The following is a 60,948-nucleotide window of genomic DNA, read 5'->3' as shown; positions in this document are numbered from 1 at the left end:
GAGGGGCGAGCATCCGGAACACGAAGGAGGGTGAATGGGGCATGTGGTGGCTGGGGACTGGGCGGCGGCGTCACCAGGGTTCTCTGCCCCCCCACCTCCTGCCTTCCCCACTTCCTGGCCACCACGTGTGGCGTGGAGCTGTGGCTGGGCCTGGCCAGCGGGTTGCGGGGAGACGTGCTTCCGGGCCACGGCATGTTGCCCAGTTGCGTGTGGCACTGAGATGGGGGCGCAGCCACATCCGTAGGGGCCCTGAAGAGCAGCAACACCTACCACCTGGGAAATGGGAAATCTCAATCCTCCAAAAGCAAACATGTCTGTCACCCTGTATCCATCTTGGGACAGTATCACCACTGAGGCCGGGATGTGGCTACAGCCACAGAGGTGCAGGTGACACATGGCCTCCTGTGACATCCAGAGGAGGCTGCTCAGGCCCAGGAGGTCCAGCCAAAGGGCTGGGCAGGGTTCGGGGAGCCTGCTCTCGGGCCGTGTATCAGAGGTGGGGCTGCGGCTGGCTCCAGGCCCCAAGTCCTGGTGGGCCAGCCCGTCCTACACAGCCGGGCAGGTGTGGAGGCCGAGAGTTGGGAGAAAGAGGAGGGAGGTCAGGTTTGCAGAGTGGAAGTTTAATGGGACCATCACCGTGAAACCCCATCGCAGCAGTACCAGGCTGGAGCCCCAGGCCCGGGCTGCCTCTCCCAGCATGGTGGGTCCAGAGAGCACCAGCCCCACCTCCTACTTTCCCTGGGGCATTACTGTGCCCATGTGCCTCCCGCCCCCGGGAAGCCACAAGACAGGCTGTCCTGTCCCCACACTCCCCCTGGGTCCGGGGACTCCTTGTTCTGAGGGGCTGAGGTGGTCTGGGACCCAGGGGCCCTCCCCAGGGACATCCATCCTCTGTGTCACCTGCCCCCACACCGAGGGAATGTCTGTGTCCTTGTCCCTGTGCCAGGGACCACGTGAGGCTGCCCACCCCAGGGGCGGGGTACAGGGCTCTGCGGGGAGGTGGCTCAGATCCCTGTGAGGAGGCGTGCTGCAGGGATGGCGCAGCTTGGGCCATGGCGGACGTAAGGCACAGTGTGGCGGTCACCGTGGGGCTGCTGGAGCCCTTGCCCGGAGGCGGCACCTGGCAGGTGCTGGCATTCAGGGCTAGGCACAGCTGTCAGTGTTGAGACAGGAGGCATGGCGTGTGCGGGCTGGCCCCAGAGCCTGCAGTGCAAGAGCTGGGAGTGGGGAGGCCAGGCCCACAGGTCTCTGCCGGATACAAGAAGGCCCCTCTCCCCATTCTCCCTGCCTGGGAGAGCCCAGGGGAGGGGCTTGTGGGCCTGGGCAGAGCTCATGGCCAGAGCCGAGGCGCAGTCATGGCAGGCCTGGCCCACAGAAGGCACAATTGTGGTGTCTGGGAGGTCGAGGGTCAGCCCGCAGGGCTAGGCAGACACGTTGACGTCCCTGAGAGAGATGGCACTACTGGGGGCCTCGTCCCCGAGCAGCAGGGCCTGTGCGTCCGAGTCCGCGTCTGCTGCAGCCCTGCCCGGCTCTGTGCTGGGCTCTGAGGTGGGCTCCGTGCTGGCGCCCAGGCCCTGGGACAGGATCTGCTGGATGGCTCTGCGCAGGTTGGGGTGCAGCCGGCCCTGCGTCTGGTAGAAGACCTCCAGCGCGAAGGACTTGAGGGCCCCGGTGCAGAGGTCCTCGTACAGCGGGATGGTGTACATGCGTGACATCTGCGGGACAGGCAGTCGGTCATGCTGCGGGCTCCCCGGCAGGCCAGCCCACCCTGCCGGCCCTCCCGCCCCTGCTCCCCAGCTTCATCCTCAGGGCTGTGGCCTGGACTCTGGTGGCCGGGGGGCCTGCCGTCGGCCTCCCACCTCTACCCCGCCCTTCCTGGCCGTCTGTGGAGGCCCCATCTCCAGGGAACCTGGGCTGGAGGGAGCACACACAGGAAACAGGGCAGCCGGGGCCTCTCTCTGAGGAGCTTGGATGTCCCCTCTGCCCAGACCTGGATGCTGAAGGTGCAGGGCCCAGCAGGCTGGGGTGGCCTGGACCCTAGACTCCTGCTCCCAGCCAGTCCCCTCCACAGCTTCTCCAAGAACTGCTCCGGGTGCGTGACCCCCTCCCCACGGACCCCTACGTCTCCCCTGCCCCATTCTCCCGAATGTGTCTGGCACGCCCCAAGGGCTCAGACTAGGGAGTCGGGCCTGCGCCCCGGGCAGGAGGCCACACCTGGCTCTCCAGGAAGCGCCGCACCCTGTGCAGGTCCGGGTAGTAGTCGTTGCGGACCACGATCTGCAGCCAGCGGATACGGATCTCGGCGTTCATCGAGTCCAGCAGCGAGGAGTAGCACTTGGACAGGCTCATCACCACCTCTGTGGCGGGGGCGGGGCAGGTGGGGGCGGGTCAGGCCGGGGGGCGGGTCAGGCCAGGGGGTGGGTCAGGCCAGGGGGTGGGTGAGAGCGGGGGACAGGTCAGGCCGGGGGGGCAGTACAGGGCTGGGGGCAGGTCAGGGCGGGGGGCAGTACAGGGCCGGGGGTGGGTCAGGCCAGGGGGTGGGTGAGGGCGGGGGATAGGTCAGGCAGGGGGGCAGTACAGGGCTGGGGGCAGGTCAGGGCGGGGGGCAGTACAGGGCTAGGGGCAGGTCAGGGCGGGGGGCAGTACGGGGCCGGGGGCAGGTCAGGGCGGGGGGCACGTCAGGGCGGGGGGCAGTACAGGGTCTGGGGCAGGTCAGGGCAGGGGGCAGGTCAGGGTGGGGGGCAGTACAGAGCCGGGGGCAGGTCAGGCCAGGGGGCAGTACAGGGTCCAGGGCAGGTCAGGGCTGGGCCAGCATTGCAACCCAGCCCCTGGGCCACCCCATCAGCTTTGGGGACCCACCCTGTGGCAGCGGGGACCCATCCAGGAGCCGGTCCAGGAAGAGTGCTGTCTGGAAGGTCCTCCACTTGGAGATGTCGATGGCACTGGCCGAGGCGGCTGCCTGGTCCAGGGGTTCTGCGGTCCATAGCTGGAAAAGGGCCTCCACGGGCCGGGTCAGGCTGGATCCCTGAGACAGGTCTGGCTCAGCCAGCGGCGGGCCTGTGGCATTGAGCCAGCGCTCGAATTCCAGCCCTAGAGGGGACAAGTGACCCTGGGGTCCCTGCCTGGGCTGGGGAGGGGCTGCCTGAGCAGTCTGCCCAGGAGACCCCAGACCCTGAGTGTGTCCCAGGCAGGTGGCCTGTTCCAGGGACGTGGGCCGTTCAGGAAGGCAGGATCAGCACCGCCACCTGAAGCCACTGAAGGGCTGTGAGGGTTACAGGGAGGCGGAGGCTTGGGTTGGTGACCAGGGGACTCCCACCCTCTCCACGCCTCTCCTGGTGGAAGACACTGAAGTAGGCTAAACCCGACCTCAGGTGGTGGAGGCCACCTGCGCCATGAGCCAGCAGGGGCGGGGTGGGGGCAACAGGCTCTTGAGATGATGCTGAAGCTCTGAAGTGCGGTGCCCATGCTGGACACCCAGAAAGCTCCTGCTGCACTTCCTGTACCTTCCAAAAGTTGGTGTCACCAGGCACAGCCCTCCCACTGGCACCTCACCACCCCCCAGCAATGCTGGCCTCTCCCTCAATGTCTGAACCCTGCAGTGCCTTCCTGGGCCCCAAGCCCTCAGAGCCTCAGGGATACCCTCACGGAGGATGCATAAGCAGGACTGGCCACTGGCCACCAGCTCCAGGACACCCCCGTCACAGGCCCGTCCTGTGCCAGGCCCTTCGCACATCTGGTTTCCATGGCCTGCTCCCTGGGGGTGCCTAACTCGGCCTGCTTGGCCTCGTGCCACCGCCTCCAGGCAGGTCCCCTACCCCAGCCCTGTTCTCATAGCATCCCAGCCTGGGGCCCACAGGGTCCAGCCAGGGTCAGCTGAAGGACAGACAGGAAATGACGGTGTTTTCCTCCAGGCGGAGTGGCCCCTCAGGCAGCAGAGGCCCCGCCTGTCATCACACGCACAGCTTCCTGGCCGCGGTGGGGTTGGGGTCAGCCTCACCTGCCCGGCAGTCCACGCTCTGCTCCTTCAGCTCCGGGAAGAAGCTCAGGAAGGAGTCCAGAAGATCCTGGGCCACCACGCTGCTGAACTTGTACTTCTCCACGTAGGCCTGTGTGGCAGAGGTGGGGCCTCAGCAGGCCTGGGGCATAGGGACACGCGCAGCCCCACCAGAGGGGCCTGCAGGGCACCGCAGGGTGTGAGCCAAGGGACGTCCTGGACACAGGGTGGGTGCAGAGGCGGCACCTGGCACAGAGGCCCTGCTAAGTGACTGAACACAGGGTGGGAGGGGGAGGTGGCAACCTAGGCATTCCCCCCAAAGAAAGGTGGACCAGGTCCTTGCCAGGCTCACAGGCCCCGCCAATTCCACCCCAACCGCCAGAGGAGAGCGGCCCTGTGAGCTGGGCAGGGGCTGGGAGCAGGTGGCAGCCGGGCTGTCCCGGGCCGGGGCTGCTCACCCGGAGAAAGTCATCGAAGCGCTGCGGGTCTCCGCACAGCTGGGACAGGTAATACACGAAGCAGTAGCCCTTCTCGTAGGTGAACAGGTTCATGAGGTGGCTGGGATTCACTCCTGCAAGAACACCCGCCTGGGCTGGGGCCGGAACCCACCAGTGTCCCACAGAACGGGGAGGGGCGGTGCTCCGGCTCCGAGGAGCAGGAAGGGCCGAGGGCTGCTGTCCCTCACGTGCCCAGGCATGCAGTGGCAGGGCCTCGGGAGAGACTGAGGACCCACACCACGCTGACTGGAGCTCCGAGGCGGCGGTGGCTCTGAGCCAGCGAGGCCTTGCCCAGGCCAGGGGCTCAGGCACAGTGGGGACAGAAAAGCCACAGCCCGAGCACACAAAGCGCAGGCAAGGAGGCCCTGGGGGTGACGTCCCGGTTCCGGGAGCGGGCCCTGTGGGGCAGGTACCTGGCTCCAGCTTGACCTGCAGCTTGCTGACCGGGCTGTCTTCGCCCAGAAGCTTCATCTGCCGGTGCAGGGCATCCAGGCGGAAGGCAGTCTCCAGGCAGGTGAAGGCAGCACCTGGATGGGGTCCGGAGACAGTGGAGAGGTGAGGGGGCTTGGGGAAGTTGGGGGGTGGGTACCTGCAGCATGGCAGGGGAGCCAGGCCGGGCTCTCTGCCCCTGGCTCAGTGTCCGGGCCTCCAGCGGCCGCCTCCCTGGACCCCCCAGTGGCCGCCCTCCCCGACCCCCGCACCGTAGGTCTCAGTGGTGATGCGGCGCTGGGCGTAGGTGGCCAGGCCCTCGCTCAGCCACATCTCCTCCCACGTGGCGTTAGTGACCGCGTTGCCAAACCAGCTGTGGGCCACCTCGTGGATGACGTCGATGACCAGGAACTCATCGCTCTCGAGGATGGAGGAGATGATGAAGGTGAGGCAGGGGTTCTCCATGGCCACGATGGGGAAGGAGGGCGGCAGGAAGACAATGTCGTATCTGCACCGGGAGGGTGGTGAGGGTGGCAGGCCTGGGGCCCCGACCCCCGCCTGGCACACCCACACCCCGCTGTCCATTCAGCAGGGATCCGCCCAGCCCCTGCAGTGAGCTCCACTTCCTTCCCAGGAGATGGGGACAGTACACCCTGGGGGGCAGATGAGGGGCTCCTCTGACTCCTCCTTCCAGCCAGCCAGGGCCCCAGGGCCCCAGGGCCTACCTGCCCCACATGTACGGCCCATACAGCCGCTCAGCTGCACTCAGCCACTGCTCCACCGCGCCCGACAGCTTGCTGGTGGCCGTGGGCAGGAGACACGGCTCGGCCCACACGCGGCTCCTGTTGTACGCGAGGAGGGTGAGCCGAGGCCGAGCAGCCCCAGCCCCACTCACCCTACTGGGCTCTCCCACTGCCCTGGGGCTACGCTAACACCCACACCTCATCCAGCCCGGCTCACCCCAGCCCAAGGCCCGACCTGCCTCACTGGACAGGCAGCCACCCTGGCCCTTCCCACAGCAGCGGCAGAGCTGCATTCCAGGGGCCCCTGAGCTCATTTTATCTCTGGGCTGAAGGGACTGATGAGGGTGTGAGGGTGACAGGCTGTGCGGGGGCCTTGGCAGAAAGGGCCAGCTTGCAGGGCTGACACTGGGGGTCTAGGCTGCTGGGTCTGAGGGCACGTGGGTGGGAGGGCCTGGCAGACAGGGCCCTGGTGGCGGCACCAAGGCAGGGGCAGGGCCGGCCCAGAGCACCCGGAGGCCAGTGGGGTCCTCGGGAGGGCAGCTGTGGACACAGGCCACAGACCCAGCTCCTGGTGGGGCTCTCCCTGAGACCTGGGCCTGGGCAGCCCTGGAAGGCCCTGGCAGGAGGCCCTACCTGGGCCCGATGTCTGCCGGCTTGAGGTCTCCGGCCACCAGGGCCACGAGGTAGGCGGGCACAGGGTGCTCCATGTGGAAGTGGAAGACGCCCTCCTCCTCCAGGTATGCGCTCCGGGTGGCACTCATTAGCACCTGCACCCCTGATGGCGCCTGTAATGAGGCCGGACTGAGAATGCGTGGCCCCACCGTCAGCACACCCCCAGTCCAGGCCAGGGAGCCTGTCAGGCAATCGCATGTTGATAGCAGGAAACCTTACACCCCTATCAGGGAACGTTTCGGTCAGAGAACTCTTCAAAGAACTGCCACCCTCCATGCGGAACCTCAAGCTCCCAGTCTGCAAACCTCGCCCCAGCACAGAGGGTGCTGCCAAGCTTGGGCCGGCGACTCAGACTCCAGCAGGGATCAGCAGCTCTGTCTGGAGACCCCTTGTCTGGGGCCCCCGCGGTCCCTTCGGGGACACCCTGGGTCCAGGACCCTGTCCCTCTCCAGCGCCTTGGAGGCAGCCCAGCTTCCCCGTGGCCTGCACAGCGTCTCCTCCCAGAGAGTTGGGAGGGTGAGCTCCCACTAGCGCCATGGCCTGCTGGCAGCTGGGGCCACAGCCCAGGCGGGGAGGAGCAAAGGGGAGGTGGCCTGGCCAGGCTGCCAGGCTCTCCTGGGAGCAGGGTGAGGGCAGCTGGCGGACCCTGACCTTGACCACGGCGGAGTAGGTGCACTTGACGGCGGGTGTGTCGAAGCACGGGAAGAAGGAGCGGTTGCACACGGAGTGGCCCTGGGTGAAGACGAAGGGCTTGGCGCAGCCATAGGTCAGCTCTGGGTCCAGCCACCAGATCTGCAGGAGGAGGACGGGAGGGTGCATCAGCAGACAGCCACCCAGCGGGGTTCTGGGCCCTAGCCACCAGGCAGCAGCCTGACAGAAGGCGGCGAGGCTCTGGGAGGGGACGATGGCTGGATTATCTTGCTGGGTTCATTGAGGGCCAATAGCCACCCCCTAGCCTTCACTTACCTGCCTGGCCAGGGGGACAGCAGGGGCAGGTGACCCAGGGTGTGGCCTACTCTGTGTCACCAGGGCCAGCCCCCAGCCCAGGCAGGAGGCTCTGTGTCAGGGAGCTACAGGGCACATCTCCCAGCCAACGCCAGGCCAAAGAAAGGGAATAGCCCATCATTGCATTCTCCTAGCTTCTATAGGGAAACTGAGGCACAGTCGGAACACACTCAGTCCAAATTCCCAGCAGCTCATCTGGTCATGGCCAGGAAAGGGAGCCCGGAAAGTGGAACCCAGGAAGCCAAAGCCTCCATGTGCTTTCAGACAACACGTCCAGGCCCAGAGCCACCCAGAGCCCAGGTGGCCTCGCCTGGAGAGACCCCCCAGTAGACAGGCTCCAGGCCAGGGGACGGCAAGCAGGGAGTGGAGGCCAGGCCAGAGACTCCTGCGGGCAGGGGACGGGAGTGGCCGAGGGAAGGCCTCCGGCGCTGCTGCAGTGAGTGCTATGGAACGGGTGTGCTCACTGCAGCTGCTGCCCACCTGCCCACCAAGGTCACCCCCCGGCCACCCTCTCACCTGCACCATAGCTGATGAGGCTTTCTTTGCCCCGACACGCCGAGGCCAGGCCCACCCCGATGAGAAGCCCACATTCCCGGCCCTCCTGCCCCTCTCCTGCCACGCCTGTCTCATCTTCCATCTGGGAATTCTGATCTCTCCAGTGAAGGCAGCTCAGAGTCTGACGGGGGGCCCTCTTCCAACCACAGCCACATTACCTTCGTCCTGAGTCAGCCCTGCACGGCGTCCCCACGCTCCCCTCTGCTGGGACGAGATCGTCGAGGCAAACTGAATTGCTCCTCACGCACCTAAGGCTGGACGCGCACGGGCCCTCCCAAGACCACAAGTGGGAGACGCCCCAACACGCTCCCAAGAGTGGATGAGTGGAATCCACAGCTCATGGCCACCGAGGGCCAGGCGGACCCCAGAGCAGGAGGGCTGCCTCCCTGAGACCCAACCAGACCCCTGCCAGCACTCACATCTCTTCGAAACTTCCTGTCGCTGCCCCGGCCTGCCCCACCCGGCAGCAAGGCTGCACGGCTGTCTTCCGGTCCTGCTGAGCCCTGGGCGGCCAGCGTGTTCAGGGCCCACCTGGGGAGCCGTTCACAAATGCAGCCTCCCTCTTGCTGAGCTGGGACCTGGGAGTCTGTACGGAGGAGCCTCCCTGCCGGAGCCTCCTCAGCCCTTCAGCCTGCACGCCCCTCACGACTGCTCTGTGCCCGCAGCCTCGCCTCACCCTCCCGAGGCCCTTCTCAGGCTCCAGCCACTCACACCTCTCCCTACTGCCCATGTCCACCCCCAGCCTCGGTGGCCTGGCCGTCTTTCCAGACACCAGCAGGGACCACAGCTCTCACCCTGCCCTGAAGTGAGGGGCTGGGGCGGAGCCCCCAGGCAGGACGGGCCCTGCCCCACAGATGGGTCACCAGCCCCCGTCAGGGCACCCGGGCGCGGTTGCTGATGGGCTGGTAGAAAAGGAACAGGCTGCAGGGCAGGAAGAATGCTGTTCTTGCTGGGGTGGGGTGCGGGAATGTGCCCAAGCATTTGCAGCACCCCCAAAAGCCTCTGGGGCTAGGGGCCCACTGGCAGGACCTCCCAGAGAGCTCCTGCTGCATCCTCCCTGGCACAGGGACAGGCTTAGGGATTTGGGTCTGAGTCCCTGGAACATGCAGGAAGGGAAGGGGACTCCACATGTGACCCCAGCCCCACGGAGCTCACATACAAAGGGGGTGCCTGAGGGGAGGGCCGAATACTCTGTCTTCTGCAATGGGGCCGGCTCGCAGGCCAGGTGAGGCCAGGCACCCTGTCCCCAGCCTGCCAACCCTGACACCACTCAGACTTTGGGGACTATGCCACCCTTCCTGCCCAGAGCACCCAAGGGCCGCCCAGTAGGCCACAGGAAGCCAAGGGACAACGGCCACCCTTGCTCACCGGGCCCCGTTTGCAGCAGCCTGCCGAGGGTCCTGGTCCAGCCACTGTGCAGGCTGTAGTGTTGGTGAACCAGACACATGGGCTCCATGGATCAAGTCCAGGGAAAAGCCCATCTCCTCAGTTATCACCTGTCATGCTGGGAGGCATACTTGCCACCTGTCAGAGCCCTGGAGTACCACAGCGGGGGCAGGGCTGGCTGGCCAGAGGCCTGCGCACCCACGGGTCCTGCGCACCCACGGGGACTGGACACCCACGGGTCCTGCGCACCCACGGGGACTGCACACCCACGGGGACTGCGCACCCACGGGGACTGGGCACCCACGGGGCCTGCGCACCCACGGGGACTGCGCACCCACGGGGACTGGACACCCACGGGGCCTGCGCACCCACGGGGACTGGACACCCAGGGGGCCTGCACACCCACGGGGACTGGACACCCACGGGTCCTGCGCACCCACGGGTCCTGCGCACCCACGGGGACTGCGCACCCACGGGGACTGGGCACCCACGGGGCCTGCGCACCCACGGGGACTGCGCACCCACGGGGACTGGACACCCACGGGGCCTGCGCACCCACGGGGACTGGACACCCAGGGGGCCTGCACACCCACGGGGACTATGCACCGATGGGGACTGGACACCCACGGGTCCTGCGCACCCACGGGGACTGGAAACCCACGGGTCCTGCGCACCCACGGGGACTGCACACCCACGGGTCCTGCGCACCGACGGGGACTGGACACCCACGGGTCCTGCGCACCCACGGGGACTGCGCACCCACGGGGACTGGACACCCACGGGGACTGGACACCCACGGGGCCTGCGCACCCACGGGGCCTGGACACCCACGGGGCCTGCGCACCCACGGAGCCTGCGCACCCACGGGGACTGCGCACTCACGGGTCCTGCGCACCCACGGGGACTGGACACCCACGGGTCCTGCGCACCCACGGGGACTGGACACCCACGGGGCCTGCGCACCCACGGGGACTGGACACCCACGGGGACTGGACACACACGGGGCCTGCGCACCCATGGGGACTGTGCACCCATGGGGACACCCACGGGTCCTGCGCACCCACGGGGACTGCACACCCACGGGGACTGGACACCCACGGGTCCTGCACACCCACAGGGACTGCACACCCACGGGGACTGGACACCCACGGGTCCTGCACACCCACGGGGACTGGACACCCACGGGTCCTGCGCACCCACGGGGACTGGACACCCACGGGGACTGCACACCCACGGGTCCTGCGCACCCACGGGGCCTGCGCACCCACGGGGCCTGCGCACCCACGGGGACTGGACACCCACGGGGCCTGCGCACCCACGGGGACTGCACACCCACGGGTCCTGCGCACCCACGGGGACTGGACACCCACGGGGACTGCGCACCCACGGGGACTGGACACCCACGGGTCCTGCGCACCCACGGGGACTGGACACCCACGGGGCCTGCGCACCCACGGGGACTGCGCACCCACGGGGCCTGCGCACCCATGGGGACTGGACACCCACGGGTCCTGCGCACCCACGGGGACTGCGCACCCACGGGGCCTGGACACCCACGGGGCCTGCGCACCCACGGGGACTGCGCACCCACGGGTCCTGCGCACCCACGGGGACTGGACACCCACGGGTCCTGCGCACCCACGGTGACTGGACACCCACGGGGCCTGCGCACCCACGGGGACTGCGCACCCACGGGGCCTGGACACCCACGGGTCCTGCGCACCCACGGGGACTGCGCACCCACGGGGACTGGACACCCACGGGTCCTGCACACCCACGGGGATTGGACACCCACGGTTCCTGCGCACCCACGGGGCCTGGACAACCACGGGGACTGGACACCCAGGGGGCCTGCACACCCACGGGGACTGCGCACCCACGGGGACTGGACACCCACGGGTCCTGCGCACCCACGGGGACTGCGCACCCACAGGTCCTGCGCACCCACGGGGACTGCGCACCCACGGGGACTGGACACCCACGGGGCCTGCGCACCCACGGGGCCTGGACACCCACGGGGACTGCGCACCCACGGGTCCTGCGCACCCACGGGGACTGGACACCCACGGGGACTGGACACCCACGGGGCCTGCGCACCCACGGGGACTGGACACCCACGGGGCCTGCACACCCACGGGTCCTGCGCACCCACGGGGACTGGACACCCACGGGGACTGCGCACCCACGGGGACTGGACACCCACGGGTCCTGCGCACCCACGGGGACTGGACACCCACGGGGCCTGCGCACCCACGGGGACTGCGCACCCACGGGTCCTGCACACCCACGGGGACTGGACACCCACGGGTCCTGCGCACCCACGGGTCCTGCGCACCCACGGGGACTGGACACCCACGGGTCCTGCGCACCCACGGGGACTGCGCACCCACGGGGACTGGACACCCACGGGTCCTGCGCACCCACGGGGACTGCACACCCACGGGGCCTGCGCACCCACGGGGACTTTGCAACAGGGCCTGCACACCCACGGGTCCTGCGCACCCACAGGGACTGGACACCCAGGGGGCCTGCACACCCACGGGTCCTGCGCACCCATGGGGACTGGACACCCACGGGGCCTGCGCACCCACGGGGACTGGACACCCACGGGGCCTGCGCACCCACAGAGACTGGACACCTACGGGGGCTGCGCACCCACGGGGCATGTTCACCCACAGGGCCTGCACACCCACGGGGGCTGCGCACCCACGGGGCCTGCGCACCCACAGGGGCTGGACACCCACGGGGACTGCGCACCCACAGGGACTGCGCACCCACAGGGCATGTGCACCAACAGGGGCTGCGCACCCACGGGGCCTGTGCACCCACAGGGGCTCTGGGAAGAAGGTGAGGTGGGGGGCCTGCTCACGGCCCCTGGAAGATGTCCAGGGGTCTGGGTTCTTCCTGCCCAGATGTCACCTTGGCCCTCTGTGGCCTGACGCCTCTCTACCACCTTTCTACCACCTTGTCCATTTGTGTGCTGTGACCAGTGGCAGCTGGACTTCCGGCGCCTCCGCAGCGGTGTGTGTGGCATATGTTTGGTGTCGCATGTGTGCCGTCCATACCACCTGGGGACGCGTATGAAGCCCCATGCTGTGGGCAGGAAAGGCCCTGCTCTATCCTGTACGCACCCCCACTGGTGGAGGTGGAGGGGGTGCTGCAGCCACAGCGCCAGCCTGGGCCACCCGGCCTTCCCTGCAGGATTTCTGGAGTGGGGAGTATCCCGTGCCCAAGCCCTGCAGAGCCTATGTGTGTCTGTGGTGGGGTTGCGGGGCCCACTGGCCTCAACGCTCCAGCAGTGCTGGCCAGGGGAGCTCCCAGCCGGGCATCTCAACCTCCAGGCCCCTGTCCTCTGCCTCCGGCTTGGACACATCTGCAGGCCCTAGTAGGTCCCACGGAGGCCCTTTCGCAGCTGACACTCCAGCCCAACCCTCGGTGCCAGGATCCTGCAGATGCACACCTTGGCGGGTGCCAGAAGCTGCTCCTGTCCCCAGGCAGAGACAGAACACCTGAACGAGAAGCTTCCCTGGGTGCCATACTGTCCCGTGTCCCCGCGGGACCCCGGGCTCCATCCGAGGCTCCTAAGGCTCAAACAGGCAACAGCTGGGAATCATCAGGGGCACCTGGAAAGGACGCAGGGCCCGGCTGCTGCCGCCCTCTCGGCGAGCGTCCCCGGCCCGCGCTGCCGGCCCCAGGTGGAGGGCGCAGATTCGCGTCCCTTGGCCCCGCTGTGCGGCAAGAGGCCGCCAGCAGCGCCCTGCGGACCGGCCCGCAGCCCCGGCGCCCGCCCCGGACTCACGGCGGGGGCGTCGGTCGAGGTGTAGCGCAGGATAACCTGGAAGGGCTGGTGCGCCTGCAGCTCGAGCGGCAGCGTGACGGTGAGCGACGAGCCGTAGTCGGTGAACGGGTCCACCCTGAAGGCCAGCGGGCGGCAGGCGGGCTCGGTGCCGGGCGCCTCGGGGAAGGCGGGCAGCGGCGGCGGCGGCGTGGTCCCCGGCCCGGAGGCGGGGAAGGCGAAGGCGCAGGGCGTCTCGGCGGCGGCGGGGGCGCGACGGAAGGCGGCCGAGTGCAGGCGCAGGGCCGGGTGCGCGTCGAGCACGAGCGCGCGGGGCGCGGGCCGCAGCGCGCACAGCTCGAGCACCAGGCAGCCGGCCAGCTCGCGCGCCTCGGGCCGCAGCTCCAGGCCCAGCTGCAGGTGGCGGAGGCGGAAGAGCTGCGCGCTGGAGGCCGAGGCCACGTCCAGGGCTGGCGGCGGCTCGGGCGGCGGGCGGACGGGCGCGGCCTCGGCGCCGGGCGCCTGGCGGCAGCAGCACTGCGCGGCCATGGCCGCCGGCACTAGGTGAAATCCATGGGCGGCGGCCGCGCCGGGCCGCGGGCAGCGGGCGAGGGGCGCCGGGCGGCGGCGGCGGGGCGCGGGCACAACAGGAAGTCGCGCCGGGAGCCGCCCGGCCCGGCCCCGCGCCGTGCGCCGCCCCGCTCGGGCTCCGCTCGGCCGCCGCCGGGGGCGCTGTGCGCGGGGCCGGGGCGCGGGGCGCCGGGCGCCGGGCGGGGAGGGCCGGGGGCGCTGTGCGCGGGGCCGGGGCGCGGGGAGCCGGGCGCGGCGCGGGGCCGGGGCGCTGTGTTGGGAGCCGGGACGCGCGGAGCGGCTGAGCAGCACCCCCAGCCCCGCGTTCCCTCCCGGACGCTGCGGGCCAGGCCCCTGGGGCAGCCGCTGCCGGGACCCGGGGACCCGGGGGCCACTGGGATCAGCTGCTTCCAGGCGCGGTTCGTGCTCCCAAGGAGCGCAGCGTCGGGAACTCAATGTCATCCTTCCACCGGGGGTTACGGGCAGAGCAGGATTCTCACGGCACCCCTGCCGCCTCCCCCAGGTCTGCAGCTGTGGTCTGTGTGCTGTGGGCCCTGCGGTGCGAGGAGCTCCAGAGCCTTCAGGCCGCGCTGTCAACTACAGCACCCACCAACCACGTGTGGCCACTTAGAAGCCAATTAAATACAGTTAGAAGCTCAGTTCCTTCGCAGCAGGTGGAGGGAATGAGTGTGTGCGTGTCGCTGGGAGGAGTGGACGATGGACAAAGCAGACAGCAGTCATTTCCACAGTGGCATAAGTTCCTCTGGGCAGTGCCAGGGACCTCTCATTTGGGAGCCCGGTGCTGGGGTACGAAGGAGGGCCTGGCCTGCCTGTCCCCACGCCACCCCCCAGCTCCACTCTTCCCAACCCCATTCTCTGCTGACCCTGCGAAGGCTGCCCAAGGCTGAGCCTTTCCAGGAGCCTGAGCCCCGAGGGAGGGGCTGCTCGCCCTGCAGAAGGTGCTACTGAGCTCCCAGCGGTGAGTCTTGAGGCTGTGGAATGACAGGGGCCACCATGATGTCGCTGTCATCAAGAATTCCTAGAGATAAGGGGCTTCTGGGGCTGGGGAACTACCCAGGAGCCCCACACACCTCTCTGCTCTGTTCCGTTGAGGTGTGGCAGTGCAGGGCTGGGCTCGGGTACCGCACGTGACTCGGTCTCCCCATGTGTAACCCTTCGTGCCCACCCTCCTTCCGTGGGGCGGGAAGGAAGGCTGAGAGGGAGAGTGCGCGTTCACGTTTGCGGGATTTCCCACGGGACCTCAGGTCCCCACGTGCCCTCTTAGGCAGGGACACGGCCACGCTCTTGGAGCACCCATCCCAAACTCAGCGGGAACCCCGAGGCTTCCGCAGTCTCTCAGAGGTGGGTATCAGCCTTGCATCCAAGGCTGACAGGGAAGACAACTGGGATGGGACCCTCCTCACTGCCCCCAGCGCCCTGCCCCCGGGGCCCTGCAGTGCGAAGGGCAGGCTATTTTCGATGGCACCCCCAGTTCTACGGGGCTCTCCAGAGCCCACTAGGCCGTGTTCCTCGCTGGGAAAACATCAGCTCGGCACACGCGGTGCCACACGAGCCAGGCCTGGCCGCCTGGGGGGCAAGTCACATGGAGCTTGGTATCTTGCCACTCTGAGCCCCGTAGTGGACTCGGGGGCAGAGCCTGGGGTCTCGCCCTGGGCATCTCTCCGCGGCCGATTCTGCACAGAGGAGTCCAGAGTTACTGTGGCACTTCCTCCTCTGGGATCCGGAGGAGCTGCCCTACTGCACCCCACAGAGCGGGAGGTGCGGCTGAGCCGAGGGGGCAGGGTCTGCAACTGCGCCGCGCGGCGCTTCTCCCGCCCGCCCCGCCCGAGGAGGCCCCGCCCCACCAGCACCAGCCCCGCCCCCGCCTGCCTGGCGCACCCTGGCACAGCGAGGCCCGGGCGGCGGGCACCTCCAGGCTTCTCCAGCCCCAGGAGAGGAGTCAATCAGCGGACAAAGCGGATGGTCTGTGGGGTCTGAGGCAGAGACCCCTGCACCATCATCAAGAGGGGACAGAGGCCGTCTTGAGCTGCATTTCCGGAAGATGGGGCTTAACTGTGAAAAATTTTCGAAAACTCAGTGTGGAGGCGGGTGCGCCGGGCAGCCTCGGCCCAGCGGGACCACAGAGCTTAGAGTGCGGCCCCGGCGCTGGCGGCAGGACCACGGACTGGGCCTTTCAGCCTGCTACCAAGGTGGAGGATTCTCTTGTGAAGAAAGCAGTAGGAAGGACAGAGAAACATACTTCCTAGAGAGGCATCGGGAGCAGTTTCAGTTTCGATTGCTGTTACCACTACTGACAACTGAGCCCAAGTGCTGCTGCGACTCGGAGAAGCTTCTGTAAACCACAGTTTCCAGAAACGCGTGCCCATTTCTCCCTTGGTTTTTGTATCTGCATTTCACCAGAGCCGCCAATGCTTTCTTCCTGTTTATTACTTAATTGCGGCAAGTTCCAGATGTGTCTCCAATGGGAAAACATACGACCGTCTTGCCTTTGATGAGTCTTATGACTTCAGGCATCACAGAGGTTACAGATTATAAATGACATATGGCAGATAAAATAGTTAAAGAAAGAACACAAAAGTTTTAGGATTCATGGCACACGATCAAGCACAGAGGTGAATGTGGGTGGCGCTGTGAGGGCCGCGAATGGGGAGTCCCTTCCTGCAGACAGTCCTGATGTCTTCTGCGAGCCTCAGTCAGTGTGCTCACATAGCAACGTCTGATCTGGACGGAGAGACAGACAAACGTAAGGCACAGCGGGCTTTGCCAGAAACAGCTGAAATGCAAACAGAAAACCAGTTTGTAGGCCCACCTGGAAAAAGAGACTGTGAAGCACCTCAGCGTCATTTCAGTAGCTTAGCTTGCGCCTAAGTGGGAAAAGCCCTGTTCCCATTGGGCCTGAGCAGGTCTGGTTAAGCGGTAACAGCTTAGAAATACTCAGTGGTTCCCTGGTGTAGTTGGCTGCACTGGATTTGAAACTAAATTCCTGCAGAATTCCGTCAGATCACCTCTCAAGAGATCAGAGGTTCAGAAAGTAACCAATGTGCAGTCCTCCAAATGGTGACATTTGGTACCGGAAAGAGGATCCCAGCTCACGGCATCATGTTTGACATTCTGGTGTTCATCATCCTTTACAGAACCTCGTCCCCGTTAGTCTGCTGCTCACTATGGAAACTGTGACATATATTCAGGGCCGGCTTATAAACTGGATGAAGATGTGCATGATAAAGTAAATAGTGTCCACACCACGGCCAGCACATTCACTCTCAGCGCAGAACCTGGGCAGGTAAGATATCTATTTTCCGATAAAACAGGAACCCTTACTTGCAATATTAAGACACTTAAGAAGTATACAGGCTGTGCACAGTGGCTCAAACCTGTAATCCTAGCACTTTGGGAGGCCAAGATGGGTGGATCACCTGAGGCCAGGAGTTCAAGACGAGCCTGGCCAACGTGATGAAACCCTGTCTCTACTGAAGTAAATAAAAAAGCCAGACGTGGTGGTGGGCGCCTGTAATCCCAGCTACTCGGGAGGCTGAAGCAGAAAAATTACTTGAACTGGGAGGCAGAGGTTGCAGTAAGCTGAGATCGCACCATTGTACTCCAGCCTGGGTTATAAGAGTGAAACTCGATCTAAAAAAAAAAAAAAAAAGTGTACCATTGCAAGTGTAATTTACAATGCTACACCTTCCATCCAAGTCCTGTGATGACCCCAATTTATTGGAGAACATTGAGAATGGCCATCCCGTGGAAAAATGTATAAAGCTATTTCTTACCCTGTTGTCGGTGTGCCACACTGTTATCCCTGAAAGATGGAAATAGTATAATCTACCAGGCTTCCTCCCCAGATGAAGCAGCTTTAGTGAAAGGAGCAAAAAAAACCTGGCTTTATTTTCACTACAGGAACACCATACTCTGTCACCACGGAAGCTGTGGGAGAAAAATTCACTTCTGAAATTCTTCATGTCCTGGAGTTCTCCAGTAATAGAAAAAGGATGTCCATAATTGTCCTGACTCCTGTGGGACAGCTCCAGCTCTACTGCAGAGGGGCTGGTGACGAGAGTAATTCCACAGTCACCCAAGCTGCCCTTCAACAGTGTCTTCATCAACAGCTCTCCTGACATAAACGTCGCACGTGGTGTGCATTTTCTCAAACAGAAGCATCTGTGGTCACGCAGGAAGAACTAGTCTGTTCTTATGACACTACTAAAAATAAACGCGAGGAGCTGCTTTTCCTGATTTCACCTATGACTCAGATTCTGATTCCTGTAGTCTGCACTCATGCCCTTCACTGGGGCTGGTGGAATGCACCCGCACTCCCAAATCCTCAAGATTCTTGGGTATAAATAATGGACCCCTTTGCTTTTTCTTAATTTGTCTTCAGTGTTTTACCAAATGTATTTCTTTGTATCCGTAAGATAATTTGTTCCTCAGCTCAGCCAGAAATATGAAATTAAAAGCATTGTTTCACACACACACACACACACACAGAGAAAGGAAAGCTCAGCGTGACAGGGAGGAGGGACAGGCCACCTCCTGTAAGGGTGCAGGAACATTCTTCCTCCAGGCAGCAGGCCCCCGAGGCCCCCGAGGCCCCCGCTTCAAGCTTCAGGACCCACACCTAAGGCTGGGGGCTCTCCCCGCAGGCAGGACTGGGCCTGGAGGGCCTCCTCATACTTCTCGAGCTGACACCAGAAGCCCGGGTTGGGTTCCGCTACCGGACGAGCGCTCTTCACCAGCTGCAAAAGAGGTGCATTGAATAACCCCAAGTCGCCCTAATGGCCCGGAAGGGCCAAGGCGGGCTCGACCCGCAAGAGGGGCCCCGCCCAACCCGGAAGTGCCTCTCCGCTTCCCTAAGCCCGCCCTCACGGGTGAGCCACGCCCCTCCCGGAAGTACTCCAGTTCCGAAGCCCGGCCCGTCCGAAAAACCCGTCCCCGGAAGACACGCCCCTCTCGAAACACCCGCCCCCTGAGGCCCGCCCACCTGGAAGGCCTGAGTCAGGCTGAGGCCGCGGTGCCGCATGAGGTAGGCGGTGCAGACGGCGGCCGAGCGACTGCGGCCATTCTTGCAGTAGACTAGGCAGGCGCCGCCGGCGCGCACCGCGGCTTCCATGGCGGCGCACGTGGGCTCCAGGTGCGCCAGCAAGTCCTCGGCAGGGTCGTCGAACACGGGCACGCGCAGCTCGGCCACGCCGGGCGCGCTCGGGCCGGGCTGCTGGCGGGAGACGTTGACGCACAGCGTGACGCCTGCGCGCGCCAGCTGTTCCCCCGCGCCCGCGGCGCGCGCGCTCCCGAGGAAGAGCGAGGGCGCGACGAGCGCGAATGGCGGCGGTACCGGCGAGGCGGCCCCGCAGTGACCCGCTTCTCCCGGGCCCATGGCGCCCGCCGGAGAGTCTGTCTTTGGGGCTCGGGCGTCCGCCCTGAGGATCTATTTTTGGGGCTCAGGCGCCCGCCCAGGAATCTATTTATGGGAGCCGGGCGCGCCTCCGGGTCCTAGAGGCCTCCGAGGTGGACCAGGCCGGGGCCTGGGCCTCCCGAGGGCGCTGGGCCGGGGCGGGGGGCTTGGGCCTCCCGAGGGCGCTGGGCCGGGGCGGGGGGCTTGGGCCGCTCGGGGCCCCGGGCTCTCTGTCCCCGGGCGCCGCGCCCCCTTTCCCTGCGCCGAGTGGCGTCCCTGGCCCCTGCGCGCAGTGCCCGTGCTGGCTGGACTGCGGCGCCGGGCGCGGAGGCGTGGCTTGACCAGGTCTGCGCACTGCGTCCCCTCTGCCACTAGGGCCTCGTGGCTGCCCCGGGCCTGCCCCGCGCCTGGGGACCGCGGGCTGCGTGGTTCCCGTGTCCTCCCCCTTTCTCTTGTGGCTGCGTGGCTGGCTTTATGTTTATTCCTTTTTGTGACCCGCTTTTTAACTGGTGCTTTTTTTTTTTTTTTTTGAGACGGAGTCTCGCTCTGTCACCAGGCTGGAGTGCAGTGGCGCCATCTCGGGCTTGCTGCAACCTCCGCCTCCCAGGGTCAAGCAGTTCTGCCTCAACCTCCCGAGTAGCTGGGACTACAGGCGCGCACCACCACGCCCTGCTAATTTTTGTACTTTTAGTAGAGACAGGGTTTCACCATGTTGGCCAGGCTGGGTAACTGGTGCATTTTTTTCTATGTATTGTAACACATGGCTCATAACATAAAACTAATTTCTATTTTCATCACTACATAGGCCACTATTCCTTTTGTTTTTATCTGAGTAATTTATTGGTGTCAGCATTGTAACTTTCTAAAATTTAATATCATATAATGTCCATGAAGTTGCCATTTAAGACCCCTTCAATTTTTCTGATATCTGGTAATTTTCAGGGATTGGATTCAGTGAAAAGCAACTGTCTCACAGCCCTACAGACAGGAGTAATTGAAGTTTCCGTTTTATACAGTCTCTCTCGGGGTTATTATCTTCATTGTTTCGTTCTGTCAGCCACCTAACATTGGTACCTGTCAGATCTTGATTGCAGCCTGGGGTTCACTCTTGAGCTGAAGACTCAATAAGTCTGTGGCCAGGTCCTCACTGGTTGCAGCTCCAGACATCATCTCTTCGGAGGTCTTCCCAACGTCTTATTTCCCACTTCCTCTACCCTAAGGAAGGACTCCCAACTTTCCTGAGATGAAGAAGGAGTGGAATTCCCCTTTTTTCCCCCCCAGCGTTCATGGGAGCCATTGATTAGGTTGAGACACAGTGTCTCCACCTCCTAGGAGTTGGCCCTAATTGTCTGTGGCCAGCAGTGAAGCCCACGCTCCCGTGACTGCTCTGGCAAAATAGGCTTGGCGTCTAATAACTCATGAAGGAGAGAGCTTTGGAAAGCTGCTCTGTTCTCTCACTGCCCTAAGGGGAACCAGCCTTGGGTGAAAGCGGAGGAGATGGGAGAGCCCGGCCGTTGATGCCATTGCTGGGCACTGAACTCCATCCCGTAAAACCTGAAGCCCCTCCTGGACTGTTTGATTAATCATCACCGTTTATAGTTGGATGGTTGAGGTGAGTTTTGTGCTCCAGAAGTCTACTTGAACCATCATTCTCACGCCCCATCGAGCTCATGGATTGGGAACCAATCCATCCTAAGTGTGTGTGTACCTCATTGCCACATTTAGTCCGGGCCAGCCTCCCACGGTGTAACCAGAATGCTTGCTAAGACGGAGCTTTTCTACATGTTGATTCTGACTCCTTAGCAAGTTGTAATTCACAACTAATGTGGGTTGTGAAATCAGTTCTGTGGGTTATGATCACCACTTTAGTTTTTAGAGAAATGGTACAGAACAGACTACATGAAAATGCGAGGGTGCGTGCATGTAGTATGGTGAACTTTTAATGAGACATTTTTCTGCGTTGCTTGTACTGGGTCATGGTATAAAATGAGATTTTACTGTAGACAGAAGTGAACTCGGAGACAGGCACTGGCGTGTGGAGGCGGTGCCCCTACAACCCCAGAATCCTGGCCCAGCCTAGGCCTTAGTCCTGGAAAAGCTATCCAGTGGGGAGGGCCCAGGCGTCAGCGCTTCACACACCCCCGCCCCGTTCTCAGAGGCAGTCTGGGTTGAGAAACGCAGGCCCTGCACCTCCGAGAGCCTTTCCCCTCTTCCCAGGAAGGCCTGTTTCCCACCATGGTGCCTGCCTGAAATGTGCTCTGTAGCCTGGAGAGCTCCCGCGCATCCTGTGAGGCCCCGTGAGGAAGCCTCTCTCCCTCAGGCCTTCCCCTACACAAGACAGCCCATCCCTCTTCTCTGCGGTGACTCCTGCGGCCTCCCTCATCTCCTTCCCTCTGCAGGCCTCGGGCTCCCCGTGCGCCTTCCACAGTCACTGAACGGACAAAGGCTGGCGTCGTCAGGCAGGGCTTGATCAAGCCGTGGCTCCACCGCGTGCTAGGTGATCAGTGATGGGGCAAGTTAACACCTGGGCCTCAGTTTCCTTAGATGCCCCATGGCGCGGGAGTGTTGGGAGAATTTAGCGCTTTCTCCCCCAGGGGCACTCGGCCCAGGGACCCAGGGAGGGTGGGACCGACGCCGCCAGGCCGGGCGGCCGGCCTCTGAGCGCTGAAGTCACCGGGGGCGGGGCCGGGCGCGTCCCGGCGCGGGGATTGGCGGAGCCGGCGGGCGGCAGCGGGCACGGGGCGGGGCTGTCTCCAGGGAAACGCGACGCTCTCCAGCGGCTTAGGCGGGCAGTCAGGGCGGGAGCGCGGGCGACCGCTGCGGCCGCGGTCCCCTTGGTCTCCGTGCTGTGGGCGCGGGCTCTCTGAGCTTTGCTTGGTGCGGCCCGCGCGGCAGGGACGCTGGGAGCCGGGGCCGGGGGGGAATCCCCGAGCTCCGTGGGGCGGCGGGTCGGGGAGGCCACTGGGGAGGGGCCCAGGGCTGGGGCTGTGAGGTGCGGCAGGCGCCGGCTTCCGAGGCCCGTGGCTGAGACCCGCCGTCAGCGGCGCCCCTTGGGCGATGGCGGGCGCGGACCTGATCTGGCCACGTGGCCGCGACCGGCCTTGTTGTGGTCCCCGCCCGGGAAGGGGCAGGGACGCCTGGGAGCGCGGGCGAAGTTCCCCCAGGGCTCCGACAGGCCTCCCCGAGGACTCCCAGGGATGGCGGCCCGGGCTCCGCGCGGTTCACGGAGGGGTTTGGGTTCTCTGAGGCCCACGGGCTGCGGGCGGAACCTCGGGCGCCCTCCAAGTGCGAGTTCCTGGCAGGAGCCCCGGGGGCAAATGCGCGGTCCGGCGTTGCTTCCAGGCTGGAAGTTCACAGACATGGACGGGGGCCGCGCCTCCCTGAGCTTCGACGACGGAGCCTCCGGAGCTGACGGCCCGCAACGCCCGCTGGACGGGAAGGGCGGCGAGACCCCCCATGCCGAGGAGCCGGGGTCCCTGCGGAGCCACGCTGTCTTCGCCTCGAGGTGCGGGGGAGCCTCGGGCAGGGAGGCCCGACCTGACCCGGGCCCGGGGTTAGCCGGGATGCTGCTTGAGGCGAGCGGTGGAAACGCTGACTGTGTCACTCCCCGAGAACTCCGAAAGCCTGGACACGTGTCAGCAACCACCGAGGAAAATGCCCGCGGATGGTAACCGGAGCTTCTCCTGCCCCTTCCCGCCCGCACGCTGCCCCCTAGCGGAGGGAGGGAACGTTTCCCTCGCGAGACGGGGCTCCCGATTGGGCCCCGACTTCATAGCTCTGTTCACAGCAAGGGCTGCTTTGAGCCAGGGCTGCCCCGGAGCCTCACTGCAGCCTCACCAGGTCCCGGGGTCACCCCATCACGCTTGCCCCCGTTTGTGGGCCTCCAGAACTCAGTCCTAGCCCTGGCCAGTGTGATGGGCTTTGGGAGGTGGTGAGGGTGGACCCCATGATGGGATGTGTGTACCGAGGAGAAGTGGAAGAGCCCAGAGTTCCCCCATCCTCTCTCACCACCGTGTGGGGACCCAGTGAGAAGGCCATTCCAGGACGAGGACCCTCCCCAGACAGGGACTGCCGCCCTGCACAGCTGAGTACGGAAGCCCCTTTGAGATGCCCCGCCCGTCTGTGGGGGTCTGAGACGCCCCGTCCGTCTGGGGACACCCTGTGAATTATGGCAAATGCACGCTGGTTGGTGCTCCCCCCATTGCAGCACACTCCCAGCCCTGCACCCTTCCATCTGTCCACCCATCCACCTGTCCATCCTAGTGTGAGCTGGCTGCCTCTCCAGCTGGCCTCTGACCTTCCACGGGCCCACAGGTATGGGCAGTCTGCTTTCTGTCCAGCTTGAGGCTGGCACTGCTGGCCCTTGAGTGAGAACCTGGCTGTGAGCACTCACATCCTGCAGGCAGCTGGAGTGGGCCAGAGGGCCTGGATCTCAGGAGCTGCCGCCAGCAGGCCCAAGCTGGAGAGGCCGACTGGTCCTGCCTCTCGGGCCTGGCAGCGTCTCCCCTGTCCGTTGGCAGCCTTACTGTGCATTCCACTTCCCGTGTGACCTCGGGCATCACTGCACCCTCTGTGCCTTGGTGTTCTGTCCCGTGGAGCGGGGATGCAGCAGCACCTGCCCTGGGGCTGTAGGGTGAAGTGAGATGCCAGGTTGTGCTCAGCAGCCACTAGACGCTGCAGCCATCTCGCTCTTCCTCCCTCTGCTCCTGTCCTTCTAGGGATGTCTCAGAAGCCTCTGAGAAGGAAGAGGAGGAATCTGCGGGCCCGCCGAGGGTGCAGGACCTGAAGGAGGCCCATCTGCAGCTCGTCCAGGGCGTGCAGGAGTGGCAGGACGGCTGTGTGTACCGGGGCGAGTTTGGGCTGAACACGAAGCTCGGATATGGCGAATTCTCTTGGCCCACGGGTGAGGTAACTGCTGTAACACTGTCTCCGCCTCCTGCCCCGGGGCCTCTGGTGGCTGGACTCTGTCCTTCGAAGCATGATGGGACAGGAACTTTAAGGCCCATAAACAGGATGCCAGGCTAAAGTCTTTCCTCCTTGAAAAATGGCCAGAGAAAAGCATCTTTCCCAACTTCCAAAATCGCACCGATGGTTTGCTGGGGTCCACAGGGTGAGGTGTGGGAAGCTTGGGGCAAACGTTTAAAAATTACAAATGACCATAGCAACATCATATATTTACCTGTGTCTAGGCTTAAGCGGAAGGCAGCGAATGTTCTAAGAGACAAAATGAGAACAAGCTTTGCACCCCCAGGCTAGGTCCTGAGCCCACATTCAATGTAGTTGAAACTGAAAAGGCCTCTTGGCGCTTGTAACGGAAAGTCCAGGGGTGAGGTAGCCTCAGGCTTGGCTGGATCCAGGGTTCTAATGATCTGACTAGGCCCTCTCTCTTTCCATCTGCACAAGGGGGTTCTAAGACTGACCTTGCTCCATCTGCACAGCCCCTGGGGGTGGCATCAAAAACCCCTGAGAGAGAGAAAGGCCCCAGCAGGACGCTGGTCTGGCTTGGGGGTGTGTGAAGTGGTCACACCCATCAAGGCTAGGGTGGGAGTAAGGCGTCCTCTGGTTGGCCAGGCCTGGCCCAGGCTCTGGGGCTGGGTCCGTTGGGGAATCCTCTCTGCAGGGAGAGGGTGTCCGTTGCCAGAAGAAATGCAAGGGCCGCTAAGCTGTGAACATTGCCATGCCTTTCACATCGGGGTCAGGTCTGGGTGGACTGTGAGCAGGGACAGCTGTGCAGGCACTCCAGGCCCATCCTGCATCTGGGGAAAAGGTGGTGCCTTGTACTCAGTGCGAAGGTCCCCTGACTGGAAGCCCCTGTCATGAACGTCACATTCATTTTCCCTCTGGGGCCTTGGTAGAGGAGCAGGCTCTGACACACTCACCCCTGTTGTTTGTGGGGCTCATGTCTGGCCAGTGCTGAGGAGTTGTAAACCAGAGGCCTGCCCTGTGCCCACTGGGGCTCACAGCCCACCTGCCAGGGCCAGCCTGTCACCTCTGAACCAGGCAGGGAGCCCAGCAGCATGGGGCTCCTGAGTGGGGACAGGCGCCCTGAAACCTAAGGTGAAGGTCACCAGGGAGAAGGCAGGTCCGTGCTCTCCTGATGGATGTCTAGGCAGTTTGAAGCCCCCCAACATTCCACGCCTGAGGAGAAGACAGAGAGGCTGTCGCGCCGACTGCCTGGTGACCCCTCTGGGCACTTCAGGTGCCTACTCTAACAATTGCATGCCAGGCACCCCTGAGTTCTGCCACAGCCCCACCCAGGTGGTCCCCATTCATTGCCAGCCAGGCGGGGTGGCTCGGCCTCGAGGGCATCCATCAGGTTCTGGAAGAGCAGCAATTTCTCACCAATTTCTCCGTCTCACAGTCATACCGCGGGCAGTTTTACCGGGACCACCGCCACGGCCTGGGTACCTACATGTGGCCAGATGGCTCCAGTTTCACGGGCACGTTTTACCTCAGCCACCGGGAAGGCTACGGCGCCCTGCACACGAAGACGCAGCTGTTCAAGGTGAGGCGGCTGCTGCGCGCAGTTGGGGAGGAGCGGCCTGCGTGTCTAGGTCACTGAACAAAAACATCGAAGTCCTGGGGAAGTTCATTTGTTTACTTACAAGTAGCTATTTTACTTTGAATGATTAAAAGGGTACCAGTGATAAGGGAATGGATAGAAAATAAAAGCCTCCTTACATTTTGTTCCCCAGAGGGTAATTAGCAGATTGTTATATATCCTTTACATTATTTTTAAATATGTAAACTGGATCACTGTACACATAATATTTGAAATGTGCCTTTTTAAATGGAGAACACACCCAGGCTTTCAAATGCAGATGCCTTCCCCCCTTTTATTACCGTATAATTTACAGTAAAATTCACCCATTTTAGGCCGGGCACAGTGGCTCAGGCCTGTAATCCCAGCACTTTGGGAGGCCGAGGCGTGTGGATCGCCTGAGGTACAGAGTTTGAGACCAGCCTGACTAACATGGAGAAACTCCGTTTCTTCTAAAAATACAAAAAAATAGCTGGGCATGGTGGTGCATGCCTGTAATCCCAGCTATTCGGGAGGCTGAGGCAGGAGAATTGCTTGAACCCGGGAGGCGGATGTTGTGGTGAGCCGAGATTGCATCGTCGCATTCCATCTGCATAACAAGAGTGAAACTCGGTCTCAAAAATAATAATAATAATTCCCCATTTTGATATATAGTTCTGAAAGTTTTTGACAATTATAGGGTTATGTTACTGCAATCAGGATATAAAAACAGTTCCATCACCCTCAAAATACTGCCTTTGTAATAAATGTCTCCCTCAACAAACTGGCTGATCTGTCTTGGCCTAGAATTTTGCCCTTGTGGGAATACTGTATGAATGCTGTCAACAGAAAAAAACAAACTCTGTAAAATATTTTAAAGAGGTTTATTCTGAGCCAATGCGAGTGGTTGTTACTGAAACACCAGGGGCTCACTCTAGGTCTTGCTGCTTGCTGCACAGAAAGCCAATCAGAGACAATGAGTATTGCCAAGGAAGAAAGCTGTAATTGGAGGTGCAGCTGCAGAGACAGGAGCTCAGTCTCAAATCCTTCTCCCCGACAGAATAGACTAGGGGTTTGTATCGCAGGAAGAAATGTAACAGGGTGTGAGAAAACAGCAGCCTGGAATGAAGGGCCTGGAGTCCTTCACCGAATGCCATGGTCTGGCGAGTTTTAGTTCTTTGATACTTTTCAAGAGGAGTTACAGTTCTTTAGTACATTTTGAGAGGCCTGAAGGTCTTTCCTGAGGAAGGAACTCAGATACAACAAATTTAAGTTTCACGCTTTAAGACCAGAGGGGTCAATTTTTATGTTTCTCTGGAAGCAACTCTCTGTAGGATTACTGGGCTGGTTTCAGTCCCACCTTTTAATTTATCAGTTCCTTAATCATGGGGAATTGGGTTGTGGCTATTTCTGGCTGCTCCATGCTGAGGAGGGGCACTGTGGGCAGCTCCACACCGTGGGTGACCATGTGGCCACCCAGGAATCAAAGGTTAATCTAATATAGTCTTCTTCTAAAAGACAATCTTTCTCTTTCCATTTCCCCACTGCACCAAAGACAAATCATAACAGGACAACCTACTTGCAAAATAAGCTTCAGTTTCATATACGTGCCCTGATTACCCACACCAAGTGCAGCAAGAACCATGGTTCACGTAGACTCTTCTAAGCTGGCTTCGCTGGAACCTCTCACAAGGCCATTTCAGTTGAAGCCTTGGGAAAATAACCAGTTCCTCCAACTGTGTCCCATTATAAAACAGATTCTTATTAAACATATGCAAACAAACACATTGCCATTAATTAAGAATATTCAAAAATAGTTTAAAAATTCCGGAGAAATTAGGCAGAGAGAGAAATATGATTCAAATTTTGTTTACAAATGTAGACTCAGTATACTTAAACTATATTTCAAGGCCATAAATAGCTCAAAAGAAAAAATTCTCCTGACTCTGAAAGACCAAAGAAGAATCAGCACTATATATATATATATATATATATATATATATATATATATATATATATATTTAAAAAAACAACCAACCAAACAAAAAACTCTTAAAAAGCATTACAGTCCCCCATTAGCTCAGTCCATGCGATGAACTCCTGCTCTGCCTCATACTGGATGAGCAATCTTTATGAACACATCAGCCTTTCAATTAGTGCAGTGGAAGTTTTCTCTCTCATACAATGGCACAATCTCAAAGTTATCAGAAACCTGAATTCCATAGTCCTTTTAATGAACTCTCCCAAAGAAGCAAACCTGGGACTGTAGCTGATTATAAGTCACTTTTTTAGAAGGATCAAAGCAAAACAACAATTGTGGATGACAGAATTCTTTTTTTTTTTTTTTTTTTTTGAGACGGAGTTTCGCTCTTGTTACCCAGGCTGGAGTGCAATGGCGCGATCTCGGCTCACCGCAACCTCCGCCTCCTGGGTTCAGGCAATTCTCCTGCCTCAGCCTCCTGAGTAGCTGGGATTACAGGCACGCACCACCATGCCCAGCTAATTTTTTTGTATTAGTAGAGACGGGGTTTCACCATGTTGACCAGGATGGTCTCGATCTCTTGACCTCGTGATCCACCCGCCTCGGCCTCCTAAAGTGCTGGGATTACAGGTGTGAGCCATGACAGAATTCTTAAGACAGACACAGTCAAAGACACAGTTGACAAGGAAATTTGGTTATTTCTGTGTTATGTAACAATTTAACATAATAATCATTAATTATTACTAACAACATATATTTAGACATATTAGAATTTTAAGAATGTCATAAATCCTGGAACACATATTAACAACATATCTATATAAATATAACCCAAAGAAAGTTAAATACCACTTCATAATTTTTACAATGCTTCCTGTATAATTCTAATATAACAAATAAGCCTAATATTTCTCTCTTGGACTTCAGGAAGCCTAATATCCAAAAAACGTTAATTTAAGGTCAAAAATACTGAATTTAGAACTTTGAAATTTGCTATTGAAAAGCCTGTCAAATATCAAAGGTTTCAAATACTTGACATCACAAAACAGGATCACAAGTTACTACAGTCATTCATTTAGCCAAAATTATATTACAAAAACATTTTCTCTTTTGTAGCAGACTCAGTTTCCTAAACAATAAGACCTAAACAAAAGACAGCATAACCTGTAATCCCAGCACTTTGGGAGGCGGAGGTGGGTGGATCACTTGAGGTCAGGAGTTCGAGACCAGCCTGGCCAACATGATGAAACCTGTCTCTACTAAAAATACAAAAATTAGCTGGGCATAGTGGCAGACACCTGTAATTCAAGCTACTTGGGAGGCTTAGGCACAAGAATCACTTGAACCGGGGAGGCAGAGGTTGCAGTGAGCCAAGATTGTGTCACTGCACTCCATCCTGGGTGACAGAATGAGATGCTGTCTCAAAAACCAAAAAAACAGTTTGAGACCACCTTGGCCAACATGGTGAAACCCCATCTCTACTAAAAATACAAAAAATTAGCCAGGCATGGTAGTTGGTGCCTGTAATCCCAGCTACTTGGGAGGCTGAGGCAGGAGAATCACTTGAACCTGGGAGGTGGAGGTTGCAGTGAGCCAAAATCTTGCCATTGCTCTCCAGCCTGAGCAGAGCAAAAACCCTACCTCAAACAAACAAACAAACAAACAAAACACTTGAGACCAACTAAATCTGTCTGCCTCTCTCCCTCTATTTTTTATTCTGTAGTTCTACTCAAAAAGTAAACAAAAATCTCATCTCTTACGTGAAAAATGCTTTTAAAAGAGAAAACCATATTTTACCTTCCTATGGTATATTATTAATGTTAAAGTTAATTTTAATAAAACCTTATAAACAAATCTATCTAATTTTAATAAGTTTAACCATAAGGTAAGATTTCAATTTACTTTTTATAATCTTTTACAATTTTCTATTAAAGACCAGATCAGTGCTCCAAGAAACCCATGTTATTCTGACACAGGGGCGCAGACACTGTCCTTGCATTCGTGTACTTTTGATACTAATGTTTAATGTGTAGAAAAACTCTGAACTAATATTAATCCCTCAAAATTGGCCCTTAAAATCCCATGTACCCACCTCTTCTGCAGTAGTACCTGGGTCTAGAGGGACTGAACAGTTTTAATTTCTGGCCCTGTGTCTTACAAGAGCAGTTCATTTTAATTGTCACCTTCTCCTGGGTCTGAAGATGAGACTTCAACTCGTATCAATATTAAAGATTTAGCAGGGGTCAGTGCCTTCCTCAGACCCAGGAGTCAAAGCCCTGTAACTTAACAGCATAATGATTACTCAGTGGGATGTTTATATTGCAGAAAATCCTATTATTCTCTCTAATATGTTACAAATTAAAACACTATGATTTGGCATCTGAGTTACTGCCTGCAGCACTTTAAACGACTGTATTAAAGAGTTAGGTTACTCACTGCATATGTCGAGTTGCTAGCATTCTAGGGGCGGAATTGTGACTGAAAACATCAAAAGTGTGGTAAGTCCTATGTCAAACTTACCAAAGTAAGACAACTGACTTTGCTCTCCATCATTTAACCTATTTCCTGTTTGCCCCTAGAATGCTCATCACTAATTCTAATGTAACATCATATACATTAGGATTAGAGACAGGTTCTGTTTAGAAATTACTCTGAGAAGAGTTATTTTATTTTTACATTGAAAATCAGCGTTGCTTCAGCCTCAAAGAATGTGTTTATGTAAAATTAAATGAGTGTTGGCAGCAAGCTGCACTGACTTTTCCTAAATGGGAAATGGGTTAAAAAGATGGCAAATACAAGTATCAGTTTTGGAAATTCAATATTAATTTCTTTTCCTTTAATCTCCTTTCACTTAAATATTATACAACAAAATAGGGACCAAGTAAGAATAAGCACACCCATGTTCATATATAGTTCTGAAAGTTTTGAATAACTTCTTTTCAGCTATTTTAAAAGGGTGTCATCACACATTTCCAAGATTGGTTTCTAGATTCAGTGCTGACAACTGATAAGGTAACTTTCACCACTAAAATCTTCAAACCAGTGTAACACTTGTGCATACTTTGTTTTTGAGTGCATACATGAAGGCCCATCAATGATAAATGGCTTGGAATAAAAATCACTAGAAACTAACTTTTAAAAATTATCATTCCTTAATCTAACTGAATGTCACTTAGTTTTAATAATGCTAAACACAACTAAATTAGTTTGCGAGAAATCCCAATTAATATAATTTCTTTAAGGACAAAGTCAATCTTTACTAAACATTAAAACTCTGTACCCACAACACAGTTTTTTTCTTATTATCTAGAGATCTGAAACCATCTCAAATTGATTGAATTGAATTACCATGGAAATAAGGTAATTGAATTACCATTTAAACATTTTCATTCTCACCTACTATTTCAAATAACAAAATAAATATTGTACTATTTCTGTTCAGAACTTGTAAAAATAAGTCTTTTCTAGATCATTTGAGGTAAGCAAAACCGACCAGCCACATTTTAAATGGCTGATGTGCCTTTACCAATTTTTGCAGGCTTGACAAAGGTAGCTTAGGAATTCTAGACAAATAGAACAAATGATGACTTGTTAGAAATACATAGGAAATAAAGTGACTATTCACAGAACCAAATAAAAGCCTTCCGAAAGAAAGTAAAAAGCATCAGTGGTTTTATATATATGTATATATAAGTAAAACTCAAAGGAGAACAAACTGCAAATAATTGAAAATCAAAAGCAAAAACAAACAGGAAACCAATCCCAAATCTTTCTCCTACTCAGTTAACCTTAGACGCTAAAGTGTTACCCAGAGCCTAAAAGAACACATAGTATTTTATTCCTGTACACAAATTAATGTCTTTAAGATCACCAACATCACTGTACATTTTGTGCAGTTAAGAAATTCACTTCAGGCACGTGACCAGTAACTACCTTAGTGCCAGTATTATCTATGTGAAGAGCAAATGCAGTGTGAAACAAAGCAATGCAGGCATTTATATGAAATTTGGCTCTGTGTTCAAACTGGTTTCATGCTTGACTCTATTAAAAAAGAATTGCCAAACTGCCAATATATTTAATAACAGTATTGCTTAATTTACCTTCATCAAGACTAAGACCTTTAACTTTGAGCTATGTTAATTAGCCAAACTTCTCCAATGTTCTATCAGGTTTTGAAGAATATGTTAGTATCTAAACTTTTTCAACTTTCTATTTTCTCTGCATATTCACGAAGATAGACATACAAAGAAACAGGAGAAAACTACATATGCTTTACACAGACCATCTGTGACATGTTTGGACTTTCTGTTTTGCCCTAAATTTTCTTTTCTTTCTTAAGTAATCAATCATCTTAGGACAAAAATTTACCATACAAGATTTTTTCTCATGAAAAATTATTTTTTTCTTTATAACCTTCCTTAACAAAAATATATCTTCATATCCATGACTTTTTTCACATCTCTCTCCCCTACTTACTGGTTCCTTTTTACTTTGTTTCATAAATAACCCTTTGAATCTACAAATTAAATTAACCTTTAGATAACTTCTGAGTTGGACAAAATTATGCTTTTTCTCACTAAGAGCACATCTTCTTTGATACATTTTATAAACAGAATTCTATATTAACTATAATTTTTATTCTTAGTAACCTTACATTTTACTGAAACCCTAGGAAGCAAGAAATCCAAAACTATCAGATATTAGCATTTTATAGATGAGAACAGTTCCACAATTTTTAGAAACGTATTTCCCCATACCATAACCCTTTCTTAATTGGAAATGACTTAGGTATCTATTGAACATCAAAAATAATTGTAAGATTTAAAATTACATAAAAGTTCACCTATAGCACTTATGTAATGTATATAAATACATTTTATTTTTAGCAGTTTATCTAGATTATTTGTGTATCATTTCTTTCTGTGTTAACTAACCATTTTATAACCTGTGAATATTAGGTATTCATCTAAATAAGAAGCTTAAAGTTAACTACATGGGTATTTTCACCAATAACTCGGAAGATTCAGCTGTTTTCATTAAATCGACAACAATAAACTTGGAGTGAGCACAAAGGAATGCTTTCAGTTGGGGATGCCACATAGCAACACTGATGGCCCGCAGGTGTGACCTTGCCAGGCATGGCCTTAGGTCTTGCTTATAATTTGCTATCTTATTTCCACAAAGAGTCTGTTTTAATATTAGTGCTGGTCAGTTGTGTCTAAACTCAAAAAGGGAAGGGGCATTACAAGGTATGTCTGACTTTCCTTCCTGTTGTGGCTAAGCACACAATTTTTCAGGCTTTTCTGGGATCCCCTTGGCCAAGTGGGGGTCCGTTCAATCTGTTCAGGGGGTTTAGGATCTTATTTTTAGTTTAGAATGCAATCACACAATGTGTAGTCTTTTGAGTCTGGAGTCTGACACTTAAGCCTCATGCATTTGAGATTCATCTGTTTGTTCCGGGAGTTCGTTTCTTTTTATTGCTTAATAAATTTTCATCGTTTGCAACTACCATAGTTTATTCCTCTAATGAAGGACATTTGGGTTGTTTACAGTATTTGGGATTTATGAATAATGCCATTGTTAAAAGAAAAACTTCAGCTTAATTAAATTTAAAGGAGTTTAATTGAGCACTTAGCAATTACAAGTGAGGTTTTAAAGGAAAAAGGAAGGAGAAGCTTTTAAGTTGTTTACCAAGAATTGTGGTTCAGTACAATGACAGGAGCTGTTGACTGGATAGCCATTGTTTTTGTATCACAAATTGTAGGAACATGAAGACAGTAGGTGAGGGTCACATTTGTGGAACGTGTGATAACATTTTGGGTAACTTAGTGAATCTGGAAACTATAGGTGAAGAAAGGAGAAACAAAATGCCTTGAAACAATTACCCCGGGGGTCGGGGCGGGGGGCGTGGCTGCCGGGTCGGGTGGGGGGCGTGGCTGCAGGGTCGGGGGGGGGGGGGCGTGGCTGCAGGGTCAGGGTAGGTGGTGTGGCCGCAGGGTGGGGGCGTGGCCGCAGGATCGGGGGTCGGGGGCGTGGCTGCGGGGTCGGGGTAGGGGGCATGACTGAAGCCTCTTGGTGTTCTCTCCGGGCCTCATCACTTTAGCAGACCTCACATTCCTCCGCCTGCTGTGAGGTCCTTTTTTTTCTTGCTGTGCTGTTTTTCTTTTCTTTTCTTTTTTGGTTGAAAGTGAGTATTTGACTGGGTACGGTGGCTCAGCTGTGATCCCAGCACTTTAGGAGGCTGAGGCAGGAGGATTGCTTGAGCTCAGGAGTTTGAAAGTAGCCTGGGCAACATAGTGAGACCCTGTCTCTATTTATTTTCAAAAGAAAAAAATTTTAATAAATGAAAGTGAATATTTAGAATGAGAAAAAATTACGACGAATTATACACTGAAGAAAGTGGCAACATACAATAAATATTATAGAATCCAGGGAAAAAGCATAATCTTTTTATTAATTAACTGCTTGATCCACCTCTAAAAACTTCTATATTTTTTGGCTGTTTAATCTTTGGCTGCCTCTTCCTGTGTAATATTTTCTTGAAGAGAAGAGAAAGGCAACGCAATACGTCTTATGTTACTGCTCCACTGTTTTCTCTTTGCTTTTAGAGACAGGATCTTGCTCTGTTGCTTCAAGGGTTTCCATCTCCAAATTCTTGTTACCTCTTGGTCTTGTCACTGTTATTTTAGTTTTAGCCTCTCTAGGAGTCATGCGGGGGCCTTGCATTGTGGCCGGAAATGGTCCTTCCCTACGGGAGTGGCGATGCTGAGCACCTCTTCATGTCTCTGTGGCTTCTGTTTTTCCTCTGGCTAGGTTTGCCAAGCGGGTATCAATTTTATTATTCATTTTCCCCAAAGAAACAGGCTTTGGCTCAATTGAGCCCACCATTTGGCTCTATTTTCTTATTCAGTTCATCCATTTTTTTCCAAAAGAAGAAAAGAATTTGCTATTCTTTTCTCACTTATTGATGTTCTCCTTTTCTTCTTGTCTAACGTACATATTTAAAGATACGTATTCTTTTTAAGCATGGCTCTGTAATCCAAAATTTTGGTTATATTATTTTCATTCAGTTCAACATATGTTCTCATTTGTATTGTGATTTCTTCTTGACCCATGGTTTATTTCATAGGAGTATTGCTTAAGGTTCAGGCTCTAGATCGTCTTTTTTTTTTTGAGACGGAGTTTCGCTCTTGTTAACCCAGGCTGGAGTGCAACGGCGCGATCTCGGCTCACCGCAACCTCTGCCTCCTGGGTTCAGGCAATTCTCCTGCCTCAGCCTCCTGAGTAGCTGGGATTACAGGTACACGCCACCATGCCCAGCTAATTTTTTGTATTTTTAGTAGAGACGGGGTTTCACCATGTTGACCAGGATGGTCTCGATCTCTTGACCTCGTGATCCACCCGCCTCGGCCTCCCAAAGTGCTGGGATTGCAGGCGTGAGCCGCCGCGCCCGGCCTGCATCGTCTTTCTGTTATGTGGACGTTCTGCATCCTTGTGTGCCTTGTATCATTGTAGTTCTTTGAAACTTAGACACCTGCTTTGTGACCCAGACTGTGGCCAACTTTTTAAATATTTTTGTATTGATGAGAAGAACATGCATTTATGCAGTTAGTGAGCAGGGTCTTTGTGTGCTCGGGTCACTTGTACTCTCTGTGTTATTCTTGGGCTTTTTAGGGGGGTGTGGTGGGGGTGGGGGGACAGGGTCTTGCTCTGTTACCCAGGCTGGAACGCAGTGGCATGATCGCAGCTGAGGACTAAGCTCTGATTTTTTTATCTTGCCCAAATTCCTACCTAAGGGGTCTAGGGGCTTTCTTCCTCTCCCGCACCGGGGCCTCCGCCGCCCCGCCCACAAGCAAGGGCCTGGGAGCAGCTGGGTTCCCGGAAGCACGGATTGGCTCCCCTTCTTCCTCCGTCCCCCGTTTCTCCTCCTCCTCCCTCCTCCTCCCTCCTCCCCTCGGCCTCCTCTCCCGCTCTTCCCGCTTTCCTCCTCCTCCTCTTCCTTTCCTCTGTCTCTTCCTCCTCCTCCTCCTGCCCTTCTTGGGTCACACCTGACCTGCTGCCTGCACTTCCTCCCCACGCCCTGCTGCCCCAGCCTGGCGGGGTGTTTGGGCTGGGCGCCCTGAATAGAACCCACACCTGGCGTCTCTGACACGCTTTCGCCTTGAGACGTCCATCACGTCCTCACCTTCTCGGAGGCCGCCGAGACCTCCCTGCCCGCTCCATGTTGTCTGTGGGTGCCCTCCTTCCTGCTCCTCGGGCGAGCTGGTCGGCCTCCCTCCCGGGGCAGCACAGCCTAAGCCCCCAGAGATGTGTGCTGGGAGAATGGACGCATTTCCTGGGAAGTGTTTCTGCTCCGGGCGTTCTTTTGCCTGTGCGAACCTGATCACGGCACGCCGCCGGGCGGTGCCATCTCTCCAGGGCCTGTTGTGCTTCCTCGGCAGGGGCTGTACAAAGCGGACCAGCGGTTCGGGCCCGGCGTGGAGACCTACGCTGACGGCAGCCAGGATGTGGGGCTGTGGTTCCGGGGGCACCTCATCAAGCTGTGCGCCCAGAGCCCCGGTGGCTTCTCCCTCCTCAGCTACCCTGAGTTCTCCAGCTTCCTCACCCACAGCCCTGCGAGGATCAGCCTCTCAGAAGAGGAGGAGACAGAGTGGGGACTGCAGGAGGGACAGGATCCCTTTTTCTATGAGTACCAGCGGCTTCTTCTCCACGACGACCTAACACTGCCTCCAGAGATGGACGTCTACTCCACCGACAGTGAGCACCTGCCCATGGCCAGCTGTTTCCGCCACGAGCTGGACGCCCGCATCTTCCTCAGTGACATCCCTCCGTTGGTTGAGGATGGAGAACCCTGGTTCATAACCAACGAGACCCCTTTGTTGGTCAAAATCCAGAAGCAAACTTACAAGTTCAGGTGACCAGTCTCTGCTGCTCTTCCCCCAGAGCCCTGCACCGTGCAGGCCACTCCTCGGCAGGCTCCGGAAGCCCTCGGCCTGCTGCCCCTGAGGCTGCTCCCTCAGGGTGACCTAAACTCGCCCCTCCCATTAAGTGACTGATGCGGGCGGTAATGAAGTGGGAGGGGGAAGACCCTGCCGGCTGACGCTGGGAGGCAGGTGGGCCCTGGGGCCCTGGACGTCTGTGCAGGGGAATGGGGGTCTCAGGATCCCACCCACCCACTCTTGGGGATAGGAGTGATCAGGAGGTGGCCCGGCGAATGTGCAGCCAGGGGGGTCCCGAGGACTCCCAGGTGGAACCTGGGGGGATGTGGCTGGGGAGAAGCTCCCGAGTCCATGGAGCTGAGGGTGAGTCCTGGCCCTGGGCTCTGTGCATTTCCCCTCGTGCAGGCCGTAGCTAATGCCCCGCCCCACCATCGCATCGGTGCTTAGCTGTTCTGTGCGCCGAGTCTCCTGGCAGGGTTGACATGGAGAGCAGGGTTTTTGTTATTACTGTCTGAGGTGGTGAGGGATCTGCCTGAGAGCCGAGGGTGGGAGCACAGGGCAGTAGTGGTGTTGGGGCCCAGCCAGGCCTTTGACTTGTCCAAGGGTGGTGTGAAAAGATTCTCTGCTCTGCTGGTCTTTGAAAAACCCTCTTACCCTACCCAGAGCCTCAAGAAAGTCAGCTACCACCCAAGGAGAAGTGTTTAATGCCTTTTTTTTTTTTTTTTTTGAAACAGAGTCTTGCTCTGTTGCCCAGGCTGGAGTGCAGTGGCATGATCTCGGCTCACTGCAACCTCCGTCCCCCGGGTTCAAGCAATTCTTCTGCCTCAGCCTCCTGAGTAGCTGGGACTACAGGCGTGTGGCACCGCGCCCAGCTAATTTTTGTATTTTAGTAGAGATGGGGTTTCACCATGTTGGCCAGGATGTTCGCAATCTCCTCACCTCTTGATCTGCCCACCTCAGCCTCCCAAAGTGCTGGGATTACAGGCGTGAGCCACTGCACCCTGCTGAAGTGTTTAATTTTTTAGTTAAAATATTCAAGAACACTTTAATTTCTTTCCAAACACTGACCTCAGACATCAATAACTGTTTCAGAATGCGTATTTTCTGAGAATGAGTGGCTGCTTTTCATTCATCAATCCATCCACCCACCCACCCAGCCACCTAGTATTCATTCAGCCATCAATGCACCCATGCAGCATCCATTCATCCAGCCATTCGTTCGTCCACCCACACATCTACCCATTCATCCACCCACGCACCCATCAGTCCCCCCATGCAATACCCATTCATCCAGGCATCATTCATCTACCCACGTACCTACTCATTCATCCACCCACCCACCCATCAGTCCCCCCATACAATACCCGTTCATCCAGGCATCATTCATCTACCCACACACCTACCCATTCATCCACCCACGCACCCATCAGTCCCCCCATACAATACCCATTCATCCAGGCATCATTCATCTACCCACACACCTACTCATTCATCCACCCACCCACGCACCCACCTATCCATCCATCAATCCACCCATGCAATACCCATTCATCCAGGCATCATTCATCTACCCACATACCTACCCATTCATCCACCCACCCACGCACCCACCTATCCATCCATCAATCCATCCATACAATACCCATTCATCCAGCCATTCGTTCGTCCACCCACACACCTACCCATTCATCCACCCACCCACCCATCAGTTCCCCCATACAATACCCGTTCATCCAGGCATCATTCATCTACCCACACACCTACCCATTCATCCACCCACCCACCCATCAGTCCCCCATACAATACCCATTCATCCAGGCATCATTCATCCACCCACACACCTACCCATTCATTTAGCCATCCATTCATCTATCCACCCACCTACCCAGTCACCCACCCACCAATCCATCCATCAATATACTTAGGCAACATTCATCTACTCACCCACCTGCCATCCATTCATCCATCAGTCCATCCATGCAACATTCATTCATCCAACCATCCACTTATTTACCTGCCTACTTACTCATTATCCACCTGACTACCTATCTATCCATCTATCAATCTATTCATGTATCATTCATCCACCCGCCCATCCATTCATCCATCAATCCACCAATGCAGCACCCATTCATCCACTCACCCATCCATCCACCTTTCCACCTACCCAGCCATCCATCCTCCCACCCACCTGTCCATTCATCCATCAGTTCACTCATGCAACGTCCATCTACCCACCCAACCATCCATCCATCATGGTGGCCTTGTAACTGTTGAAGACTGTTAGGTACAGAAGCAACTGTAATGCGCAGGTTCTCGATTGTGAAAAGGGGTTGTGTACACAGGAGGCATCAGTGCTGTGTGGTGAGTAAGTCATGAGAGATGCGTGTTGTCTATTCAGACAAAAGTGGATGAGCAGAGGGTGGAATGTGGGTGTTGGTGCTGAGATTGGACCCACGTGTATGGTGGTCTCCTTCCTACCCAGGGCCTTTGCTGTGACAGCCCATTTCCCAGCAAACACCCAGTGACCCGGATGAATCAGAGATGCAGGGGTGCACTCGCAGCCAGCACAGTCCTGCTGGGACAGAAATATAGCCCGAGCATGTTGACCTCCAGGTGGCACCACTGTGTGCACCCTAGTGGATCATGAGCAGCTGGGGGCGCAGCCGCCAGCACCCAGGGTGCCTGAAGAGTGAACAGTGGGGTTGGGGCTGAGCCATAAGAAGGAGAGGCGCTGAAGGGAGGTGGTTCAGCTGGGCCCTTTCTCATGGGAGGTGCTGAGCGGTGTGGAACCTGATCCAGGCCCACTGAAACTCGCTGTGTCGCCAGGAACAAGCCAGCTCACACCAGCTGGAACATGGGCGCTGTCCTGGAGGGGAAGCGCAGCGGCTTTGCACTCTGCGGGCCCAAAGAGCGGCTTGCCATGGAGATGATCGTCAAGGCCGAGGAAGGGAACTACGACTGGATTTATGGGGTCCTGAAGGACGACTTTGCCAGCGCTGACGTGGCGGACGCAAAGGGCTACACTGTGCTCGCTGCGGCTGCTGTAAGTCCCCCACCCACCCCGACTGGTGCCCGCAGGAGCTCGGCTGTGAAGGTCACGCATGTGGGTGGCCCTCTGTGGCCCCCTCTGCAGAAGCAGAGCCGAAGGATGTGGGGACACTGATGTGTCCACCCCTCCACCTCACCGTTCAGCGGAAACCCCTTCAGCTGAGCGTGACACTCGAGGTCCAGTGGAGAAGGGCTTGGGCACAGTGCCCATTCCACTCGTCTGTCCCACACTCATCCCTTTGCCAAGCGCCCAAATCAGCGCTGGTTCCTGCCCTGCCAGGGGGTGGCCTCCTGAGGGTAGCAGGACGTCCTCCAGTGACCCTTCTCACCCCTGAGGGCCAGGCACATCCTCCTCAGTCCTGCCCCGTCTCCCTCCAGACTCACTGCCACAACCGCATCGTCAACCTTCTCCTGGACTATGGGGCCGACGTGAACAAGTGCTCAGACGAGGGCCTCACGCCGCTCAGCATGTGTTTCCTCCTCTACTATCCCGCCCGATCCTTCAAGCCCAACATTGCCGAGCGGACCATGCCCAAGCCCCAGGTCAGCCCCCCGTGGCCACCACGCCACCCACTGTCCCCTGCTGGCTCCTCCCTCTAAGTGTCCACCAAGCCTCCTCCCTCCTCCCGTGTGGACCAGGCTTATCATACAGGGTGAGTTACAAGACAAGTCAGGGCGTGGGCAAGAGAGACAGAGCCTGGGCATCTCCTAAGGCACCCTGAGCTCCACCGCAGATGCCCAGGGATGTGTATTCTTTACAGGTCACCTGCACAGCAGCCTGGGGCCCTGAGACTTGCCCTGCCAGTGCTGTGCAGGAAAGGGGTGCTGTGGAGGGAGGGCGGGCATCTGTGACAATGCCCCCAAGGTGGGGGCCAAGAATCTGCATGCCTAACAGTTTCCTGGCAATACCGATGTTACTGAAACACCAGGGTCCAGTCTTGGTCCTGCTGCTTGCCACACAGAAAGCCAATCACTGAGATGCCAAGTATTGCCAAGGAAGAAGGCTTTAACTGGGTGCTGCAGCCGAGGAGACGGGAGCTCATTAGCAAGTCCATGTCCCTGACTAACACCAGGAGTTTATGTAGCAGGGAACAAATGTAACAACGTGTGAGAAAGCAGGACCTAGGGCAAGGGAAGGAGGCATCTGGTGTGCTGATCTGGTGGGTTTCCGTCCTCTGTTGCTTCCTGAGGGTCCTTTCCTGATGAAGGAACTCAGATAAAATAAATAAGGGTTTCAAGCTTTAGCAGAAGAGTCCATTTCTATGTTTATCCAAAAACAACTGTCTATGGGACTCTTGGGCGGTTTGACCGATGCCACTGGTCCAGGGACCACACTTTGGGAACCACGGCTCAAAACACATACAGATCAAGGGCAGTGCCATGTCACAGAAATAAAATGTGTAATTAAAATTTGGGGGGTAGCCACATGAAAAAGTAAAAGAGGTGGAATTAATTTTAATTGTATATTTCATTTAGCCTAATGTATTCAAAATCCAATTGTGTTGGTGTGTGATCAGTATAAGTCGCATCATCAAGGCATTTGCCTTCTTTTCCCAACCTCTCCTTCACTCCTAAGCACCTGGCTGTGGACGGGCCACATTTTGTGAGCTCAGCAGCCACGCGCAGGGCCATGCAGCCTGGGGTGTGGCCTGGTCAGGCGCAGGCTTCTGCGCGATGCCTTCACGGGTGGGGTAGCTTTTCTCCTTGAGGGTTTGAGGAAAGCTGCCCTGGTCTTCTCAGCCTGGGCACTTGGAAGACAACTCCAGGCCGTGGGCATTGGTCCTTGCTGAAGAAGGTCCTAGAATGAGGTTGTCATTCTAATTTCTTCTAATGATACTTCTTTGGTTCTTTGCAAAGGAGCCTCCAAAACTTGCAGTTGCTCCAGTCCTTTCATCATCGTTCATGGACACAAACCTGGAGTCTCTGAACTACGAGGTGAACGTGCCCTCGCAGGGTAGCTATGAGCTGAGGCCACACGTCTTGGGCAGCCAGGAGCGTGGCCTCTCCCAGGGCACCATGCAGTCTGGGACGTCTGTGGACCGGAGGAGCGGCTCTCTGAAGGGGGACTCGCCATTGGTGAAGGGCAGCCTAGGCCACATGGAGAGTGGGCTCGAGGACGCGCTGGGAAACACAGACCAGTGCACTCCGTGCAGCACCGAGATGGACCTGGAGTCCAACGTGTGTGTGTGCAGCTTCCCCATCGAGCTCTCGCAGGCCATGCTGGAGAAGAGCGCCCAGTCCCACAGCCTGCTGAGGACGGCCTCGCCCTTGCTGTGCACCAGCAGCTCCGACAAAGGGACCGTACGGAGGATGGCACTGTCCATGGTTGAGTAGGTCCTGGCACTGGCTGGCGGGGGAGGGCCACCATTAGGGCTGACACCTATGCGTAGTGGACCCACGTCCCTTCTCTGTGCCAGTGGGAGGCATTGTGTCCAGAGACGTGTCCGAATGTGTGAGCATCCCCGTGTTGGTGGCTCCATGCCATGCCCAGGTCTGTGGTGGTGCCATGGTGATGGGCTGTTTTCAGAGCCACCCCACCCCTGCTGTGGCCTTTGGCACTGGCCTGAAGTGTCTCTATGGGAGCCTGAGCAGGGGCTGCTGCCGGGAATCCTATCCTAGCCATGGCACCTGTGAGTGACACTTGCCCGGGGAGGGAGCCCACACACCCCTGCTGCCCACCCTGTCTAGACCAGTGGGTCTCAAAATGTGGTCCATGCACCCCTGGCAGTCCAAGACGCTTTCAGGGAGTCTGTGGGGTCAAAGTGATTCTCTTGATAGCCCTGAGACTGTCAACCTTCTTGTGTTGACATTGGTGGGTGGTGTGAAGGCAGGGCCGTGCAGACTGGCAGCCCCCAGCCCACAGGGCAGCAGTGCCCGGCCTGCATGGGGACATGGCATTCCTTGAGCACAGTGTGCACTCAGGGGGACGCCTGTCTCACAAAGCAGAAAGACAATGGCGAACTGCATGAAGGCTTGCTCCTTGCAGACACACCCTCTCATATTCTGGATCAGAAAACCCGGGAAGGACACTGATGTGTGCCTGCCGCAGACCAAGGCACACCACTTCTCTGCAGGAAGCGCTTCCCCCGGGGCCAGAGTAGCAAACAGGATGCGGCATCTTCCCCGACCCCTCGCCCGGTTTTCCATCAGAAGGGTGACCAGTGGCACGTGGCTGTTGACGCTCCAGAGCACAGCCTGCCGCGTTAAGGTCAACACATGACACTATTTGTTGCTGGTGAAATTTACGTTTTCAAGTGAATAGCAGAATTTTCGACACGTGCATCCACCACCAAGACTCTCACAGCTTCCTTTCACCTCACTGAGACGTGGGTTTTCAGAGGCTTTTTGGGTGAGACGGCATCAGCGGCACGGTTTTCTGGTACTGCTTGATGACGTGCTGACAGTGCCGAGATCTGCCTCTATTGGTGAGCCAGCCTCCCCCACATGGCCAAGTTCTGATGTCGAACCATCGCCAGGTGGGCGAAGATCCACTGACAGTGAGAGGTGGGCCTGTGGGCTTCAGTATGGCCAGGCTCGGAAGCTGGCCAATGGGTGTCCAGTGCCACCAGGTAGCTAGCTCACCGCCCCCAGGCCACTCAAATCCTCCTCCTTCGTCCAGCTGCATACCTCAGGGAGGCTGGGTCTCCACTCACTTCCACCAGGGCCGTGCAGAGCAGATGGGGGAATCCAGCGAAGGTGGCAAACAGTGCCACCCTTCTCCCGAACTGCTTTCGTTTTGTAAAATAACTTCGTGACAGTGTTACTTATTAGTAACACGCAGTGGGTTTGTTACGGTTAACAAGTTGGTGAGCATTTTGACAGTTTCTGAGCTTTGCCAGGTAGCTGCAGCCAAGGAGAGCCAGCACCCACGCGGTGCAGCTCCGTGGGCCTCCAAGTGGTGAGGGTCTGGAGACGGGGCTGGGAGCCGCTGCCTGAGGCCCATCCGCTTCCCGAGTCTCCCGTTCTGTGCTGGCTGCAGGGTCAGCGGGCCTGCCTGGGTCCTGCACCTGCCCTGTGCACACGGCCATTCCCGCTGCTCCCCAGCCCCCTCCTCCTCCCTTGAGCTTCTCCCTCAGACGCATGGGCCCCCGCCCACCTGGCCCCAGCCTCTCCTGAGGCCCAAGTCCCCTCCAGAGGCACGGCTTCCTCCCGAGCTGGCCAGCCTTCTGCTCAGTGACCCCTCAGAGGTGTATGTGCCTGCGTGTTCGTGTCTTTGTGCTGTGACTGGTGTGTGCGGTGTGTTGTGTGTGGTTGTATGCTGTGATGTATAGTGTGATTGCTCTGGTGTGGCTTGTGTGTATGGTGTGCTCTGTGTATGTGGTTGTGTGCTGTGTGTGCCGTGGGGTGTGTGTGTGCTCTGGTGTGGCTTGTGTGTGGTTGTGTGCTGTGTGGTGTGTCTGTGTGTGTGGTTGTGTGCTGTGTGTGTGGGTGTGCTGTGTGTGTGCTGTGGTGTGACTTGTGTGTGGCTGTGTGCTGTGTATTGTGCTGTGTGCATGTGTGTGCTCTGGTGTGGCTTGTGTTTGTGGTTTTGTGCTCTGTGTATGTGCTGTGTGGGGTGTGCTGTGTGTGCTATGGTGTGGCTTGTGCGTGTGGTTGTGTGCCGTGTGGTGTGTGTTGTGTGGTTGCAGCACACACATAACCCCCACGCGCCCCTCCCCAGCCTCCTCGCTGGCTTGGCCCGTCCTGGGCGCGGTGCGGGTGGCTGGCCTTGCGGCCTGGGTGCCGGCCCTCCGGGGGCCCACGAGCGCGCTGGCTTTTCCAGGCGGAAGAAGCGCCGGCGGACCATCCAGCTGCTGCTGCGCCGGGGCGCGGACCCCAACCTGTGCCGCGTGCCCACGCGGGTCCTGTTCCTCGCGGTGAAGGCCGGCGACGCGGACGGCGTGAGGCTGCTGCTGGAGCACGGGGCGAGGACCGACGTCCGCTTCCCGCCGCAGGTAGGAGCCGCCCGGACTCCGGGCCCGCCCCGGGTGAGTGTCGAGGACGGCGCCGGGGCGGGGGTCCCGCAGCCGCTGTCCCCCCGGTCCCCAGACAGGATTCGAACGCCCTGCTGGACGCTCGTAATTTTTCCGTGTCGGAGCAGACTCAGGGGCAGCGCGTTCCGAAGGCCCCTCGGGGAGGGAGACCTGCCCAGCCCCGTGCGCCCGGCTCAGCGGCACCGGGACGCCTGCGCGGAGGCACCGGGTTTCCGTGCTGAGTCTGTCTTTGGCCCGGCAGATGTTTAGCTGAGAAACACTGTGAAGGGGAGTCCGACCGTGCACTGCGTTTCTCGGGGAGCCTGAGCCCCGCGCCCGCCGAATCAGGGCCGCGCCTTTCCCGGGGCGGCGCCTCCCACGCGGCGGCCACGCGGGGCGTTCTCCCCGAGTCAACTCGCCGGCTAGGTCTGCAGCGAGTTCAGTGTTTCTGTGAGTTTCACCGGGGACGCCGCGCGTTGCGGGTTTAGCTCGTTCGAACGACTCTCCTTTCCCGACCCGTGCCCTGGGCCGCAGCTGGAAGCGCGTCCTCCCCGAATCTGCAGCGTTCTGGGATGGAATCGGTCCCTGCCCGCGGCGGCTCCTCCCCGGAGGCGAAGGGTGCGCGCGAGGCCAGGCCTTCCTGGCTGATCCCGGCGGTCCCCGAGGGCCGCGTCAGGGTGCGCGGGGACCGGCCGTGATGCAGGTTTGAGGGCAAGCGCGGGCCCGCTGCGGCGTTTCCTCTTCGCTTTAACGTGACGTTATCCGCTGCGTTTCGTCCCTTTGCCTGAACTCTTGTCATTCTTTCTTTGTATTTTGAAGGGCCCTACAGTTATTTCTCTAAGATCTAGACTAAGACCGTCACCATTTCCCGTTCACTGCATCCACCCATCCACACTCGGGAAACGACTGCTGTCCACAGTGGCCAAGAACATTTCAGATGGGTGACGAGCTGGCACCAGGGCCACCTTTGGGTGCCCCCAGAACGGGGGGCCCATTGTGCAGATCCACGATGGGGGGTCTGGCCACTTGGCTGTGAAATTTGCTCGTAGTATTTTTTCTTCTCCGGTTACATACACACTCATCCACCGTTTCAGCCCTTTGCTTTATTCACAGGGTACTGATGGGGTGAGAGCTGATGGCTGTCTCTGGGCACCAGCCTTGCCAGCTGTCACTCGGGTGGCGTGGAGTGTTTGAGGGCAGGTGGGTCTCCCTGTCCAGGTCCCTACTGTCCAGCCTTTCAGCTTGGTAATTAAACTTTTCTTCCAAGTGTAAGGTTACACAGAAAACAGAATTTTCGGTTTAAGACTCAGGATAATTTCGTAACTTTTTAGGCTGACGGATTGGACTCCGTCTTTGCAGCTGGTTAAGGCCACAGCCTTTAAACTGGGCGCCAGCATGCTTCACTCACTTACTTGTTTATTCATCTGTTAATTGCTGATTGGGAATATGTCATTTACACATTTATCTTTCAAATAGAAAGTTTTTAAAAATTAAAATATTTGAGTGGGTTCAGAAATGAACATGTTACCCAAACACCAGGGGTTCTGCCCAGATCCTGCTGCCCACCACACAGATCAGTGAGATGACGAGCCCTGCCAGGGAAGAAGGCTTTAGTCGGGTGCTGCAGCAGGGAGAACAGGAGAGCGTTCTCAAATTCGTCTCCTCAACTGACTAAAACTGGGGGTTTGTAAAGCAGGGAAGAAATGTAACCATGTGTGTGAAAACAGGAGTTAGGAGTGCTAAGGCAGAAGAATCGGTCAACAGGAAGCAGGTGGTCCCACAGGCGGTCATGATGGGCCAGGGATCGAGGGCCTCACTGTCCGGATGCTGTGATCCAGTGAGTCTCTGTTCCTTGATACTGTTTAGGAGGCCTGCTGGTTGGTTTCCTGAGAAAGGAGCTCAGATAAGGCCAATGTAACTTTCTCAAGTTTTAAAGAATGGGAGGGTCAATGTTTATGTTTATTAAAAAGAAACCGTAAGCATCAGTTCTGTGGGACTATTGGGCCGGTTCCACCCCGCATTTGTCAGTTCCTCCATCATGAGGAATCAGGCTGTGGGTCTTCGGCTACTTCATGCTGAGGAGGGGCGTGTGGGCAGCTCCATGCCATCGGTGACCATGCAGCCAACCCAGGAATCCAAGGTTAATCCGATACTAGAGTTTTTTTCTGAAACACAGTCTTTCTCTTTCCAGTCCTCCACTTCCACCAAACGCAAATCACAGCAAGACCAACCTACCTGCAAAGTAAGCTTCAGTCCCGTATACGTGGCCTGATTACCTACACAAGGTTAGGAAGAATTATTGTCTTTTTTTTTCTTTTGAGACAGGGTCTCGCTCTGTCACCCAGACTGCAGTGCAGTGGTGTAATCATGGCTCACTGCAGCCTCGACCTCCCAGGCACAAGTGATCCTCCTACTTCAGCCTCCAGAGTAGCTGGCACTACAGGCTAGCACCACCAGGCCTGGCTAATTTAAAAAAAGTTTTTTTAGAGACAGGGTCTCACTACGTTGCCCAGGCTGGTCTCAAACTCCTGGACTCGGCAACCCTCCTGCTCTGGCCTCCCAAAGTGCTGGGTTACAGGCATGAGCCGCTGTGCCCGGCCAAGAATCGTTGTCCATACAGGCTCTCCTAAGTTGGCTTTGCGGGAACCTTTCACAGGGAATCTCAGACTCAATCTGAAAGGCCTCTCAAGCCAAGCTAAGGGTCCATCTGTGCCTTCACATCCCTGCGTGAATCGGGAGAGCTACTCTTCACGAGGCCCCAAAACGACTGGAAGTTCCTGGGCCTGACAGAAAGTGACACGGTCCACTTACCGCAGGCCGGGAAGCACGCAAAGGGAGCTGCATAGACAAGGTATGAGGCCAGTTCCTCTGAGAGATTCTTATTGGCTCGTTAAAGCCAATCTCAATTTCTCAAAGCAATCTGCTCCTTCTGAAAACGTACCATTCCAGTCAAAGCCCTGGGAGAGTAACCAGCTCCTCCAACTGTGTCCCGTTACAAAAGAAAGATTCCTCGTCAATGTACCCAAACAAACCCATGGCCACAAATTTAAAAAATTTGCATAGTTTCCAAATTCTGGAGAAGTCAGGCACAGAGAGAAAAAAGCCTCAAATTCTGTTTGCAAGAGTTAAAGGATGTAAACAGCTCAAAACAGAAAAGCTCTCCAGACTCCGAAAAAGGAAACAAAAACAACCAGCAGTGTTTCAAAAAAGCCACAAAAAATTACTTCATTTTTCCTTTAGTTCAGTCCGTGCAGCCGCCTCCCGCTCTGCTTCACACGGGGTTAGCAGTCACACTAGGGTTAGCAGTCACACTGGGGTTAACAGTCACACGGGGTTAGCAGTCACACGGAGTTAGTAGTCACACTGGGGTTAGCAGTCACACTGGGGTTAGCAGTCACACTGGGATTAGCAGTCACACTGGGGTTAGCAGTCACACGGGGTTAGCAGTCACACGGGGTTAGCAGTCACACTGGGGTTAACAGTCACACGGGGTTAGCAGTCACGGGGTTAGCAGTCACACTGGGGTTAGCAGTCACACTGGGGTTAGCAGTCACACTGGGGTTAGCAGTCACACGGGATTAGCAGTCACACTGGGGTTAGCAGTCACACGGGGTTAGCAGTCACACTGGGGTTAACAGTCACACTGGGGTTAACAGTCACACGGGGTTAGCAGTCACGGGGTTAGCAGTCACACTGGGGTTAGCAGTCACACGGGGTTAGCAGTCACACTGGGGTTAGCAGTCACACGGGGTTAGCAGTCACACGGGGTTAGCAGTCACACTGGGGTTAACAGTCACACTGGGGTTAACAGTCACACGGGGTTAGCAGTCACGGGGTTAGCAGTCACACTGGGGTTAGCAGTCACACGGGGTTAGCAGTCACACTGGGGTTAGCAGTCACACGGGGTTAGCAGTCACACGGGGTTAGCAGTCACACGGGGTTAGCAGTCACACTGGGGTTAGCAGTCACACGGGGTTAGCAGTCACACTGGGGTTAGCAGTCACACGGGGTTAGCAGTCACACTGGGGTTAACAGTCACACTGGGATTAGCAGTCACACTGGGGTTAGCAGTCACACGGGGTTAGCAGTCACACTGGGGTTAGCAGTCACACGGGGTTAGCAGTCACACTGGGGTTAGCAGTCACACGGGGTTAGCAGTCACACTGGGGTTAGCAGTCACACGGGGTTAGCAGTCACACTGGGGTTAGCAGTCACACTGGGGTTAGCAGTCACACGGGGTTAGCAGTCACACTGGGGTTAGCAGTCACACGGGGTTAGCAGTCACACTGGGGTTAGCAGTCACACGGGGTTAGCAGTCACACTGGGGTTAGCAGTCACACGGGGTTAGCAGTCACACGGGGTTAGCAGTCACACGGGTTAGCAGTCACACTGGGGTTAGCAGTCACACTGGGGTTAGCAGTCACACGGGGTTAGCAGTCACACTGGGGTTAGCAGTCACACGGGGTTAGCAGTCACACTGGGGTTAGCAGTCACACGGGGTTAGCAGTCACACTGGGGTTAGCAGTCACACGGGGTTAGCAGTCACACTGGGGTTAGCAGTCACACGGGGTTAGCAGTCACACGGGGTTAGCAGTCACACGGGTTAGCAGTCACACTGGGGTTAGCAGTCACACTGGGGTTAGCAGTCACACGGGGTTAGCAGTCACACTGGGGTTAGCAGTCACACGGGGTTAGCAGTCACACTGGGGTTAGCAGTCACACGGGGTTAGCAGTCACACTGGGGTTAGCAGTCACACGGGGTTAGCAGTCACACGGGGTTAGCAGTCACACTGGGGTTAGCGGTCACACTGGGGTTAGCGGTCACACGGGGTTAGCGGTCACACTGGGGTTAGCGGTCACACGGGGTTAGCGGTCACACGGGGTTAGCGGTCACACTGGGGTTAGCGGTCACACGGGGTTAGCGGTCACACGGGGTTGGCGGTCACACTGGGGTTGGCGGTCACACGGGATTGGCGGTCACACGGGGTTGGCGGTCACACGGGGTTGGCGGTCACACTGGGGTTAGCGGTCACACTGGGGTTAGCGGTCACACGGGGTTAGCGGTCACACTGGGGTTGGCAGTCACACTGGGGTTAGCAGTCACACTGGGGTTAGCAGTCACACGGGGTTAGCGGTCACACTGGGGTTAGCAGTCACACTGGGGTTAGCAGTCACACGGGGTTAGCAGTCACACTGGGGTTAGCAGTCACACGGGGTTGGCAGTCACACTGGGGTTAGCAGTCACACTGGGGTTAGCAGTCACACGGGGTTAGCAGTCACACTGGGGTTAGCAGTCACACGGGGTTGGCAGTCACACTGGGGTTAGCAGTCACACTGGGGTTAGCAGTCACACGGGGTTAGCAGTCATACTGGGGTTAGCAGTCACACGGGGTTAGCAGTCATACTGGGGTTAACACCACCTTTTTTTTTTTTTTTTGAGATGGTGTTTCGCTCTTGTTGCCCAGGCTGGGATTGCAATGACACGATCTCAGCTAACTACCACCTCCGCCTCCTGGGTTCAAGCAGCTCTCCTGCCTCGGCCTCCCCAGTAGCTGGGATTACAGACATACACCACCATACCTGGCTAATTTTGTGTTTTTAGTAGAGACTGGGTTTCGTGGTGTTGGTCAGGCTGGTCTTGAGCTCCCAATCTCAGGTGATCCGCCTGCCTTGGCCTCCTAAGTGCTGGGATTACAGGGATGAGCCACTGTGCCTGGCAACACCAGCTTTTTAAGTAGAGTCCTGGAAGTTTCCTCTCCAATGGCATAATCTCCAAAGTATCAGAAACCTGCATGCAATAGCCCTTTCCATGAACTCCCAGTGAAGCGAGGCCTGGACTGTGGCTGATTATAACTCACTTTTTGAAAAAAATCAAAGCAAAACAATAATTGTGGATGACAAAGTCTCAGGACAACCATAGTTAAAGACACAGTTGACAAGGAAATTTGGTTATTTCTGTGTCATACAACAAGTTAACAATAATTGTGATAACCCCTGAAACATATATTAAGACATATCAGAATTTCAGGAATGTCATACAATCCTGGAACCCGTATGAACAGTGCGTCTATACACATGTAACCCAGAGAAAGTTGAGCACAGCTTTGCATTTGACAATGCTTTCTGTATAATTCTCACATGCCCAATAAGCCTAACATGTCTCTCTTGGACTTTGGGGGCCCAGTATCCCCCAAAGAGCTAGTTTGAGGTAAAGAAGACTGAATTTAAAACTTGAAATTTTACTTTTGGAGTTTGTCAAATATCAGAGGTTGGAGACACTGGATATTAATAAAACAAGATCACAGGTCACTATAAAATTGCCATTCCTTTAGCCAAAATAATTTAAGTGTTTCAACCCGCCTCCCTCCACAAAAGCCTTTACTCTTTAATAGGAGAATCAGTTTCCCGAACAATATAGCCTAATAAAGACAGCATGAGGCCAACTGAGTCTGTCTCTCTCTCCTTTAATTCTCTCGCAGCTTACTCAAAAGGTAAAAAGAGATTTTGTTAACTCTTATTAATGTTATACAAAAATTTTATTGAAAAAAGAAAAGCATATTTTACCCTTGTATAATGTATTATTGTTAAAACTAATTTTAATAAAAACTCGTAAACAAATTTATTTTAATCAGTTTAAACATAAAGTAAGATTTACATAAAATGTTTATAGCCTTTTACAATTTTCTGTTAAAGAGAAGATCAGAGCTCCAAGAAAACCCTATTATTTTGACACGGGGGCCCAGACACTGGCCCTATATCCATGTGGTTTTGATATTGTTTAATTTACAGAAAAACTCCGAACTAATTTTATACCTCACAACCACCCCTTGCAATCTCATGTGCTCACCTCTTTTACGACAGTCTCTGGGCCTAGAAGGATCAAATAGTTTTAATTTCTGGCCCTGTGTCTTGCAAGAGCAGCTCACGTTGATGGTCACCTTCTCCCAGGTGTGAAGTCGAGGCTCTGACCGATGTCAGTGTTCATAGCAGGGTCGGTGCCGTCTTCAGACCCAGGGGTCAAAGCCCTGTGACTTAGCACAGGAATGTTAACAGGACATTTATGCTGCAGAAAGTCCCATCATTCTCTCTAACATGTCACAAATGAAAACGCTGTGATTTGGTGTCTAGAAGTTACTGCTAGCAGCACTTCCAACCACTGTATCAGGGCGATTAGGTTAACTCCCTGTAGATTCCTGATTGCTAGCATTCTAGGGACACAACAGTGACCGAAGTGTAAAAAACGTGATAAGTCCTATGCCACATTTATCGAAGCGAGACAATGAAGTTTCCATGAGAAAAAATGGTAAATGCAAATATCAGTTTTGAAAATTCAGTACGAGGATGAGTAATCTCCTTTCATTTAAGCATCATACAGCAACGCAAGGGCCGAGCAAGAGCCAGCATGTGATGACTTCTTTTCAGCTGTTTTAAAAGTGCATCATCACACATTTCCAAGACTGATTTCTAGATGCAGTACTGACAATTAATTAGGTAACTGTCACCATTAGGATCTTCAAACCAGTGCAACACTTGTACATGCTTTGTTTTAAAGAACATACTTAGAAAATTAAAACACACACACACACACACACACACACACACACTTGAAAGCCCAACAGTGACAAAAGGCTTGGGATCAGAGATCACTAGAAACTCTGACTTTTAAAAATTACTACTTAATCCTGTAAACACAACTAAGTAATGTGAGAGAAATCCCAGTCAATATGGTTTTAAGGCCAAGGCCAATCTGTCCTGAACACTAAAGCTGTGTACCCATATCACTGTTTATCCTCATTACTTAAAGGAAAGGATGTGAAACCAACTCAGATTATTGATGGAATTGAATTACCTTGGAAATAAACTCCATGTGAACGTTGCTACTCTCACCTACTTTCCCAAATAAGAAAATAAATAATATACTATTTCTTTTCAGAACGTACACATCTTTTATTTATTGCCAGGAACATTAATGCTCTCACAGCTCTCTAGATCATCAGAGGTAAAAATCAGTCCAATTTTAAATGGTTGGTGTGCTCTATTATTTTTTGGAGGCTTGATAAATAAAGGTAGCTTAGGAACTTTAGATAAACAGAGCAAATGATGAACTGTTGGAAATGCATAGGAAACAAAGTGACTTTATAGAACAAAATACAGGCCTTCCATTAGAAGCTAGAAAGCATCAATGGTTTTATATATATGTACATATAAGTAAAACCGGAAGGAGAACAAACGGCACATCAGTGAAATGTACAAGCCAAAGCTAATGGGAAACCAACACCCATTTTTTCTCCTACTGAGTTTCCCATAGAGGCTTCAATGTTCCTGAGAGCCTAAAAAAGTATGATGAATATTTCATACCTGGTATACAAATTAATATCTTTAAGGCCACCAACACCACTATACACTTCGTGTACTTGAGACATTCGCTTGAGGCATGTGGCCAGTAAGTGCTTTATCCTTTAGTGCTGGTGCTACCTATGCAGAAGAGCAAACACAGTGTGAGGCAAAGCAATGCGAGCATGGATGTGAAACCTGGCTCCATGCTTAACTCTATCAAAAAACAATTGTCAAACTGCCAATGCATTTCTTTACAGTATTTCTTAATTTCCCTTCATTAAGACTAAGAGCCTTAACTATGGACAATGCTAATTAGCCAGATTTATCCAGTTTCCTATCAAGTTTTAAAGAATATTATCTAAACTTTTTCAACTTTCTATTTTGTCTATATGTACATGAAGGTAGACACACAGAGAAACAAACAAAAAACTACATATGCCTTACACAGACCATCTATGACATTCTTGGACTCTGTTCCAGCTTAGATTTTTTTCTTTTTTAAGTAAGCAGTCATTTTATTTTAGGACAAACATTTACCACATGAGATTCTTCCTCATACAAAATTATTCTCTTTATAACCTTCCTTAATGAAAATACATCTTAATATGCATAATTTTCTTCACATCTCTCTCCCCTACTTACTTGTTCCTTTCTATTAATATCTTGTTTCACAAATAATCTTTTCAAGTTCTTAATTCAAATCAACCTTTGGGTAACTTTTTTCTTTCTTTTTTTTTTTTTTGAGACAGGGTCTTGCTCTGTCACCTAGGCTGGAATGCAGTGGCACGATCATGGCTCACTGCAGCCTCAACTTCCTGGGCACAAGTGATCCTCCCACCTCAGCCTCCTGAGTAGCTGGGACTACAGGTGTGTGCCACAATTCCTGGATAACTTTAATTTTAATTTTTAGTAGTGACAAGGTCTCGCTATGTAACCCAGGCTGGTCTCAAACTCCTGAATGCAGGCAATCTTACCTTGGCCTCCCAAAGTGCTGGGATTACAGACATGAGCTACCATGCCTGACCTAGGTAACTTTTGAATTAGACAAAACTATTCTTTTTTTCAATAAGGACACATCTTCTTTGGCACATCTTATATATATAACTATATATTAACTACAATCTTTATTCTTAGTAACCTTAAATTTTAGTGAAAAACTAGGAAGCAAGAAATCCTGAGAATTCTAAGGACGCTAATTTTCAAGAAATGTTAGCATTTTATGGATGAGTATATTCTACAATTTAAAAAAAATGTTTCCCCATATCATAAGCCTTTCTTAATTGGAAATGACCCAGATATCCAAGGAGCATGAAAAATGACTTTAAGATTTCAAATTACAAAAAAAAAGTTTACTGCAACCGTTTATTCTCATTTACATGTACTCAATTCTTATTTGTCAAAAAAGTCACACAAGGATCATTTTGTTTTGGCTGGATTTATAGTTTTATAACATTCTGTGCCAAACCCTGGAACCTCAAAATATCTAGCAGAGACAAATATAAAACCTGGATAAATATATATGCTGACAATTTCAAAAACATTTGTATTTTTATCTTAATAATAATGTTAAATTCAGTATGTTTAAGATTTACTTAAGTTGTGAACTTGAAAATTGTTTGGACTTCTTAATTTATGAGCTTATTTATAAGCCAGTTTTGTAGGCACAACATAATGCATGCACAACATAAACACACCTAAACACACACACACACAAAGATTCAATAGTTTTTACCTTGGAACTCTAGCCATGAGATAGCAGTGCAAACTCATCAGTTAACAGACACGTTCACATGGTTAAACTTTGTTCGCCCTAGTAGGTAATAGAATGAAGGCTGTGAACCAAACTTTGGGGCAAAGCAGCTTCCATATCGATTTGATTTTTAAAGGCGAAACCTCCCCAGAGAACACTGAGGCTAAACAGCACCACAGAAGAACATAATTTATTAACCAGGCCCAACCTTGCTTAGAACAGCAGCATAAAATCCTGGATACAGGGAACTCCATCTCACTTTCCCATTCAAATGTGAAATGAGGCCCATGGAGAGGACAAACTTCTCCAGAGTCCAAAGAATATCAGGGCCAAAAAGATGATCAGTTTGTTCTGATTTCCCGTGACTGTATCAACACACACGAACAATCACCAAAACGCAGTCCAACTGCTGCAGCAGCAAACAGGCCCCAAGGGTGTCCCAACTGAAACAGTCGGGTGCTTCCTCTCAGTCAGTCAGGCCTGTTCAACCTGCAAATGGAAATTCCTTTGGAATTTCCCCAAATTGATGGGAGCAGATCCTGCTGTCTGGCATCCACAAAAGATAGTCACCCACCCAGACACAAATGTCAAATTTCAGACTGTTCTTCCTAGGCAGTCAGGAATGCTGTTCGGGCTGGCAGTGGTGTGGCCAAGGAGAAAGATCAAAATCTATCTTCAGCCAAAAAAGCGTGAGGCAGTTGCTTGAGGGGGCGGGGGACACTTCAGAACTCTTAGCCCATAACAGCTGAGCCATGAGCAATGCATTCCTGGTCAGGGAACCAAAATCTGTTACCAAAACAGCAGGAGTTTGGTCTAGGTCCTGCCGCTTGCCACACAGAAAGCCAACCACTGAGATGAGTATTGCCAGGGAAGAAGGCTTTAATAAGGTGCCGCCACCAAGGAGATGGGAGATCAGTCTCAAATCCGTCTCCACAACTGACTACAATTAGGGGTTTATATTGCAAGGAGGAAATGTAACCATGTGTGGGAAAACATGAATCAGCGAGAGCAGAACGTCAGCACCTTCTCGGGGGCCTCGCTCCAGGTCCCACTCTGCCAGTCTCACCTGGACCCGGCAGTTAGGGGTTCTTTGCTCTTCATTGCGTTTTACGCCTCACAACTTCCTCTTGGGTTCCTTCTGTGCTCCTGGCAGAGTGTCATCGGACATCTGTGTGGAGAGGATCTGTGGTGGGAAACTGAGCCCTCACGTTGCTGAAAAAGCCACCATTTACCCTCTTGCTTGAATAATAGTTTAGTTGGGTACAGAATTCTGGGTTCCAAACTGTCTTCCCTTAGACCTCTGAAGGTCCTGCCTCACTGTCTTCTGCCCTTCCAGGACTCGTGGGACTTAATGAGAAGTGTGATGCCCCCCGAACTCCTGTGTCTTTGTAAGGGTTAATTCCCTCCCTCCCTATTACGTCACCTTAGCACTGGGTCAGAGCTGTGGACCTGTGAAGTTTTCTTGTATTATTTCTCTAGTATTTCTCTCCATTTCTCAGCTCCTACCTGAGAGATGTTAAAACTCCAGCTCGCTCTCTCACGTGTCCAGATTTTGTTCTGGACTGTTTTCTGTGTCTTTGTGCTTCTGCTGTTTTGGGGACCTCCTCAGCTTAATCGTCCCTTGATTCACCCCCCAGCGGGGTCGGTTCTGTTACTAGCTCAGTTGTCGCTGTTGCTGCTGCTGTTTTGGGGGTGACATGACGTGTAATGAGTGTGTGGCCTCCGGCCGACTGTCATGAACGCACGGCCCCGTGTGCCTCCTGCTGGCTGGGGCTGCGGTTACCACGGAGCGGCGGGCTGCCCTTTCTCCCCTTGGCTGAGGGGTCTGCGTTGCTCTGGGGTCAGTAGATTGTCGCCTGCAGCACCGGCCTCCCCCACAACAGGCGATGCCTGCATTGTGCCCCTGTTTCTCCCCTCTTGCTGCATGTCTCTGCTGGGCGTAGGTGCTGCTGGCCCTGGTCATGCTGGAGGCTGTGGGTGTTGGGCTGTGTGGGGGTCCCAGGGGCTGCTGTCAAGCTGGGAGAGTCCCGCTTCTTCTGGGAGTCAGCAGCTGCCTGGACCCTGCCCTGCCCTCTGCCTCAGATGCCCCGGCCACCTCCCTGGGTCGTCGGTGGATGGGCCTGCGTGGGCACACACAGCTGCTCTCCCCAAGTTCCTCTGGCTGGTCCTCATGCTGGTGGCTCTTCCTACCATCCAAGCTCATCTGGCTCTCCCTGAGGGGGCCCTCCTGGGTGCTTTTCTCTTTCCTGTTTGAGCGAGACTGGTCTTTAAGAGGTTTGGGAGCATCTCTTGACCCAAGGCCCACTGTCCATTCCCAGCCGGGCTCTCCCTTTGGCTGGCAGGGCTGCCTTCAGAGGCTGCGGCCCCTATGAACACCTCTGTCGCTGCTGAGTCGGGGTGCCCTCTATGGATGCTGTCAGCTGATGGCTGGGGACACTGGGTGGGGAATGGACAGGTCACGGGCTGGAGTCAGGAGGCCACAGGAGCTGGTGGGCCTGGCAAGGGCAGGGAGGGGCTTTTCTTAGAGGAGGGTGTGGATGGTGGCTTAAAATCACACTGGTTCGCGGCCAGCCCTCCTACCTGTGGCCCTGGCGGACAGAGGCGTATTAGGCATTGGAAGCAGCAGGTGTGGTTTGCTCAGTATTGGGAGCTTTGCCCACGCTGCCTTCAGGGACCAGTGTCCTGCACGTTGTGGGGCTGGTGAGGCTGAGAATGGTGCCCTCGGAGTCTCAGCCATGTCCCTGGCATTTGGGTCCCCAGGTACCTCACCCGTCTCTCCCCACGAGCACGTGCCTCACCCGCCCTGGTGTTTCCTCCACAGCTGGGTGCCCTGACACCACTCCACATCGCTGCAGCCCTTCCTGGGGAGGAGGGTGTCCAGATTGTGGAGCTGCTGCTGCACGCCATCACCAACGTGGATGCCAGGGCAGCCGACAAGGACGACACTTACAAGCCCGGCAAGGTGTGTGCCCTGCGGCCCGCGGCGGGGGTGTGGGGCCTTGGCCGGGCAAGCCTGGATGCAGTCACGCCCTGTGCCGAGCCTGAAGGGTCTGCTGGCTTGGGGCCCCGGCAGTGGAGATCCTGCACAGAAAACCCATCCGGATGCCAGCCTTAGCCAGTGGGCTTCTGATATCGAGAGGCCGAAATGATTGATTGGAATGAGCTAAGAACGTGTTTGTTCAGGCAGTCCGCAGAGCATGGGGTCCCCATGAGGACCTGTTGCAGGCAGCCAACTGACGCCTTTCGGAAGGTTTGTCTTTGCAGACAGAGGCCAGTTCCGTGTCTCCAGGGCCTCCTCCGGGCCGAAGCCATCCTGTCCCCCTAGGCCCTACGAAGCTCCAAAAGACCCCCAGTCGCGGGCTCTGAGGTCACGCCTTCCTTCCTCCGCAGGGGTCCGGCCCCGAGGGCAGGGGCTTGGCTGGTTTCCTTTCTGTGCCCCAGGGAGCCTTGTCCAGTTCCTGGCACACGGCAGAAGCCACTGAGCACATGTGCATGCTGGACGTGGGTGTGTGCTGCTCAGCGTGGGGGGCCCGGGAGGGGAGGGCACGATGGCCGTGACCCCTGTGGATGTTGGGGTGTCCCAGGGACAGGTGCGCAGGGGACAGGCACGCAGAAAGCCAGGCATTGGTTTTCAAGAGGATTTCGCGGGGTGAGACTCCAGACCCGCAGTTTGGGGAGGCAGCTCCCTCGCTCCCTCGCTGTTCCCGTGGGCACACGGCAGGTCCGTGGGCGCTGGCAGAGCGCTCCATTTTACACAGGTGGACCTGCTGCCCTCTAGTCTGAAGCTCAGCAACGAGCCAGGCCCTCCCCGAGCCTATTATGGCACGCACACGCCCCTCCCCGAGGAGGGGGGCAGGACGGCTCTGCACGTGGCCTGTGAGCGGGAGGACGACAGCAAGGTGAGGACTGGGGCTGCCGGCAGGGGGTGCGGGTCTCAGGCTGAGTCTCAGGCAGAAGCTGGGGCGCGTGGGTGGATGGGGAGGGAAGCAAGGCAAGGCGGGAGGATGGGATTTTGCACTCACACGCACACACACACGCGCGCGTGTGCATGCACAGGGGGTGGGTGGCGGCATGAAGTTGGTTTCTTACCACAGGGCCTGGTCAGGCATGTGGTGGTCGTGTGGTCTGGACCGTCCCTTGTCCTCCGAAAACAAACTTTAAATCAACATATGCATCACTATCCTCCTAGTTTTCATTTGGAAATGATGAATGCTTAGAAAATATCTTCTCCGTTTAGGCTGGGCACGGGGACTCACGCCTGTAATCCCAGCACTTTGGGAGGCCGAGGTGGGCAGATCACGAGGTCAGGAGTTCGAGATCAGCCTGACCAACATGGAGAAAACCCGTCTCTACTAAAAATACAAAATTAGCCAGGAGTGGTGACGCACGCCTGTGATCCCAGTAACTCAGAAAGCTGAGGCAGGAGAATCGCTTCAACCTGGGAGGCAGAGGTTGCAGTGAGCTGAGATAGTGCCATTGCGCTCCAGCTTGGGCAACAGGAGCAAAACTCCATCTCAAAAAAAGAAAAGAAAAAAAATCTTTGTTTGAAGACCCATCCACCTCCCCACCATTCACCTATCATCCATCCATCCACAATTCTGGACACCTTGTGCCAGGCAAAGGAATGGTTGGGGGGAAGTAGCCACTGAGTGGCTACACTGACTTCGTGGCATTTATGTTACTGACTACCGTCAGGTGCTCTTGTGGGTGGGGGACCCCTCTAACCTGTCATGCTCTGCCTTTCTCCCCACCCAGTGTGCCAGGGACATCGTCCGGCTCCTTCTGTCCCACAGAGCAAATCCTAACCTGCTGTGGAGTGGCCACTCCCCGCTCTCCCTGTCCATTGCCAGTGGGAACGACCTGGTGAGCATGTTCTGCACCCACAGACCTGTGCACCTGTGTGCTTCCATCTCCACTGCCCACCCCACCAGTCAGTCACTGGGATTTGAAGATCCATCCATCCATCCGTCCATCTGTCCATCCGTCCATCCATCCATCTGTCCGTCCATCCATCCATCCATCTATCCATCCATCCGTCCATCCATCCGTCCATCCGTCCATCTGTCCGTCCATCCGTCCATCTGTCTGTCTGTCCATCCGTCCATCCATCCGTCCATCCGTCCATCCGTCCATCCATCCGTCCGTTCATCCGTCCATCTGTCCATCCATCCATCCATCCATCCATCCATCCATCCATCCGTCCATCCGTCCATCCATCCGTCCATCCATCCATCCGTCCTTCTGTCCATCTGTCCGTCTGTCCATCCGTCCATCCATCCGTCCATCTGTCCATCTGTCCGTCCGTCCGTCCGTCCATCCATCCATCCATCCGTCCATCCGTCCATCTGTCCATCTGTCCGTCCATCTGTCCATCCGTCCATCTGTCCATCTGTCCGTCTGTCCATTCATCCATCCATCCATCCATCCATCCATCCGTCCATCCATCTGTCCGTCCATCCATCCGTCCATCCGTCCATCTGTCCATCTGTCCGTCCATCCGTCCATCCGTCCATCTGTCCGTCCATCCATCCATCCATCTATCCATCCGTCCATCCATCCATCCATTCGTCCATCTGTCCGTCCGTCCATCCATCCACCCATCCATCCATCTGCCCACCCATCTGTCCACCCAACTACCCATCCACTCACTCATCCACTCACCTGTCTACCTGTCCCTACGCTCATCCACCCACTCTTCTATGCAACCATCCATCTATCCCCTCATCTTCCAATCCACTTATCCATCTACTCACCCATCCATTTATCCTCCACTCACCCATTCATCCACCCAACTACCCATCTATCCACCCAGCTACCCACTCACTTATTCATCCTCTTACCCATCCATCTATACATCCATCCTTTTAACCAATCACTCATGTATCAACCCAGCTACCTATCCACTCATTCACCCACTCAACTGTTCACTCATCCATCCATCCATCCATCTGTCCATCCATCCACCTACCCAGACATCATCCTTCATTCACCCAGATGGAGGGATCTACCATCCACCTGTTCATCCATTCAAATGTCATTTACTGGGCATCTGCTATGTACTGGCAGGCACCATTCTAGGCACGAGGTATTGAATTAAACAGAATCTCTGCCCTCAAGGATTCTGTATTCTGGTTGGGGAGCCAGACCATACACTAGTATGTAACACAATTTCAGGAAATGACACGGCTTCTGAAGGAAATAAAGCTTGGTGAAGGGAGGAGACTGGTGGGAAGGTAGGCACTTTAGCAGGGTGGCACGAAGCGCTTCTCGGGTAAGCTGACATTTCAGCAGAGGTCTGCAGAAGTGGAAGGCATTGGTGACGTAGAATGGGGCTTCCAGGGGCATCTGCAGAGGCCAGCATCTCTGCTGCCTGCTTCCT

The 60,948-nt window shown here is 55.4% G+C and overlaps 3 protein-coding genes across 5 annotated transcripts; 1 reads left to right on the top strand and 2 right to left on the bottom strand.

Annotated features, from left to right (window-relative positions):
• Positions 1-599: 599 nt before the first annotated feature.
• On the bottom strand, positions 600-13,605 carry RNPEPL1 (arginyl aminopeptidase like 1). Of its 2 annotated transcripts, none has more exons than XM_021665054.2 (11): positions 13,081-13,605; positions 6,987-7,127; positions 6,297-6,448; positions 5,646-5,762; positions 5,193-5,428; positions 4,905-5,018; positions 4,453-4,565; positions 3,998-4,106; positions 2,860-3,090; positions 2,215-2,357; positions 600-1,715 (listed from the first exon to the last, which is right to left on the bottom strand). In XM_021665054.2, exons 1-11 carry the CDS (start codon positions 13,603-13,605, stop codon positions 1,422-1,424), a joined length of 2,175 nt encoding a protein of 724 aa, XP_021520729.2. In that variant the 3' UTR covers positions 600-1,421. The 2 variants fall into 2 exon arrangements, with proteins under 2 accessions (XP_021520729.2, XP_021520731.2); XM_021665056.2 differs by having other exon boundaries at positions 13,117-13,194.
• A 2,120-nt stretch (positions 13,606-15,725) lies between these two features.
• DUSP28 (dual specificity phosphatase 28) lies at positions 15,726-19,021 on the bottom strand. Its single transcript, XM_021665057.2, has 3 exons — positions 18,629-19,021; positions 16,457-18,383; positions 15,726-16,368 (listed from the first exon to the last, which is right to left on the bottom strand). The coding sequence occupies exons 1-2, from the start codon at positions 19,019-19,021 to the stop codon at positions 18,246-18,248; spliced, it is 531 nt and encodes a 176-aa protein (XP_021520732.2). The 3' UTR covers positions 15,726-16,368; positions 16,457-18,245.
• A 3,377-nt stretch (positions 19,022-22,398) lies between these two features.
• LOC105725829 (ankyrin repeat and MYND domain-containing protein 1) lies at positions 22,399-41,864 on the top strand. Of its 2 annotated transcripts, XM_064383407.1 has the most exons (7): positions 22,399-22,544; positions 23,758-23,947; positions 25,401-25,544; positions 35,982-36,454; positions 39,309-39,525; positions 39,909-40,073; positions 41,388-41,864. In XM_064383407.1, exons 1-7 carry the CDS (start codon positions 22,399-22,401, stop codon positions 41,862-41,864), a joined length of 1,812 nt encoding a protein of 603 aa, XP_064239477.1. The 2 variants fall into 2 exon arrangements, with proteins under 2 accessions (XP_064239477.1, XP_064239476.1); XM_064383406.1 differs by lacking the exon at positions 22,399-22,544 and having other exon boundaries at positions 23,837-23,942.
• The last annotated feature ends 19,084 nt before the right edge of the window (positions 41,865-60,948 follow it).

This window comes from Aotus nancymaae, unplaced genomic scaffold (genome assembly GCF_030222135.1).
Source record: "Aotus nancymaae isolate 86718 unplaced genomic scaffold, 86718_ANA_hifiasm-v0.15.2.pri h1tg000031l, whole genome shotgun sequence".
Lineage (NCBI taxonomy): Eukaryota > Metazoa > Chordata > Mammalia > Primates > Aotidae > Aotus > Aotus nancymaae.
Note: the sequence above shows the minus strand (reverse complement) of the source record. Positions and strands in the feature narration are given on the sequence as shown.

Excerpts from the sequence above, each read along its gene's own strand:
- RNPEPL1 (XM_021665054.2), bottom strand. The coding sequence starts at position 13,605 with ATGGCCGCGCAGTGCTGCTGCCGCCAGGCGCCCGGCGCCGAGGCCGCG. Across the intron at positions 4,566-4,904 it reads GCAGGTCAAGCTGGAGCCAG|GAGTGAATCCCAGCCACCTC; the intron begins GTACCTGCCCCA and ends GTGTTCTTGCAG. Across the intron at positions 2,358-2,859 it reads TGGGTCCCCGCTGCCACAGG|AGGTGGTGATGAGCCTGTCC; the intron begins GTGGGTCCCCAA and ends CCCCCGCCACAG.
- DUSP28 (XM_021665057.2), bottom strand. The coding sequence starts at position 19,021 with ATGGGCCCGGGAGAAGCGGGTCACTGCGGGGCCGCCTCGCCGGTACCG. Across the intron at positions 18,384-18,628 it reads GCCTGACTCAGGCCTTCCAG|CTGGTGAAGAGCGCTCGTCC; the intron begins GTGGGCGGGCCT and ends CCTCTTTTGCAG.
- LOC105725829 (XM_064383407.1), top strand. The coding sequence starts at position 22,399 with ATGGACGGGGGCCGCGCCTCCCTGAGCTTCGACGACGGAGCCTCCGGA. Across the intron at positions 22,545-23,757 it reads CACGCTGTCTTCGCCTCGAG|GGATGTCTCAGAAGCCTCTG; the intron begins GTGCGGGGGAGC and ends CTGTCCTTCTAG. Across the intron at positions 36,455-39,308 it reads AAGCAAACTTACAAGTTCAG|GAACAAGCCAGCTCACACCA; the intron begins GTGACCAGTCTC and ends CTGTGTCGCCAG.